Below are 72,089 nucleotides of genomic sequence, written 5' to 3'. Positions count from 1 at the left end.
TGAAACGTTTTTTATACCAGGAGACACTGAACTTACTTTAATTAGGAGGTTTAAGCATTGTTTTCCTAACTACTCAAAGACACATGGCTTGAGAGCTAGATCAGTTGTAGAAACGTGAGGAATGCTCCAGTCGTTACACATCTGGGCATCGGGGATAGAAATCAGACCCCACTCCATTTAGAATGACAGATTTTTGCTTCTCGTCTTGGAACCTCACCCACTGGAGACCATGTCACCTGGTCTCCCCAGATCCTACCCCCGTCCTGCTTCTGCCCCAGAGAAAAGGGTCTGGGGTAGGAAGCTGCAGTCGGCACCGGCTGTGCTGCTGGCAGGTGGCGAGACTGCCCTGCCTCTTGATTTTCCAATCCAGAAAATGGGAAGACTAAGATAAATGAAATTGAGCGTCTTTCCAGCTTTATGGACTTTTTTTTCACAGTCTTGCCCCATCCCAGCCCTTTCTTCTCCTTGTCACCAGGGTGTATTGCAACTGAGAGGACAGTCAGACTTAATCATTTCACTTTATTTGCTCCCTTCATTGATGTCTCTGCTGTCCTGGCTTGGGAGCAGGGCTTGCTGTGTCTGCAAAGTGATCACCCGCGTAGGGGCCAGCTAGTCCGGAGCTGCTCTCTATCGTGTGTCTCTCCTCCTCCCTCCTTCCCTTTCCCAAGTCCTTCTTGAGAACAGTTCATTGTGAAAATTCTGGCATTTCATACTCTACAAGTTCTATATCCCACAGGCGGTGCAGCTGTAAATGCAGGCTCTAAAAATCAAAAACACTGAAGCATACAGAAGGAAGGCAGTAATCCACTTCCCTGATAAACACTGTCTCCCCAACAAAACCTAAATCTGAACAAATGAATCTACAGAATCACTGGTGCTGGGGAGAATTCTTTTCTTTTCTTTTTTTTATTTTTTGGTGCCTGGTAGGGTTATTTCCCATCTCCCAAAGCCCAAGCCCTAATGAGCTCCAGGGGGACAGAGGTCTGTCAATCACAGGGCACTTTTCAAGTGTAGTTCTCCCTGCCCCATCAGAGAACCACAAGGCATGAAATAATTAGAAAGCCCAAAGTAACTGCTCTGTTTTACAAGAGCAAAATCCGTATCTGGATCATTTACATAAACTTGTCACTTCCCATCACAGTCGTGGTGTGGCGGGTGACCATCTTAGGCGCTCTGTGCGAGGGGCGGTGGAGGCCGGCTGTGCCCCGGAGTGGAAGCCCAGGCAAGGTGCGCATGTGCCGTGCCTTCACCGCCCCACCATCGCCGGCGACTGAATTAATGGAACGTATCTTTTCTTTTCCACTAAATAAGAACTATTCGTGCTGCTATGGCAGCAGACCCTGAGCTTAAGAGAGAGAGAGAGGGAGAAAAGCATCAGGCTATTGTTAGGGGAGAATTCACTTTGAGGAGCATTTCAAAGCTGATCCGATTGGGGAAAGAATCGTGTTAAATGTTTGCTATGAAATATTTATAAGAAGAGCACAAGAGCAATTGACAAAGTTGCCTGGGAAAATGAGCATGTCTCCTCATTTGGGCGTTTAGGTTTGGGGTTTAAATGCCTTGGGAAGAACTTATATAAGTGCAGCTACAAATGTGATATGTGTGCACACGCGCATACACACACACTCACACATACACGCACACTCACACACATGGCTGAGTGGGCGGATGGGATTGAGGCCAATCTGCATCTGAATGCTGTTTCAGCAGTGAGAGGTCACCGAGGACTGTCTTGGTAATTGTGTTTGGAGAAGCACCGTGCCACGCCAGCAGAGCAAGATGGCCCGGACTCACCCAGGCTGCCACCGAGATGTGGCCGGCAGCCACCTTACAGGCACCCTTCTCCCACCCACGCCCTGGGAGAGGGACTCTGGGAGGAGTCAGACTCCCCTGAACCCGTGCCTGTATTCCAACAGCTTAGTGCTAACAACACCCAAGTGTATGCACCGAAAAGGGAAAGAGACGATGTGATCGAAGCCAGAATAAATGTTATCAGAGTACAGTGTTTCCATCTATATGGCTTGTGGAATTTTAAAAAAATAGCATCCAAACTCTACCCACCTGAACATACAATTATGTAATAAAATGTGGCAGATGATTTATTGACTTACAGAGTTAAAAGAAGCTCTGTAGCAACTATGTATAATTTCAATATCTGCGGGCTCCTTCTCTCTATCAGGAAGAGAGAAATGAAAACATCCTGTTTTAATGCAGGGTCTCCAATAAATAAATCACGTATTTAACTCCGTATCCGCCACAGGAACCTTGAGATCATGTTAGGTAGTATTTTATACGACTTTGAACTGGCGGGCGGTAGTCTGACCAGCATCTAGGCGACCACGTAGCCTAGACATTCCTAGAGGATTTGCTCTGGGCCCACTCTGCTAATCCACAAGCACAGAAGATTCTGGCCAAAAGGGCGAGTGAGCCGAAGTGACTGGTCGCGGCCATCTCCGCTGGTGTGACTGTCTGGGAGGGTGGGGTCCCCTCGCAGGCCGCGGGCAGAGGGAGGACGCGCAGGTGGCAGGTGGCGGGTCCCCGCAGCCGTGCCCGCTGCTTATCTAACAGTTCACCAAGTGGGAGAGCATTATGGACGGATTTAAATCTGCTTCTTTCCTCCATCCCCCTCCCTTGCACACAACAAAAGTCTAAATCCCTGTCCAGGCCAGACTGCCCCCTTCCCCGCATGGGCCGGGCAGATTGAAACACGCTGGCCAGGCAGCGAGCGCGGGCTCATCGGGACGCCGACGCGGGGTTTCCGCCTTTCATCTGCAGGGGCCTCGGGCCGCCACCCCGCGCCGCACCTGTCCTCTCCTCAGACAGATACAGGAACACTGTCAGCCGGAGCCCGTCCTCCCTGCAGACAGATACAGGAACACTGTCAGCCGGAGCCCGTCCTCGGCCAGAGCCTGTCCTCCCCGCAGACAGATACAGGAACACTATCAGTCGGAGCCCGTCCTCCCCACAGACAGATACAGGAACATTGTCAGCTGGAGCCCGTCCTCTCCACAGGCAGATACAGGAACACTGTCAGCCGGAGCCGGTCCTCTCCTCAGACAGATACAGGAACACTGTCAGCCGGAGCCCGTCCTCTCAGCAGACAGATACAGGAACACTGTCATCCGGATCCCGTCCTCCCCACAGACAGATACAGGAACACTATCAGTCGGAGCCCGACCTCCCCACAGACAGATACAGGAACACTGTCAGCCAGAGCCTGTCCTCTCCGCAGACAGATACAGGAACATTGTCAGCTGGAGCCCGTCCTCTCCGCAGGCAGATACAGGAACACTGTCAGCCGGAGCCCGTCCTCCTTGCAGACAGATACAGGAACACTGTCAGCCGGATCCTGTCCTCCCCGCAGACAGATACAGGAACACTGTCAGCCGGAGCCCGTCCTCTCCGCAGGCAGATACAGGAACACTGTCAGCCGGAGCCCGTCCTCCTTGCAGACAGATACAGGAACACTGTCAGCCGGATCCTGTCCTCCCCGCAGACAGATACAGGAACACTGTCAGCCGGAGCCCGTCCTCCCTGCAGACAGATACAGGAACACTGTCAGCCGGAGCCCGTCCTCTTCACAGACAGATACAGGAACACTGTCAGCCGGAGCCCGTCCTCTCCGCAGACAGATACAGGAACACTGTCAGCCGGAGCCTGTCCTCTCCGAAGACAGATACAGGAACATTGTCAACTGGAGCCCGTCCTCTCCCCAGACAGATACAGGAACACTGTCAGCCGAAGCCTGTCCTCTCCCCAGACAGATACAGGAACACTGTCAGCCGGAGCCCGTCCTCTCCACAGACAGATACAGGAACACTGTCAGCCGGAGCCCGTCCTCCCTGCAGACAGATACAGGAACACTGTCAGCCGGAGCCCGTCCTCGGCCGGAGCCTGTCCTCCCCGCAGACAGATACAGGAACACTGTCAGCCGGAGCCCGTCCTCCCCACAGACAGATACAGGAACATTGTCAGCTGGAGCCCGTCCTCTCCACAGGCAGATACAGGAACACTGTCAGCTGGAGCCCGTCCTCCCCACAGACAGATACAGGAACACTGTCAGCCGGAGCCTGTCCTCTCCACAGGCAGATACAGGAACACTGTCAGCCGGAGCCCGTCCTCCTCGCAGACAGATACAGGAACACTGTCAGCCGGATCCTGTCCTCCCTGCAGACAGATACAGGAACACTGTCAGTGGGAGCCCGTCCTCTTCACAGACAGATACAGGAACACTGTCAGCCGGAGCCGGTCCTCTCCGCAGACAGATACAGGAACACTGTCAGCCGGAGCCGGTCCTCTCCGCAGACAGATACAGGAACACTGTCAGCCGGAGCCTGTCCTCTCCGCAGACAGATACAGGAACACTGTCAGCCGGAGCCTGTCCTCTCCGCAGACAGATACAGGAACACTGTCAGCCGGAGCCTGTCCTCTCCGCAGACAGATACAGGAACACTGTCAGCTGGAGCCTGTCCTCTCCGCAGGCAGATACAGGAACACTGTCAGCCGGAGCCGGTCCTCTCCGCAGACAGATACAGGAACACTGTCAGCCGGAGCCGGTCCTCTCCACAGACAGATACAGGAACACTGTCGGCCGGAGCCTGTCCTCTCCGCAGACAGATACAGGAACACTGTCAGCCGGAGCCTGTCCTCTTCACAGACAGATACAGGAACACTGTCAGCCGGAGCCCGTCCTCTCAGCAGACAGATACAGGAACACTGTCAGCCGGAGCCCGTCCTCTCCACAGACAGATACAGGAACACTGTCAGCCGGAGCCCGTCCTCTTCGCAGACAGATACAGGAACACTGTCAGCTGGAGCCGGTCCTCTCCACAGACAGATACAGGAACACTGTCAGCCGGAGCCGGTCCTCTCCGCAGACAGATACAGGAACGCTGTCAGCCGGAGCCCGTCCTCTCCACAGACAGATACAGGAACACTGTCAGCCGCAGCCTGTCCTCTTCACAGACAGATACAGGAACGCTGTCAGCCGGAGCCCGTCCTCTCCACAGACAGATACAGGAACACTGTCAGCCGGAGCCCGTCCTCTCAGCAGACAGATACAGGAACACTGTCGGCCGGAGCCTGTCCTCTCCGCAGACAGATACAGGAACACTGTCAGCCGCAGCCTGTCCTCTTCACAGACAGATACAGGAACACTGTCAGCCGCAGCCCGTCCTCTCAGCAGACAGATACAGGAACACTGTCAGCCGGAGCCCGTCCTCTTCACAGACAGATACAGGAACGCTGTCAGCCGGAGCCGGTCCTCTCCACAGACAGATACAGGAACACTGTCAGCCGGAGCCGGTCCTCTCCGCAGACAGATACAGGAACGCTGTCAGCCGGAGCCCGTCCTCTCCACAGACAGATACAGGAACACTGTCAGCCGCAGCCTGTCCTCTTCACAGACAGATACAGGAACGCTGTCAGCCGGAGCCCGTCCTCTCCGCAGACAGATACAGGAACACTGTCAGCCGGAGCCCGTCCTCTCCACAGACAGATACAGGAACACTGTCAGCTGGAGCCGGTCCTCTCCACAGACAGATACAGGAACACTGTCAGCCGGAGCCGGTCCTCTCCGCAGACAGATACAGGAACGCTGTCAGCCGGAGCCCGTCCTCTCCACAGACAGATACAGGAACACTGTCAGCCGCAGCCTGTCCTCTTCACAGACAGATACAGGAACGCTGTCAGCCGGAGCCCGTCCTCTCCACAGACAGATACAGGAACACTGTCAGCCGGAGCCCGTCCTCTCAGCAGACAGATACAGGAACACTGTCGGCCGGAGCCTGTCCTCTCCGCAGACAGATACAGGAACACTGTCAGCCGCAGCCTGTCCTCTTCACAGACAGATACAGGAACGCTGTCAGCCGGAGCCCGTCCTCTCAGCAGACAGATACAGGAACACTGTCAGCCGGAGCCCATCCTCTCCGCAGACAGATACAGGAACACTGTCAGCCGGAGCCCGTCCTCCCCGCAGGCAGATACAGGAACACTGTCAGCCAGAGCCCATCCTCTCCGCAGACAGATACAGGAACACTGTCAGCTGGAGCCGGTCCTCTCCGCAGGCAGATACAGGAAAACTGTCAGCCACAGCCCGTCCTCCCCGCAGGCAGAAACAGGAACACTGTCAGCCGGAGCCTGTCCTCCCCACACACAGATACAGGAACACTGTCAGCCGCAGCCCGTCCTCTCAGCAGACAGATACAGGAACACTGTCAGCCGGAGCCCGTCCTCTTCACAGACAGATACAGGAACGCTGTCAGCCGGAGCCGGTCCTCTCCACAGACAGATACAGGAACACTGTCAGCCGGAGCCGGTCCTCTCCGCAGACAGATACAGGAACGCTGTCAGCCGGAGCCCGTCCTCTCCACAGACAGATACAGGAACACTGTCAGCCGCAGCCTGTCCTCTTCACAGACAGATACAGGAACGCTGTCAGCCGGAGCCCGTCCTCTCCACAGACAGATACAGGAACACTGTCAGCCGGAGCCCGTCCTCTCAGCAGACAGATACAGGAACACTGTCGGCCGGAGCCTGTCCTCTCCGCAGACAGATACAGGAACACTGTCAGCCGCAGCCTGTCCTCTTCACAGACAGATACAGGAACGCTGTCAGCCGGAGCCCGTCCTCTCCGCAGACAGATACAGGAACACTGTCAGCCGGAGCCCGTCCTCTCCACAGACAGATACAGGAACACTGTCAGCTGGAGCCGGTCCTCTCCACAGACAGATACAGGAACACTGTCAGCCGGAGCCGGTCCTCTCCGCAGACAGATACAGGAACGCTGTCAGCCGGAGCCCGTCCTCTCCGCAGACAGATACAGGAACACTGTCAGCCGCAGCCTGTCCTCTTCACAGACAGATACAGGAACGCTGTCAGCCGGAGCCCGTCCTCTCCACAGACAGATACAGGAACACTGTCAGCCGGAGCCCGTCCTCTCAGCAGACAGATACAGGAACACTGTCGGCCGGAGCCTGTCCTCTCCGCAGACAGATACAGGAACACTGTCAGCCGCAGCCTGTCCTCTTCACAGACAGATACAGGAACGCTGTCAGCCGGAGCCCGTCCTCTCAGCAGACAGATACAGGAACACTGTCAGCCGGAGCCCATCCTCTCCGCAGACAGATACAGGAACACTGTCAGCCGGAGCCCGTCCTCCCCGCAGGCAGATACAGGAACACTGTCAGCCAGAGCCCATCCTCTCCGCAGACAGATACAGGAACACTGTCAGCTGGAGCCGGTCCTCTCCGCAGGCAGATACAGGAAAACTGTCAGCCACAGCCCGTCCTCCCCGCAGGCAGAAACAGGAACACTGTCAGCCGGAGCCTGTCCTCCCCACACACAGATACAGGAACATTGTCAGCTGGAGCCTGTCCTCCCCACAGACAGATACAGGAACACTGTCAGCCTGAGCCCGTCCTCTCCGCAGACAGATACAGGAACACTGTCAGCCGGAGCCCGTCCTCTCCACAGACAGATACAGGAACACTGTCAGCCGGAGCCCGTCCTCTCCGCAGACAGATACAGGAACACTGTCAGCTGGAGCCCGTCCTCTCCACAGACAGATACAGGAACACTGTCAGCCGGAGCCCGTCCTCTCCACAGACAGATACAGGAACACTGTCAGCCGGAGCCCGTCCTCTCCACAGACAGATACAGGAACACTGTCAGCCGGAGCCCGTCCTCCCTACAGACAGATACAGGAACACTGTCAGCTGGAGCCCGTCCTCTCCACAGACAGATACAGGAACACTGTCAGCCGGAGCCCGTCCTCTCCACAGACAGATACAGGAACACTGTCAGCCGGAGCCCGTCCTCTCCACAGACAGATACAGGAACACTGTCAGCTGGAGCCCGTCCTCTCCACAGACAGATACAGGAACACTGTAAGCCGGAGCCCGTCCTCTCCACAGACAGATACAGGAACACTGTCAGCCGGAGCCCGTCCTCTCCACAGACAGATACAGGAACACTGTCAGCTGGAGCCCGTCCTCTCCACAGACAGATACAGGAACACTGTCAGCCGGAGCCCGTCCTCTCCACAGACAGATACAGGAACACTGTCAGCCGGAGCCCGTCCTCTCCGCAGGCAGATACAGGAACACTGTAAGCCGGAGCCCGTCCTCTCCACAGACAGATACAGGAACACTGTCAGCTGGAGCCCGTCCTCTCAGCAGACAGATACAGGAACACTGTCAGCCAGAGCCTGTCCTCTCCACAGACAGATACAGGAACACTGTCAGCTGGAGCCCATCCTCTCCGCAGACAGATACAGGAACACTGTCAGCCGGAGCCCATCCTCTCCACAGACAGATACAGGAACACTGTCGGCCGGATCCCGTCCTCTCCACAGACAGATACAGGAACACTGTCAGCCGGAGCCCGTCCTCTCCACAGACAGATACAGGAACACTGTCAGCCGGAGCCCGTCCTCTCCGCAGACAGATACAGGAACACTGTCAGCCGGAGCCTGTCCTCTCCACAGACAGATACAGGAACACTGTCAGCTGGAGCCCATCCTCTCAGCAGACAGATACAGGAACACTGTCAGCCGGAGCCCGTCCTCTCAGCAGACAGATACAGGAACACTGTCAGCCAGAGCCTGCCCAGAGGGTTTAGCAGGGATTCGAATCTAAAATTCGATGCTCCACGTGGACTGGCTTGATTTGGCTCAGCAGAGCCGAACCCCTTATCCTGTTCCAACAAAGTGTGTCACATAATGGGGCAGGTTTTGATGGGATTCGCGGTGTCTCTGTTTCAGGCTGCAGCTGAACAGCCCTAAACCGTCAATGAGTGCGGCTGCCTGTGGAGCTGTGGCCAGGAGCCCGCCGCCTGCCCCCTGCGTCAAGTTCTCCTTGGAGGGACGGCTTTCAAGTTTGCTGGGGTGTCGTCCCCAAGCGCGGTGGCAGCTGGGTAGGCAGGTGTGCAGCAGGGACAGTTCTGAGCGGAGCCACAGCCAGTGTCAGGGGTTGCTACAAGGTGATCCCCACACCTCCTTCTTTACTGGGAACCCCGGTGACCTTCTGAACCTGAAAATTCTGGAAAATAATTTCTTGTAAAGACAATGGACACCAATCATGAGGAGGCACTAGGGAGAGGCAGTGAGAGTCCGAGAGGGCCTAGTTTCTCCACTCACCATAGGGCAGATTGGCCAGATTACTCTTAACCACTCGGTTTCATCATCTGTAAAATGGGGAGAATAACAGTATTTTTCTCCCTGAAATTGGAGCCGTACAAGAGATGGTTGCCTGTGAAGTGCTCTATCCAGCCCATAAATGCCTGATGCTGTTAGCTACTGCTTTCCATGGCAGTTAGGGTGGTTTGGGACTTGCCTCCACCACACGCTGGCTTATTCATAGCGGTCTGTCCGCAAAAGCAATGGCCAGTGTCCCCTGTTGGAAGCGTAGGTGAGGCCATGGCATCCAGTCTTATCAATCCATGGAGAGATCAATTGGGAAAGTCCTAGACTTCAGGCAAAGCAAAACCTAGGAAATAATACAGTGAACACTCAGAAATGCTACACAGAGCTTTGACAAATTTTAATATTTTGCCAGGTTTATTGAGATCTTTCTGTAAGAAATAAAACATTAGAAACTTTGAGTTACCTGTTATATATCCTGGAGCTCATTCTTTTTCTTACCTCTTAATTCTGCCCTAAGATAGCCAATGACCTGGAATTGGAGCCTTAATTATCCCCAGAAATGTTTTTAGAAGTTAATATACTATATAGCTATAGCAAGAGCTATAAATATCCATGAAACGATACTTAGTTTTGTACAATTTGGGTTTTACATAAATGGTATTATAGCGAGCATATAAGTCTACCACTGGCTTCTTTCTTTCATTATGTCTTTATATTTAGTCATATTTATATTAATGCATTTGTATAAACAAAAATACATAGATTTTGACATTGCACAGATTTATTTTCCCATTCTCTTGTTAGTACAGCAAGCCCCAACCTTTTCAGCAGCAGAGACTGGCTTCAAGGAAGACAATTTTTCCACGGACTCAGGGTCGGGGAAGGGAGATGGTTTCGGGATGATTCAAGCGGGTCACATTTATCGTGCGGTCAGACCTCTCTGCTAACGGCAATCTGTGTTTGCAGCCGCTCCCCAGCGCTAGCATCACCGCCCAGCTCCCCCTCGGCTCTTCAGGCACTAGATTCTCAGAGCCGCAACCCAGATCCCTCGCTTGCGCAGTTCGCAGTAGGCTTCCCGCTTTGCGCTCCCAGGAGGGTCTGATGCCGCTGCTGATCCGACAGGAGGCGCGCTCGGGCGGTGACGCGAGCGACAGGGAGTGGCTGTAAACATAGATGAAGCTTCCCCGGCTCACCTGCCACTCACCTCCTCCTGTGCGGCCCAGTTCCTAACAGGCCACGGGCTGGTACCCGTCCTCAGCGGGGTTTGCGGACTGCAGTGTTAGTAGACATTTACACTATTTCAAGTTTTCTCTACTTAAACAGTATGGCAATAAACACATGTCTGTACATGTTTTTCTGTGTATAGGTGAGCTCATCTATGGTACATACATATATGCATATAGGAGTAGAATTGCTAGGCCCTTAGGGATGTACATCTTCACCTTTATTAGATGCTGCCAAATTGCTTTTAACACCAGCAGAATGTAAGGGTTTGAGGGAGGCATTAAAGGGAAGGGAATATATTAAGTGGTGTTTACTAGCCCAACTTGCTTTGAGTTTCCAGGAACTGATTTAGGAGGTGATGCTGTGCTTTCTTATCAGTAGCTATAGAGAACAGGCTACTCTTTTCCCTCCCAGTGTTAATTAAGCCTTCTGTGGTTTGGGTATATCCCGTTGTTGACAATAGAATGTGCCTGGAGAAAACCAGACACTCAACTTGGGTCAAAAGGTTAGGAAACAGAGGCTCCTATAGCCCTTAAATACCCTTCTTCCTGAAGAGCCCCACTAAAAGGGAAGCTTCTAAAAATGAAAAAAACCAAACTGAAAACGGTTCATTAAAAAATGTTAGGTCTCCAGTGCGACCCTCCTTTTAAACAGGCACACGGGAGAGAGGGGCGGAGAGGAGTCAGCAACACTCTTTCCGTTGTGACCTGCATGGAGTCGAGATTGTGCTGGACGGGACTCTATGGACATTTGCAAGAACCTTGATGGTTTTAGTTGAGATTTAAAACATGCTTGCATGTCTTTTAATAAAGTGCCAGTGCAGAAATGATTTTACATAATTATACTAGTAGGGAAGCAAATACTTTTATTTTTGTCCTCTATAAAGTTAATCACAGGAACAGAAAATTAACAATAAAAAGAGATATGGACCAATCGTCCTCCCTTCTTTGGGGAGGAGGCATGTCCCTGTGTATATGACAAATGGTAAACAAACCTGTGCATGCCACATGCACCCGGGTCCAAAGTCAAATAAAATTAATTTCATATTACTTGCCATTTTAAATCACGAGTGCCATTACTTCCCTTTGTTACTAAGGCCTTTGTTACTAAGGCATTTGTTACTATGCCTAATTGTAAGCCGACTGTTCTAGGAAATGAACTACAGTTAATTTAACAGTCAACTAGTGACCAAACTGAAGCCATAAAGGGCAGATTGCTGGTATTAATTAGAGACTTATTTTGGCTTTTAGATTCTTACCGATTTGACCTTGCATCTTCTATAATCTGGCTGGAGTTTTTTTGGGGTCAAATGAGGGCTTCTGAGTCTCGGGACTTAGAACTCTGCAGTAGCGTGGCTGCCGCAGCCATGAAGGAGCCTCAGTGCGACAGTGCCAAGCTCTGCCCTCAGGTTTTCTCAGACAGACCTTGCACAGGAAGAAAATTTCTTGTTTCTTTCCTTCCCTATTATAAAACATCTCTCAGTTTAAACAGGTTCTTAGGAAACAGCCAGAATTTGAACAGATACCCTGGGGCAAAGGCTCCCTTCTTAACCCCTGCTCCGCCGCCTCACGTGACGAGCTCATGCTTAGTGATGGCATGCAATGGGCGCCATGCTACGAGCTCAGGCATTACGTCTTTCAATAAGGACTGATTTAAATACTATTATTATATAAACAACCAAGATTGTAGTAACTCAAACAGAAGTTTATTCTTCTCATAGATCTAGTAAATGCATGCCTCTGTTCCATGTAAGTATCCAGGGACCCAGGACGGTAAGGCGGTCCTCAGCGTGTGGCTCTGGCAGTTGCCACATCTGTAGCAGGAGGAAGGGGAGGAGAGCCCGAGGAGTACACCTGCAGCGCCCCTACTCCCTGACCTAGAAGTGATGCACCTCATTCCTCAGAGATAGGCATGGCTGCACCTGGCCACAAGACAGACAAGGAAACACAGGCTGGGTGTGGCAGCTTGCACTTGTAATCCCAGCTACTTGGGAGGCTGAGGCAGGGGGAATCATTAGAAACCAGGAGTTCAAGACCAGCCTGGGCAACATAGTGAGACCCTATCTTAAAAATACATAAATAAGTGAATGGCCCGGTGTCACTCGTTTAGCAGAGGCAAGGGGATTCAAACCCAGGCAAATTGAGGCTAAAAGTTGAGCATTTAAATACCAACTCAATTGACTCTCTGAATAATTAATTCATTGGCAAGTCACCTTTCTCTACAGGCATATCTGTTGTGGGATTCTGCTTAACTGTGCTGGAAGATTAGGGGATCAGGAATTTTCCATTATGGAAACGGCGGAGACGAGTCCTGGAGTTCCGCAGTGTCTGAGTTCAGGAGGCTGAAAGCTACAGTGATTATCGTGTCCTTGGAAATGAGGTTTCTGTGGTACAGGTAAAAACCTCAGGATTTTCGTGGTTAGAGGATATTAAGTGACAAAGGAAGGTATTACTCTAAGTCATCTCTAATTAGGTGCTTTGGTTTAACACACCCAGTCAAGGATATTTTGAGCTGAAGCTTAAAGGAGAAAAAGCCGTCTTTTTAAGTATAACTCACCATTAATGCTTTAGATGAAAGGTGTTCTGAACTTGTGGGACCACTGTCCACTCAGCTCAGCTATGCAGCCCACAATATGACATGCAAGTGGTTGTTTTATTTACATTTCTACTCAGAGGGGTTTTGGGGGAAGGGGTAGTTTGGGTGTTATGGACAGTGAAGCAGGAACGAGTTTACAAGAAAGGTATTGTATTTAATTGTGTTAAATGAACGCTATTTTTTCAGCTTTAAAAATGAACGCCAATTTGTGTAACTCAATAGATATGTGACCAAAACAACTGACCACCCTCATTAATTCAAGCGGGGACAGCTCTTCTCAAAAAACCAGAGTGACCCGGAACCTGATTCAGGGTGAACACCCAGGCAAGTTATTTAATCCCTCTAACTTTCTTCATCTATAAAATGGAGACACGAATATTTTTTACTTATAGATTTTGTTGTGGGAATTAAATGAGATAATTCATGTAACAACATTAGCACAGTGCATGGCAAGTAGTGAATAAATATCCGGGATTATGACAGCTCTCTCCACAGTGCATTCCAGTTGCTGGTGAGCTAGGAGTGGGTGACTAATTCTGTGAGATGTGGAAACCAGCACTGCGGAGGGAGGGCTTGTCCTCATTTAACCGATTCATTCAAAGCGTTAACCCAGAACTTTGCTAATGCTGGCTCTCAAAATCTCGTGATGAACTAAAGATTTCAGCTAGAGTCCTTTTTAATCTTCCCAGGCAAAAGCAATCACTCTCCTCTCTGCAACCCCTTTGCTCTCTGTTCATTCTCCTGTCCTTGTACTCAGCACATGGTGTCACAGGCATTTGTTTGCGTGTTTAGACGCTTTGCAAACTTCGCGGGTGACCAGGTGACACGTGGGATCCTATGGGTCAGGGGCTGTATTTTCTGGCTCCTGGCACAGCACCTGGCACAAGGCAGGGTCTCCATCACGGCTTCTTTAACGAGTGGCTCAGCAGCCTGGTGCAGGCTGCTGGCATGGGAGAAGCCTAGAAGTACACCGTGTTGTATTTTTCTGATTTGCCAGTAATCAAGCCATTTTGCACCCAGTTTACTCATTGGAGAAATATTCCTTCCAGCATGCTTCCCTTACAGAGATGCTGTGATAATTAATGAGACTCCTTGTAAGGGAGGGATATTCTCTATCCCTTTGAAGTTTGGTTTTACAAGAAGATCTTTATATGCAAGGCTATAAAAATTCTGTTCTCCTTCCTGCCCTTTTTTCCCTCAAACCCAAAGGTCCAGGAGAGATTATCTGCCTATGAAACTTCCATTTCCTAAATGCCAGTCTCCCCTGTTGTGTAACCTGCAGCGTATTCTGCCGGTCAATCCCAGCCCCAAGGCCTTCCCTCTCAAATCAATTTGTGAGCGTGCAGACTGGAAATCTGATCGCTCGAGAATTGTCAGCAAATGGACCAGGGAAAGCGGTGGTTACTCGCCGACGCTCTTTAGCGTCTGTATTCTTTTCAAGGTCGCCCACTTCTTTGCAGAAGGACCAATTGTGAGGGTTTGGCAGGAGCCACACTCTTCCCTGGCTGTTGCGCCTGGTATACTGTGCAGACGGGTGAGTTATCATGTTGCAGTAGGGGCCATCAGTCAAACAGAAAGAGCTGTGTTTGGGGTACGTACCGGTCAAGAGGTAGCTCAGGGACAAGATGAACTTTGGGGTCTGGTTGAGAGGTTGTAAATCCACGTCACACAAGGAGACAGTACCTGCACCAGGTGTGAAGGGTGAGGAGGATGGATTCGCTTTGTGAACTTGGATTTAACTTCACTGAGCCTCCATTTCCTTTTCTATATAATAGGTTTAATAATGACAGGGGGTGATAAAATACATAAAAGTATTTTATAATGTATAAAATGCTTTATAAATATCAATTATTATTTGCATCTTCTAGTTGTTTTCCATAAGCTAAGCAGCGAAGACGTGGTGTTTAAGAACAGCGGAGGCTGAGTGACTTCAGTGTTTGTCAACATTCCACTCACAGCCTGGCTTTGTCTTAAAAAACGATAACGTGTTGTGGCGGGGAATGGTAAGAAGGCAGGGATGGGAAGAGCATTGTACGGCCCACTTGTGCTGGCCCCAAACACAACGAGGTAATGTACAGCAGCACCCTAGTGGGAATGCACAAGAAAGATGCATTTCTTTCTAGATTTTAAGTGATCTCTAGTATCTATATCATAATCTGAAGAGCAGCAAAATGTTTTTCTGCATGCTTGGGCATGACCCCACCTGAGTTGAACTTCCAGAAACTGTTTCATCTCTGAAATCATAAGATGAGGAATGCTACTCCCACTCAGTCGCTTCCCAATCAACCCATCTTCAAATATACCAAAAGTTCTAGCCCCGTGACCCTCCAGCCCCTTTTTGACTTTCCCTTCTCCATTATTTAGTAATCACTCCCTTGTCAGTAGCCTCAACTGCTTTGTTCCTTGTTTTTTCAAAGAACTTGCCTTTTAACACCCTAGCCTGGATCAGTCCAGGCTTAAACTCAGTCTTCTGAGTGTTGCTAGAAAAAATCATGCAACTGTGAGATTAGTGCCGCTGCAAATTCACAGCTTGCTCCCTGGCATTCTTCTATAATGGGACAGTATTTAAAAATATTATTGGATGTATTTTTCCTTTCCGGTAATTCCTGCTAAAGACTGATTGAAGCCAAGGGCACCCCTTGCTTCAGGGTGTAGGCGGTAGGACCAGCCAAGAACAAAGGAGTCAATGGTGAGCATGTGACCTCCAAAATAGGCTCTTGAAACTCATTTGAGGGAAAATAGATGTGAAAGCCAAGATTTTCATTTGCAAGATCCAGGCTTTGTTGAGAGAAGAAAGGATTTGTGGGTTCTAAGGAAGCGAAATAGAGAACTAGAGCATAGTTTACAGAGATAACCATAGAGTGGGGAGGATGACTGATGTCCTGTGCTGTGTGGTGGTTTCCCGTCAAACCGGAGGGCAAAAAGGCAAGGCAAAACAAAACTGAAACCCTTGCCGGCCCAAACCTGACGGGAGAAGCGCAGGAGCAGCAGGGCTGAGAGGTGAGCGTGGGCTGGGCGTGGGAGATCCGGGAATCCTGGAGTGGGAAGGAATATGTGTGGTCATTTTCAGCAGGCCTCCAAAAGAAGACAGCCCCTCACAGTGGTCCTGGTCATATGCAGTGACCACAGTGAGAAAAAATGCCACGTGTAGGTAGAGGGAAGCCCTGACACCGGCTGTGTCCTCCCTGACTCCCTCCACGTGGCCCAGAAGATACCCAGATGTCCCAGGTGTCCTCATCAGAAAGATGAGATGTAGAGGACCTGTCGAGTGGGGATGTCAGGGACTCTTCTCCAACGCCCTAATGTCCCGTGTGGGGACCTCTCTTTCCTCCTTCCTCTCCCAGTGCTAACTCTCCTGTGGCCTCACGCTTAGCTCATGTCTTGCACAGATCATTCTCACATTTGTGTCTCTGAGCCTAAAGAACAGACCCTGCGTCATAGTTTTACCTCTGGAGTCTAGCTTGTACTTGAGTCTCAGACTATATTGTGGAATGAGAGAACTTTCGTGCATCATGCATTGAATTGAAATTTTGTAGCATCTTCACCACTTTAAGATAATATAGTGCTATATCTTTGTCCTGCAAATCTTTATAAGATACTTGCAACTGGAGTCTTTGTGCCTTTGTTGAGATATTATTGACTCAGAACATTAAGTTTTATATTTAGATAATTAGCATATTTGCCATGCAGCAGAGAAAATTTAAGAGTAAGTAGTCCAATATTTTAGAATAATATAACATAACCCAAAGATCACTTAGTTTAAACCCTCTACACTGTGACAGTAGGTTTCTAAACTCTTCCTCGAAGTGTCCATAGGTTACTTGTAGAAAGCCCAGCAGGGACGTGTTACTTGTACCCACAAATCAGGCTGTCAGATAATGGCACCACCTGGCACCTGCTCCACTCTTCTCTTGTTTGGGCTCCAAACTGTCTATACCTACTGGCCATGAAACCACTGGTTGAAGACTGCTGCTCCTGTCACTGCCTGTGATATGAACAGTAATGCCCATGACAAAAGCCATGAAACTTTCCATTTTCGGGATATAAAACGAATGCTCGCCTCTATTCAGAGGCTGAGAGAAGAGCTTTCTCCACAATTATGACCACGTTTTATCACTAAGTTCCTAAGCTGAAGGTCTTCACAGTTTTGTAAGCTTCTGGTTTTCCCATGCAAAAGGACTTCATGGAAAAGGTTGGAAACGAATATGACAGCATCCCCTTCACACTACTTCTGGCCATACCCTTACCAAACTTCTCCGTTCCCAGTTACCAAACAACGACAGCAACCATTAAACTCTGACGCACATCAACAGAAGCAAAAAATAAATAAATAAATAAATAACTTTGATGGGGAAGAGAAGGAAGAAACGAGGGTAATGTCTTCACTAGTAAGATTTAGATACCAGTTCTTCTACCCCAAATGCTCTGTTTCAAAATACTTCCTATGTGATAAAATATGGAATCATGGGTGCTAGAAAAGGAGTTTATTCTTTGCCTAGCAAACATGGAGGGCAATGGGAGCCAAATGAGCCAAATAAATTAGGAAATGACATCTGAAAAGATACTTTTGTCCTGATGAAGGAGCCAGAGGACTCCTGGACACTTAACCATTGAAGGTCACGGGCAGGTTCCTACTTCTGCTGCACCTTGTTCCTTGACCTCTGTCTCCCCTGGGGATTTCTGGCAGTCTCCCTCAGCCTTAACACATCTACGTGTCTTCTGGATAGACACTCAGCTGTGTCTGGCCACACGGCTTCCTCCTCCTCCTGCTCCAGGCAGGTCTCCGCCAGCTGGGCACAAGCTCTAATCACCCCACACTAGACCTGGCCCCCAGTAACTCTCCTGATCTTGCACTGAGATCCAGTAATTCCTGGTCTTATACTGGGAGAATGATTCTTTTGGATTATAGTTTTAAAAATTGATGTTCCAAAGAAAATGGCATTCTGGAGATGGATGGTGGTGATGATTGCACAACACTGAACTATGTACTTTGAAATGGTTAGCATGGTGTGTCTATGTGTATACATAGAAAGAAAAAATGACAAGAATAAAATATTCTTTCCATTTAGGAATCTTAAAATGAAAATTGTGAACATTTATATACTTTCCATTTTTTTTCTATATCTTAAGGAATGAGGAAAGAAAAAATAGAAATAAAATAGTTTTTATAAAATTCTTCAGAAATATTACATGAAATAGGTCTAATTTACATGAATTAGCTTTGCAGTGCATGCTTGGATTTGCTTGCAATCCAAGCAAATACACAACTTTTATTTTTTTCATTATGGACTTGAGTATTTCTTCCCCTGGTGGAGGTCTATTGCCTCTCAAGAGAGAAAAAAGTTGTAGAAACAAAACAAGGCTTTATGCATCCTTCACAAGGGCTGATTTGTTTTTGAAAGAATTTCAGGGAAGTTAAGAACCTTAAAACTGTGTTTTGTTTCATATTTAGTTAAGTTTTGTCCTATCACTAAGGTCCCACATTCAGCAAATGCTTATATAATTCTTATTAATGTTATGAATCTATGAGAAAAGGAGAATTTCAAGCTGTTTAGAAAAATCACAGGGTGCACATGATTCTCAGCTTATTCAAAGGCCTTGCTTCCAGTGAGCCAAATACAAATTCTTCATTTACCACAAACCCCAAAATGTGGGAAGAAGATAGCTGAGTCAACAGGAAATCAAGGAGACAACTCTCAAACTCTGTGTGGAGGATGAAAATGCTCCTGTTCCCACACACAGACACAGACAAGCCCTTGCTCTTAGGAGCTGGAGAGTGCCTAGCTCTGACCAGCTTGGGTAGAACACAAAGATACTATGAGGCTCACTATAAAAGAAGCTTATTTTCAGCAAATAAAAAGCATAAAAATGCTACCCTAGCATACTAAGTGCATCAACTTCTTTGAATTAAGAACACTGGTGTACAGTTTTTGTTTTTCAGAGATATAAATTCCAGTTAAAATATGTAATAATCTCACCTACCAATCAAATAAATAACCTAGTGTTAAATCTATCTCCAAGGTACTGGAAGCCCTTTTATGACCGCTCACTTACCATTCCCATGTCTGTGGGAAAGGTTATAGAATTATTATAGATTCAGATGCCAAACCTCAGAGGTTAAGTGATTCACCTAAGGGTCAGCAAAGTCCACTTCTCCCAGGGCAGAGCAAAGTTGTTGCAATTTTTCAAGAGGTTCGCGTCCATGCCCATCTTGTTCCAGGAGACCTTCCTAGGAAGAGTTCAGTTCCCAATCTTGGGAATTAAATTCCATCACTGTTCTAACGAGGTGCTTTTCTGAATCACATTCTTCTTTTGCTAAGACTCTGCTTGATGCATTTCAGACAGTTTTATAAGATGGCAAATATTGCCCACTTCCCCATGCCTACCTGGATATATCTGGTAGTCATCCTTCATTTTTTTCATTAGCTTAATTTTTAAAAATTGTCACCAGCTTTCAGTAACCTGATACAAACTATATCACCTCATTAGTGAAGTGTCTGGCAGTGTTGTCAAGAAACATAGTGACACATTAGGCAAGAAGAAGTATTCCACAAGATGAATGCTAAAGAAAAATGGCGTTCATGTTATGTGTCATTGTAGTAATGTTCTTAGTTTTGAGATGAGGACCAAGAGAAACCCTAGCAGGTAACCCTCCAACAAGCACAGTAAGAAAAAAAGCACATTTCAGTTGGGTGACTTGCCTCATGATTGTGTTTAAACCAATTAATAATAATAAGAATCAGCTTAGGGGCATTTTTTCAAACCCATATATTGAATTATTTAAGGATGAATAGAATTTCATTCAATAATATAGTAAGGTTCATGCTCATGCAAAAATCTAGTACCTCAAAAGCTTGGGTTAGAAGCTATATATGTGAGGCCTGTTGCACTCTAATATTGATCTCTTCATTAGCAATTATTTATTTAGCTCCTACAATATGCAACATGGATTTTACATGGCTTTTGATGTCCCAAAGAGTAATTGATTTTTAAAAACTATTCTGAGACGAATCTCTGATCATCTATTCTACTCCTGTGATGCTTTCAAATATTGGCAACAAAATGAGCTCACTTCTGTTTCTGCTAGGGCAGGAATACCTTCAACCCCAAGGGTAGAGCAAAACATTCTGCCAAAATATTCTAGCTCCCATTCCTAAAGTCAATTAAAACATATCTTCAGTAAATTTCTAGGCTTGTCATAAGTTCTTCCTGGCAGTGGATATATGTTGCCCTTCGAGAGCCAACTGCAATATGCGTGCAATATGCGTGCATGTGCTCTGTGCCCACGTGAGTGGAGTCTCCAGTCTAAGCAGAGATGGAGTAATGATAGCCTCCTTTGAAAGACACTACAACCTGAGACTTCAATAGTTGAGATAAACATTTTTCCTAATAAGTGCTCACAGGGGAAATGTTATATATTAATACTTTACTGTTTCCAGGGTGTAAACTCAGTTGCAGGCAGAACTTTTTCTAAAGCTTTTAAAAGAAAGGCAAGCCAAAGTGTGCAGACAATCACCAAGCTTCTATAACTTTTCTGGGCTGTGGGCATCGAGACAGGGAAAAGGAAGCCCAGAAAAGGAGGGATGGAGAGTGGACAAGTGCTAGGCTAACTACACTTTTCCTCCATGTCTGCATGGTCTGGTTTATCTTGTCACTGTATCTTTAAGTAAGTTAAAAGGCTAATATGCAAATGAAAAGAAGTTGATAACATTCTGATTTCATTCACTGAACATAGGTGAGAATATTATCTGTGTAAATTATTGCTCATATAAGATTTATAAGATGGTACACCCATATAATTCATATTTAATTGTTTTAGTTTGAGATCACTAGAATCTTTAAACTTGGATATGCTAATCAAAATAAGACTTCAATTTTAAAATAGCAATACAATATATTATGAAAGCTGAATTCAGAAATGCCAACAGTTATATTTATCTAAATTATATTTTATCAAATAGGGAATGTAGAAATGGAAAAATCCTTATAATAAAAATGGTTCATTCGATGGCTGTACATAAGCAACCCAAGATTAATAAATTCCTATGCTAACATTCAGTATTAGAAAAATTAACCTAATAGTGAGGGAAAAGTAATCTACAGCTGTAAAAGTAATCTAGTGTTAATGTGATATTTGCACATTGACAGGGTAAGAAATAACCCCTTTGGTAATATCAGAGTTACCAATGAAAACTAATCATACTTCTTTGGGTGTAATTTGCAGATAGTACTTTGGGGTTATATGGAAGGTGAGACCAGGTATCTTGGCCCTTGCTCTGTCCCCCTCTGCAGCAGTTGCACTTGTTTAGCCAAGTGTGGAGTCATGTTCTTGCATGGGAGGTTGAACTGGGCATGGTTTTCTGCCTTTGGAATCTCACTTTGACTAAGTTGTCCACTGGGGAGTGGGGTAGCGGCAGGGAAGAAAGAAGGCATTCCATGTAAGAGAGAAAAGACCACAGCACGAGGCAACATGTTTGCAGCGTCTCAAAAAACGTGCAGAAAACAACTCCACATGGATCTGAAATAATGTGCCATGTGTCATAACCTCTTTGTTTCTGTAGAATTGTGTCATTCAGGAGTATATGCTGCTTGACTGCGCTCTCTTGGTCAAAGAATGTGGGTCCCATGGAAGGGTGGGAAGAGGAGTCTTGCTTTTCTTCCCATATTCTCCCTTCAAATGGGCAGATGCCAGGGTGAAAAAGAGGAAGGGCTGCCAGTCCTTGGGGGGGCTTCAATTCTGAGAGTGTCCCAGCCACGGTCCCCTCACTGTGGGCACCATTGGGAGGCCCCTGGCACGACGTGACCCCAGGCACAGCTCCCTGGCGACAGGGCTGTGGGCACATGTCGTCGCCCAGCCTCCGCCAAATGTGCCTGACTCCAAACCCGCTTTGTGACTCTCCCTCCCTGTCACCCCTTTGTTCACTTCCTATATTTTCTCTCAGATGTGGTTTCGTGTTTTCTTTCCAAGGCTTATTTTGCATGGAAGAATGCTCTCAGCGAGCTGAGGCCCTCATTGCCAAATCATGGCTGCCAAAACATGTTATTTTGGCTTCAAGCTGGTACAGAGCGGGCAGCGTTTTCCCCTCATGGAAAAAAAAAAAAAATCCTTCCTCAGAGCCCGAGGGCCATGTGCGACGCGCAGGCCTGTACGGCGGCGCTTCCGGCAGCGGCCGGAAGTCAGGCAGGGCGTGCGTGCCCGGGCTCGGCTGGGGGCTGGGTCCCGGAAGCGGCTGCCAGGTCCCTGCAAACTCGCGGGAGTTCCAGAGAGAGACAACCTGGGGCCCGAGGGGAAGCTGGATGGAGCCGATCTCGCTGAGAGATATCGCTGCTAATTAAGTCCTGATCCCCTGGCTCCACTTGAAACGCATCAGGCAGGGATGGAGTCTTACAGCAGGTGCCAACTGGTTGCAAGGGGAGTCTAGTCTGCTGCTTCAGGAGAAAGTTTGCCTGCAGCTCGGGAGGACACAGCGCGGGGAGCCCAAGGCTTTTCTGAGAAGGTTCATTACTGGACGGAGCTGTGGGCTCCTATATTGTTTTAGGACATGGCAGAGCTTGTAAAAATAGGAGAGAAAAAAATACCAACACCCTTTGCTGTAACAAAGAACTGTTTTACTGCCCTTGTTCCCCCTTGGGTAGCGGATTTACTTTCTCCTCAGGTGGACAATGGAGTCATTTAGAGGCCAGTAACAGTCTCCTGGAGATGCCAGAGTAGGTACAGACAATATGGGATTTGTTGGGACTCGATGCTAGTCTCAAGGGCGCCCCGCACAGCCACCCACCCTGGTCCTTTCCCCAGACTGTTTAAGACAAAACTGTTCTGAGTACCCATGTGTAAATAAACTTAATAGCAACTGTTTACCTGATGAAAGAAAGTCTGACAGTTCTGAGTAGCCTGTGTGAGGGAGAGAGGGAAGGAGAGTGTCTGAGTGTTAGGTTCTCAATCTGGGCGCATATCCTATCTAAAGTTTTTGTTGTTGTTGTTGTTTTTCATCTTCAGAAACTTTGCCTTTACTCTAGAAATCAATGGCTTTAAATTACAACTAACATAGACTGGGCACGTCTGTGTGCCCGAGGACCTGCTATGTGTTTTACATGCATGATCTCACGTCATCATTACAAGGGTCCTGTGAAGTAGGTGTGGCCTTGAGAGGTCAAAAAACACACCTAGTAAGTGACCAGCCAAAGATGCAAATGCCCCCAGAGCTTGTGTTTTCAAACATGGCACTATCCTGCCTCCCAATGTAGGATCCTTCACAGAAATAGCAAAATCCTCTGCCCCCTCTGAAGTGCCCAACAGATGCATTAAATGAATGATTGGACGAATGCAGCTCAGGTGATGTTAAGGAGTAGCTCCAGGTTCAGACTAAAACAGTCATCTGAAAAAGTATTCTAATACATGTTAAGTCTAACAGTCTGAAGATCTATTTTGGGGACAATATTTGTATTGAATTTAAAAAAAAACGTATTCTGAGGGTCTTCCTTTGATCTGAGTGAAGAATGTTCTTAATCCTGACAGGGTTGGACCCACACTTGGCACATTTTGATGAACCTACAGGCAAGTTGGCTGAAGTTGCTGGCAACGACTCCAGAAATCATTATCAACATAATTTCCTTTTTCTTATGACATGTAATCCTTTCCCTATTCTCACACCCCAATCTTCCGACTCTTCTCAATATTGGGAGCCTGCTGCTTCAAGTCATGTACCTAACCTCTGAGCACAGCTCTCTCTGGAATGCATTGTGATTATTGCACTATTTATTAATTTTATAGCAACAGAGCAGAGTGCTGCCTTGGTGTCTGTCTTTAGATTGTGCCCATCATTCAACCCTCAACAAAGAATAGCTGGGATCCTTGTTAGCCCCTGAACTGACTTGAAAGAGGATTTAGTGTGAAGTGTTTACAAAGCACGGATGTTTATGAGAAACATTGTCTTGTGGATGTTTATGAAAAGAGAAAATTATTTCAAATGATGGTGCTTAGAGATACTACAAGATGAAATGGGGTTGAGTGCAATAGTTAAAGCACAGAATTAGAAATGCTAAAGGGAATTTTAATGGTTGGATTTTACTCTGATGGAGGCCATCAGGCCCTGATCCTGCTTTATTGTCTAGCTCTTCCACTGTCCTTTTGGTTCACCCTGAGTAGCTGCCTCATGGTTATGTGACTCCATTTCACTGTTGTGATGAAGAAGCAGTGCTGTTGTTCAGCGCACCTTTGCCAGAAGGTTTAGATAAAGGGTGGAGCATCCGTGGGGGTAGGGGCTTGAGCAAACTGCAGACCTGCCCACTCCCACCTCCTCCTGTCCCCAGCTTTTGCTGGAGTGTGCTCTGTCCGTGTGGCTGCTTAACTGCCAATTAAACTGCCCTCTTGTTCTCAGCCATGTGGATTCTTATCCATGCAAATAGATTTCCCCAACTCTGTAGAACTTTGACCTTTAAAGTCTGCCTGAGGAATGTAAGAGAACTGCACATTTTATAAAACTGATGTAAGATTTGTTTAGAACTTCAGAAAAAAAAGGGGGGGAGGGGGTGCACATTGACTTTTTACAAGAGGCCCATTCAACAACACAGGATATGGTCAAAATAAAACAGGATTGGGTGGGATGCATGTTTGGGTTCTCAGGGGGCTGAAATCAAAGAGGTGTGCAAGCTATCCTGCACAAATCCCTGCCATCCGCTTTGATAAACGAGATTATGGACTTGAAAGGTCAATGATATATTCTTAAGGGGAAATGCCAGGTTCTTGTTAATGTTTGTGCCTGACAGGATCTTAAAATAGACTTGAGTGAGCTAATCACATTGATGACCACGTACAGTAGTGGGGTAAGAGCTTTATACAATTTTCTTACCTCCTATGGGCAAATATTTGCCTCATGAGCCACACCCACGCCCTCCAGAATAGTCTATTGTAAACAACTGGCTCTCCTTTTACAAGAGCTGAAATCTTTATGATGTTTGGGAACGCTGAAACCAAAGGCTAAAGAGCTTATTTGAATCTTGTCTTTCAGCCAGGAAAGTTCTCCAGTTTGATCTCCCTCCCCCAACCCTTCTTCTCCCTAACTGTGCCCAAGGCAGGTTCTAGAAAACTAACATTGGTGAGAGTTCCGTTCACCCTTCCCAGTTTTATTCCTGGGAATGATAAATGGTGGGTCTTTTAGAATTTCCCTCCAAGTGTCAGCAGACAAGTATTTTTCCTAAATTTTTATCTGCCTTCAGCAAGAAGCATTGCTTCAGAGTCCTAGATCTCCGGTAGAAAAAGGTGAGAGTCACTTCTGATGTTTTTGCTGGCAGGATTTAAGCCTATGAGATTTAAACCTGACTGCTTGGAATGAGCCCACCTTATAATTGAGTGTACACTAGGTTGATGTCATTGCTCCTAACCTGTGCAGCTGTGGGTCCATGTCAGTTCTTCAATTTCAGTTATCTTCACTTTGTTCCTTTAACAGAAATAAATGTAGTACAAGGGTGAGATGAAAAATGGAAAGAAGAGAGATAGTATCTTACTTTCCTCATTAGCATGTGGATATATGTGTTTACATATTTATATTAATGCTTGCTTACAGAGTTACATTTTTGAATTGTTTCAGACTATTTAATATGCTTCCCATTGTCAAAACTGTCTTAGTCTAACCAGATTAAAACAATTCTGGCCTAAATGGGAATAATCTGTGTTCCAGCTAGCTTTTAATACTGGGAAGGCCTAGTGGATTCACATGTAACTTCTAAAAATTATTTTGGCTTGTTAATCATGCTTAAATTCTATCAAAGGAAACATGGCTTTTGCAATATCCTAAGCTCCTTTCAAATTGTTCTCATACTTTTGGAGCCATATAAATTACCAGTGTTGTTGACTATTAGATTTGAAATCACACACTGTGGTATGTCTAAGAAGCAACAAGACCTTCCTTCATTCAGGACCCTTAGAACCCATATAAATAAATAAGGATAACAAAATGTGGCAAGTATCTTAGTGGATGTATGTACAGGACTAAGTGGGTCACAAAAGAACAAGTGGTCAGCTCTGACCGGGCTGGATGTGCCCAGGACAGTTGGCAGGAAGTGAAGCTTGCGCCGAGCTTTGGTGAGACGTGGAAATGTTCACCAGTGAACAGGGGAAGAAAGTTTCCCAGAGAAACAGCTGTGGATCTAGGCCCTCCAAACAACTTCCCTTACTGTCTGTGTGGCTTTGGGAGCCACTTAATCGGAGCCAAGTTTTCTTAGCTGTAAACTGCAATACCTGCCTTGCAAAACTGTTGGAAAGATTATATGAGAAAATACACATGCAAGTGCTTTGACCACTGGACAGTACTCTTCAGATGTCGTATATTCTTAGAGTACCAGATGTTTTTCTAGCTTTCAAAAGAACTTGACCTTTGAAGAAAACTCTGCTTGTATGATGGGGGGGTGTGTTCATATGAAGTCTGACTGCGGGTCTATTTGTTAATTTAGGCTAAACTGCTGTGTCAGGTAGAACCAACAATGTATTGTGGTGCAAACACAATCGGCGTTAATTTCTTGTTCCTGCAAGGGTCTGAGGCAAGCGTTCCTGGTCAGTGAATGTAGCTGTTTCTGTCTAATATATGCACATGCCCACATAGCCTTCAGGCAGCAGACAGACCCAGAAGTACACTCAGAGCAGAAATCAGTATAAACAAATCACACACACAAATACGTAAACTACTAGCTCTTCTGCTACAAAAGTAGTGATGTGTATTAGGTTTAGAGAACACAAAAAGTATTGAAAATGGCTCTAGCAGAGAATGCCTTTTTCTCATTTTGTCTGTGATGATATTAAATGAGCTCAGAAAGGAAAGAGATGCCAAGAGAGAAAGCCTGGTAGGCAGGAGAACCACAGGGAGAGGCTTTGCACAACCTTTTCCTCCAGAGTTTTTTAACTGTCCTGCCTGTCTGTCATGTTTTCTCCTAATTTCTCTTTCCCTTTGTTCATCGCTATTTGACTAAGTCTCTGCTGCCCCACCCTCCAAGCAGCCCTGGCCACCCAGGGCCTTAATGACAAGAAAAGATCATGTCTTTTCCTCCCTACATGATGAATATGCCAGATGAGCATGATTCCTGGGAATACTACGTTATTAGGTCTAAGACAAAGAAAATGGTTCGAGTTTCACATCTGCGTAAATTGTGGCCATTTGATAAATCTTGAGAACACAGGTATCTTTGAAACTGGCTCCAGCTTCTTGTGTTGCTCAACATGTCACCCCATATTGCAAGTGGAAGACAAAAGTTACAGCTTGTAGAAGGAAGGGGAAAACCCACACAGATGCCAACCTGACATTTATCAGAGTGAGCACTTTGTTTTGGTGACATAACACACCCTGTCAGTTCCTGGCATGCTTATTTTCTGGCTTGCCTGAAGTCACAACAATGCCAGTTACTAGAAATACAGCAGCTATAAATAGTAACTGATAATATTATGCATATTTTTAATGACTTGAAAAAATGTTTTCAGAAAACTGCCTTGGAGGCTCTAGTTTCAGCTCTCTAAGTCAAAGAGTGGTAAGATTAAGCTGGGTAAATCTATGCTTTCTTGGGCTGAGGATTTCCAGCATCTGCCCAAGCTTCTGAGTGCTAGACAGTCTCTGGCCTTGTCTTTGAGACAGAAGTTCAGGGAAACCCTGGGGAGGGGGTGCTGGGGAGAGAGTGGGACTGGCCCAGAGCCGCAGCCGGGATTCAGCCGCTCCTGGCATTGGCTTCCACGGACGGAATCTGTACAGAGCCGTCTGGCTCCGTGGCTGGGACTGATGCAGCTCTGAGATGTGATGTTGACCCTGACTCTACATGAAGATGAGACATGATCGAAATAGTATCTACCTCCAAATATTGCATCTAAGAACCTAATAAACTGTTGCTAGTAGTGGCCTCAACATCTTCATTTAAGCATTGGCATTGGGTTCTCTCCAGAGTGCAGAAATATGTGTTTCCTTTGTAAACTTTTTGATGTGGAGAACCTTCTGAAAGCATTTGAAAGCCCAAATCTCCATTTGAGAGCAATAGGAAGTATCAAAACGTTCTGGCCTTGACCAAAGAACCCTCTGATTTTCTTGAAAGTGAATGTGAATTTCTGGCCTAAATGTCACCTTTGATTAACTTGATATAGGAAATTGTGTTAGGTGAGGCTTCTAACCAGCCTGCATTATTTGTCTGCTTCTATGTGACTACTTGGGGTGTTACTAATACTTGAGATTTTTTTCCCAGGGATTATTAGGGTACCACTCCTCTTTCCTATCACCCTTCCTACCTGTGCTACAAAAGGAATAGCCAACTATTTGCATTTGCCATGGTTTGAGACTGTCACATTTTCCATTTGCTAGTAGAATGGAAAATCTAGAAACTTTGAACACAGACAAAATTTCCATCTAAGTAAAACTGTTGTGGTTTTTAAACTTTTCTATATGAGGTAAAGGTGGATATCTTGACACCACATTCCACTAAGATGCTTGCAGAGTCTACCAACAGTTTCTATTTGAACAAGGTAGAGGATGAATTACATATATTAGCTTGAGAAAAATCAGATCAATTTCCTATTCAGAAACAATGTAGAGAGAGCTTAATTTCTAAAAAGTTTTCCCAGAATTGAAAATATTTTAGCATTTTAAAAAATCAAATTTTATTCCATTTCCTGGTCTGTTGGGGACACATCTGGTTGAGGCTGTTTGGGCTGCTGCTCTTTCTCTGCTGCTTGCCTTTTTGTCGTTTTACTTGGGGTCATGTGAAAGTTGATGGAATGAATTCTCATTGGAGATATTTTGCTACTTCCTAACAAATCTGGGGAAAAAGAAACACGGGAAAAGATTTGAAATTGATGATATCAATAAAAGTGTTAGATGTATGGAGTTATTTCTTAATCATTCTATTCCTGACTTTTTTAGTTGTGCAAGAGTCAGCATTCTGCAAAGCCTGTAGGATGCTGCTTTGGGAGGCCACTGCGCGGTGTGGCAGCAGGTCACACGCATCTCCTCTCTTCCCTCTGCTCTCCTGCGTTCCTACTCCCATTTGTACGTCTCAGCTCCTCAACTACATCCTAAATCTCTTGAGGTCAGGACCTAAGTCTGTTTCCTCCCACAGTATTTATCACAACCTCATACTAACTGCAGTTGTTCTAAAAGTGTTTGTTGTTTGAACTGATGAAGTCAGAAACCCATGAAATTCTCTTTAACCACTTGTTTTCTTGTCCTGATTTTCATAACTCACAATTTGCCTTTTTTTTTTTTTGAGACAGAGTCTCGCTTTGTTGCCCAGGCTAGAGTGAGTGCCGTGGCGTCAGCCTAGCTCACAGCAACCTCAAACTCCTGGGCTCAAGCGATCCTCCTGCCTCAGCCTCCCAAGTAGCTGGGACTACAGCCATGTGCCACCATGCCTGGCTAATTTTTTTCTATATATATTAGTTGGCCAATTAATTTCTTTCTATTTATAGTAGAGACGAGGCCTCACTCTTGTTCAGGCTGGTTTCGAACTCCTGACCTCGAGCAATCCACCTGCCTCAGCCTCCCAGAGTGCTAGGATTACAGGTATAAGCCACTGTGCCGAGCCCACAATTTGCCTTTTTAATGAGAGCATATTCCTTTTTGTTTTCCTGATTAGTAGAAATAGGAAAAATCCAGAAAATAGGAAGATAGGCAATAAAAATCAGTTATCATCTTATACTCAAACAATATGCACTGTTATTTGGTGTGTCTCCTAGCAGGTTTTTTTCCTATGCATGTGTGTGTATATATGTGCACAATATTTTGGATTCTGTTTTATTGCTTGTAAACATATTGATAGTTTTCTATGCTACCTTTTTTCCACTTAACAATTACAATGAACACTTTCCCACGTCTTAAGACATTTTTTGGTTATATTATATTCCATCATAGGAATACACCATAATTTATTGATTAGATAGGGTGTCTTTCAAATTGCAGAGCCAAGTCAACCCAACTGAAGCAGAAATGGGGGGAGGATATTTATTACAAGTGAGATAAACCATAACATAGATTATTATGATCTCAGGTATGGAGTGATGAAAGGCAGAGGAAGGGTGACTGCATAGAGCTTCGAGGAGAGATTATCAAGTGCTGACCATGTGCGACACTATTCTCATTTACATGGACTGTTTCATTTATTCTTCAAAACCTTTGCTCTTTTCACTTTATGATTACAATGTAATATTTTACATACTTTTACCATTTAAGATATTTTTGGTTATGTTATATTCCATCATAAAAATACATCATAATTTATTTATTAATTAGGCTCCTTTTAAGTTGCAGAACGAACTCAACCCAAGGAAAAACAAGATTTTTTTATAACCTTCATTATAAGATACTTTCATTCCCATTTCACAGGTGAGAAGACTGAGGCTTAGAGACATTATGTAAACTTGCCCAGGTTCAGTTAGCACTTTGGTCTGCAGAGAGGATGAAGAGAGGCTAAGCTGGGTGGTGGGAGCAGAGGGAAGCAATTCACCAAAACGAGTAGCCTCACCAGAAAACATCATGGGCCACATATGTCTACACAATGTCACACAAGTCTGTTCCTTGGGGTGCATTTCGTTAGGACCTACCAGATGGAGAAGACAGGAAATAACTACCTTTCACGGTGGCTCTTTAATGTGGTTCCTTAAACAGCCATCTGTGCTACCCATTGCAAGGAACTGAGGATTTCAAATCACCTCTTGAATCTTCTGTGTGACAGTTTCTCCCGTAACGGCTCCTTAGTCGAAGATCAAAGGCCACCAGACATTTTAACATAGAGCCAACTTTTAATAAATGACTTCTGCAAAGGTGGGTAACTGAGGTGACACTACAGAAATACACACACATACGAAATCAAAATTTAAAAATCTTAGCCCTTTTCCAGGTCTTCAAATGTGACATATGCACTGTTGGAAAAACAAGACTGTGGGTCACACTCCCATGCTGTGATGAGCTGTCACCCTCACTCTCTGCTTGAGACAAAAGCATAATTCTGACTTTGCAGAAATCCCTGAACACCTCTCCAGGTCCCCTTGTACCCTGACTCGCGACGCACGTGAGAAAGTTCTGATGTCTTAGTTTCCCTGGCTCACCTGTCGCGCAGGGAGCCACCTGCTGGGGGCGGCAGCCTGGGCTGCTGGAATGGCTGCAGTGGGCCCAGCTTTGAAGTCTCACTCTGCAGTTATCTCCCGTGGCACCGGGCGGGCTGTGAGCAGGCCCGTTGCACGCAGCTGTCACCATATAAGCCAGCAGGCGTTTGAAGATGCGCCGCCCCCACCCTGTGAGGGGAGCCAGGATAGAACAAAGTGTGGTGTTCCCATGAAATCGGTCCAGGGCTTGATAAGAGTGCAAGCCTGCACCTTCCCCCGACCGGAGGGGTTGTGGGGAGGGGGTCGGGGAAGAGAGGAAGGTAGAATTGAGTCCTCTTTGCAAATGTCATACGCAGGTAGCTAGAATTGCCACACTTTATAGCATTCTCGTTGGTTCTTGAGGACAAAATAGTTTGCATGTGGCAGGCACGGTGGGGATGGCAGTTGCAGGGAGGAGGAAGGGGCAGACGGTCTCAGACTTCTTGGCCGACTTGTCACATGGACTCTTTCCATGCCATGCTTCTCACCTCCTCCCTCCCGTGTTGGGAGCACAGTTGAGACCCGGAATCCTCTTGCGGCTGCTGAACATGTGTTCCACAGGGGCGGTGAGATAGTGTCGCAGCCGTTGAGGCAGTGAGCCCCGGCTGCGGTTTCTGATTTCCTCACACACCGTTATCACTTGACGAGTGCGTTGGTTTGTTTCACCCCTAGAGTGTGAGCTGGGACAAATTTTTGCCACCTCTTTTTTTTTTTTTGCCACTCCCAGACCTCCTCTCAAAAGAAGAAGACCGTCTTGCGAAAGGAAGTGGCTGCCCAGAAGGGCAGTGCCGTGTCACCCAGACCTCCCAGACCTCGTCAGAAGCTGCTTCCTGCTGGGCCGGCTTGTCGGCTGCTTCTGCAGAGCAGCTCGGAGTCACAGAACGACTCGGGGCCAGGCGGGCGCGGAGCAGGCGGGGCACGGGAGGGTCCCACTCTTGCTTGCCCGGGCAGCTGTCCTGCTTGCCGAGCTGCCCTGTGGCCAGCTCCACAGACAGCCAAGCGACCAGGAGCAAAGTCCTCTCTTTACAGAGGAAAATGAAGACAGCAGGAGAGCCTGCCTAAGCCCGTCACAGACTGCTGTCAGGCCTGGGCGGGAAGCTGGCAGCCAGGAGCGGCCTCAGGCTCCTTGCCTGAAGGGAAGGAAGGGAAGAGCCCTGTTACTCACGCAGACGGACAGTGGAGGAATTCCCGGCATGAGAACCGTCCGCCTCTCGGCATCTGCAGACGCCATGTGGCTGGCCTGTTGGTGGCCTGGGAGATGACATAAAGGGCTGGAAAGCTCGCAGTCTTTGTGAAAGATAAACATCTTCCTTCTGCCACCAAAGCAGTAGCAATTGTGGTTCCAGGATGGGAAGTTTCGAAACAAAAATAGGCCCATGCTGTTGGCACTGCATTGCCGCCAACAGGATACCATCAGCTCTCGCCGGAGACCAAGTTTCTAGTTTGTGGATCACCCAGACCTTTATTCTATCCCTCCCTACTCTGGCAGAATCAAGGAAAGAATCAAAATTCAAACTGGACGACTTTTCTATTTGTTAGCACTTTATAGAAAAGGTTTGGTCACAGAAACGATTCAAGCTACTGACCAAAACGAAGTCTCCAGACCACGCGCAGCTGTCCGTGGCTTTGCGCTCGTGGGGGAGTTGGAAAGCAGCCAGAGGGCTTGGCCACGCAGGCCCCGTGTCGCTTCCTGCAGCCGAAGGCGCAGTGGCAGCAAGAAGAGGGTCAGGCTCACCCCAAAGTCAGCGTTTCTGGTCCCCAGGGGTGTCCTGTGTTCGCTCCTGCAGCGCTGTGCAGTGCAGGGGCTCACGTCGCACCAAGCGCGGGGGACACACTTGGGGAAAATAGCCCTTAGAGGTAAACCCTTTGAGGATTAGGAACACCTAGTTCCTAATAGATGAATAATTGTCTGAGCACGTTGACCCCAGTCTGTGAAGAGGTTGAGACAGCTATGCGGCTGTTTATGGGGAGAAATGACAGGGAGACCACGAGTCACCCGAAGACTCATACTCTTCGCCAACATGGCGAAGCGGCGCGCAAAGGGGGGGCAGGCTGCGGCGCTCTGCGCCCCCAGCTCTCCGTCCACTCGCTCCGGGGCCCTGCGTGAGGTCGGAGCTGGGCCGGGCGACTTTCCCAGAGGAAGATCTGGGCGTGAATTCTAGATTCACCACTTACCAGATGCTGTTTATCCTTCGTGGATGCAGTTGTCTGATTCTGAAAGTGGGACAATCATATCTATCACACGCAGCTGATGAGACAGATACACGACAGAAAGCTTACAAGGTGTCTAGCACCATGCCAGGCACAGAACAATCTCCCAACAACTATAATCTCCTTTTTATCTCCCGTTCTCCCATGTACAAGATCAAGTAAGAAAAGACAGTGAAACATGCCATTTTATTAGTTATTTGAGATGTTAATCTGAAGGTCAATTTGAGCTAGAGGGCCGGTCTGAGAGGAAAGGGATGAGTGACATGCCTAGAGCCACCCGACAGCCTTCCAGGCCTGCCGTCCCCAGGTGTGTCCAAGGCGGAGACGGAGTGACGGAGTCCAGGCGGTGGTGCAGGCGGCTGTTTCCGAGAGCGTGGCCGGCTGCGCCATCTGGAGAAGGTTCGGGGCGGGCTAGCCAGTCCCCTGGGCGGGGTGGATAAAGGGTCAGTGGGGTAGGCCAGAAACGAGCCCTGGGGAAATGGGGTGTAAAGCAGGACGCATTCATAGGAGAAAAAGGGCAGGGACCTAATTATTGGGGAATTTGGAAAGCCCCAAGACAGAGTCTAGAGTGCACGCGCGCACGCGCGCACACACACACACACACACACAACTATGAAAGAGGGTGACATGGCTTTACTATAACATGCAGAGAAGGAGCTGGACGTTTTATTTAACTCAGTACAAGTTAGCAGTGTGATGTGGCTATCCATCCTGGGCGGCACTGATAGAAGTATCAGATCTGGCTCTAGAAAGAGTGGGCAAGGGCTGGTTTTGTTAGGGGGTGCAGAGACAGCTGAGCACATCGATAGGTGGGCAATGAGATGAGGAAACTGGAAACTGAACCATCTGGAAAAGTGTTGAGGGAATTGTGGAGGTTAAATCTAAAAAAAGAAAAAAATAGGGATGGGCACTATGGCTCACAACTGTCACCCCTGCACTTTGCTTGAGGCCAGGAGTTTGAGACCAGCCTGAGCAACATAGCAAGATACCATCTCTAGAAAAAAATTAAAAAGCATAGCCGGGTAAGATGGTGCACCTCAGTCCCAGCTACTCAGGAGGCTGAGGCAGGAGGATCGCTTGAGCCCAGGAGTTTGAGGTTGCTGTGAGCTAGGCTGACACCACTGCACTCTGGCCTGGGTGACAGAGTGAGACCCTGTCTCAACACCAAAAAACAGCAAAACCCCCCCAAAAAAAAACAGGAAAAAAAAACACCCCAAAACAAGGAAAACCAGCAAGAGTACATAATAATCTTCAAATATGTGAAAGAAAGTGTATCAGTCAGGGCTTGTGGTTGCTAACAACAGAAATGGACTGTGTCTAATATAGTCAAAGAGAATTTGTTGGAAGGTCATCAGGTGATCTGCAGATCGTGAGACTGGGGAACTTGGTGGAGAAATGGGGCAGGAGCCGAGGGGAGCTGGCAGCAGAAGACAGAGCCATGGCCATGCTGCCAACCCTCTAGCCAGGGTGCCACGCCTGGCGCCGCCACCACACACTTGCGGCCGCGTTGCTGGGCCCTTCTCTGCTCCCGCAAATAGTCTCGCACTGTGTCTCCCCTTCCGCATGTTAAAAGTCAGAGATTCCAGCCGGCAACATGGCCATGCACTGGCGTCTGCGAGTGAGGAGAGGAATGCCCAGAGCCTTTTGGCTTTCCTGGTAAGAGGCAGGGCCTTGCCTCGATCTAACGCTCACACCGCAGGGAATGATTCCAAGAGAGGAGGGCTTGGTGCCTGGGAAGACACGGACAAACAAAACCAAACCAGCAAATGTACACTACAGGGTAGCAATGTGTGATTGCTTGTGTAAGACCCTACGAGGTAAGAAAAAGATCAATGGATATATGCAAATGGGAAGTAGATAATCATTGATTTCAAGATGTGTTTATAATGAACAAAGTTAGGCCAACATGACTGAGTTGCTTTTGGTGATAATGAGTGCCCCATTCCTAGCAGAATGCAAGAAAGGACTGGTGCCCACTTGGTGGAGGTTTTCCTCTGTAATCTGCATTTCTGTTCCGGTTGTTGGATGCAGCCTTGCCACAAAAAAGAAAAAAAAATACATTTCTGGTTCTAGTACTAAATCATCCAGTAATAAATGCATTTACCTCTAAATCATTCCATCTAAATTGTAACACAAAAGGAGAATGTTCTAGAAAGTCTCCTGTGGATTTTGACATTTCCACTCTTAAACCCTGGACCTCAAAACTCCCACATGCTTAGGTACAAGTGTGGAAAAAGCAATGGATCCCTTGACATTTCCTAACAGGTCTAGAGGGTGGGAGTGGGCAGGGGGCACGGGGGCAGCCCTTGCTTTCTCCTTCCCAGCGTCGTAAGTGGCCACCTGAGCTGGGCAGGGGCAGGTTGGGGGTATGGAAAGCTTCTGACTATGAAGTTGACCCCTAAAACTCCAACGACTGGTAGATAGAAATGAGCTAGGGATAGAGGAAAGGCAGAGAGAATGCTTTTCCTCCTGATGCCCGAGGCAGAGCTTCCACCCTCCTCCTCCTCCTCCACTGTCCCACCCAAAAGGGAGGTGCTGGTGGCTAATTGCATCTGGCACCCAGGGAGTGACAGCCGGGGTCACTGAAGTTTGGCCATCCCTCTGCCCAGTTACTTGACTTTGTGTGCTTGGGTCATTTTCTTCTCTGCGCCCCGTAAGTATTCACAGCTCTTACATGCCCTTGCCAATGGGATTCATCTCAGCACTTTCTAGAAGGAGATGCCCCTGTCCAACCTGAGTCCTGAGGAACAGGCACTTTTCCCCATGGAGGCGCTTTCCCGATGGTACTAGGCAACCTCCAGCAGGGGTGAGAGAGGGAGAGAAGAGAAGGGTGAAAAGACAGGAGGAAGAAGCAGAAGGAAGGGAGAATGAGGAAGAACAAATATTAAAACGTTTCCGCTGGTGGCCCAATGTCAAAGGAGGGGTGGGCTCGGTGTCTGGGGAGACTCGCTTGAGGACAGAGTTGGTGCTGAGGTGGGGGGTGCAGGGATCGCACACGCCCGTTCCCGGGAACACCGGGTACCCGAGACTTCACGCCCCGGCGGGGGAGGCAGGAGCCCGCGCGGCCCCGCGCTCTGGAAGCAGAGCGGGGAACGGGCGCCTCTGAGCAGGGTTATCAGTGCGGATCGTCACGATAGTCACTCAGGCTTTATTTAGATTCACATGGCATCTTCAGAAATGGAATTTTAAAGCATTTGAACTACGAGGCACTCTTTCTTGCAAAACTCAAAATTGCCTAAGGTTTCTGTCTTTTTCAGATATTTACCATTTTCTGTTAAGAAAATGCCTTCCCTGAAACGTTGACTGTTAAGGAAATTTATCTTTTCCTTCAGTCTTCACAGGAATGCAGGCGATTAGCCACGGAGCCCCTCTCTGCCTAGCGCCAGGCACCGGACGCGCGGCTACACAGAGGCCACTGAATGGAACTGCAGAGTAATCTTCAGAAGAAAGAGCCAGCTCACAGGAGTGGCGGCGGCCCATTGTGCCGAGCTGCAGACACCAGAGAGCCTGGGCTGCGGCGGGGAGGTGCAGGGCACTAATGCCAGCCACAGCCGGGCAGGGCCGGGGAGGCCAGCGTCCACCTGACGGGCCTTCGTGATTAGTATTCCCCGTCACGTCCTAATGAAAGACCCGGAGCCTCTTAAAATCGTAAGCGTTTTTGTTTTGTTAGAAGCAGAAGACATTTAAATCTTCTAAGCCCAAACATTATAGGGGAACTCCAATATGTAAAGCAGATAATAATATCTAAAACGTAGGTAGTATTTTCCTTATGCCAGGTTTTATAGGTATTGATATATTTAATCTCCATAACCATGTAAAGAAGTATTATTATCATCTCTATTTACAGATGAGGAAACTAAGTCACAGAAAAACGAAGCAATTTCTGAAGATAACACAGCTAGTAGACAGCAGGGCCGCGATTTGGAACCAGGCCGTCAACTCCAGATCGCCCCTCTGCTCAGGTGGGTGGAGGGCTTGGAAGCCTGCAGCCTGGGCCTTGCTCCTCCTTTATGCTCCAGAAAACACAGCTCACAAAGCTACTCACCCAGTTCAGTGCTCCGCTTTTAAGAATGAGGAAACAGACTCAGAGAGGTGAAATGACTTTCTTAAAATCTCACAATAAGAAAAACAAGATCAGTTACATCTTTTTCCTTAGGTTAAAGACTCACCTGATTTGGTTCTCCCTTTAGGCAGGTCTGCATATTTTCCATGGATGAAAATTCCTTAAGGTTGTGTGAGAGCATCCTAAGGAGAGCTCAGACGGATGCGGAAATCGGATGGATGTCCAAACGATCAAACGGGCTTGGGGGAAAACCTGAATTAACTCAATTACCCCTTGCATGTCCTCCTCCTCCTTACATGACACTCAGATAAGACTAGTGCAAAGGAGACCCAAGTCACTCGTTTCCCCAGCAGATGGTTATTGAGGGCCCTCTATGCGTCATGACCTGTGCACAGCAGGCACCGACCACACGGGACACGGGGAGAGCAAGGCAAGTTCCTGCCCCTGTGGAGCTCACATCCCAGGATCCGTGGGGGGACCCCTCAACTTTGCTTAGAGATGGTCCTTCGAGGGCTTGGGCCAGTCTGTAACCTGGGCCACTGGCCACTAGGAGACCGCGTGAGAGGATGCATGGCCTAGAACAGTCCATCAGTTGTGGAGATGTTCCTGTTTTCCTCATGGCAAACCATTAGGGGATTTGTTTAAAACATTTTAACAGCAATTTTAAGCTGTGTCTCACTTCATATTTGTGTAGTGAGTACGTGGTAACATATGTTGTTTCTACGGAAGCGTATAGAAAATTTCCAGGGATTGATTTTCTGTCCATTAACTCACTGGGCAATGGTCTGTTACCATGGACAAAACTCCAATACTTTACAGTTTTCAAATTCACTTCTAGAGCTTGTTGATGATAGAAACTTTAATAACAAAATGTGATTAATGATGTTATGTTCTTATGTGGACTAAATTATAATATATGTAACTATGCAAGCATTCAACAAATATTTACCGAACCATTTTGTGTTAGTCTGGAAGAATTTGATTGCAAATAACTGAAAACGGAGTTCATGGTGCCTGAAGCAATAAAGATAACTTGTTAAATTACGTAATGAAAAAGTTCAGGGCTATTTCAGCCTTCAGGAACAGTCTGATCAGGGCGCTGTTATTTTTACAGTTCTCCCGGCCCTGAGTCTCCTCTGGGTATGATTGTATCTTTGTTTTCAGGCTGGTTTTCCTCCTAGTAGAAAAATGGCTGCTGTACTTTGATGTTCTTGTCTACATAACCCTCTACCCGGCGTGAGAAAGCATCTCTCCTCTAACAAAGAAATTTTGGATTTCATTCCTGTTGAACCAATTGGTTCATGTGCCTTCTTTAAACCAATCGCTGTGGATGGGAATTCAGGGTCATACTGATGGGTTTAGACTATTGAGGGTCCACTCCTAAACCCACACAAACTGCACACTGCTACCCAACGGAGGAGAGGTGGAACCCAATTCCACTTCTACTTACTCTGTGCTAGGCGGTGAGGTTGCCGCTGTGGACTGTCAGTCTAGCCAAACACCTGTAAGCAGCTCTTGAGAGCATTCATAGCGCAACTTTATGAGATGGGTCAAAACTCCAAATGGTTGTTCTGATATTTCTAGAATGATTTCCTAGCCCACAGTGCACAATGAGAGAATTGCATCGGGAGTCAGAGGGCTTGTTTATACCCCCCACAAAGAGATTTTGCATATGAGACAGAATTAGAGGAGGTTCACTATGAGAATTTATAAGCTTCCTTATTGATTCTGCTTTGGATCTTCAGTAGGAAGCAGTTAAGTTTCCATAATGGAAAGAACATATTTAAATATTTAGGAAAGTTGATAATTGATCCCATTAATTGCATTGTGTGTTAAACCCAAGCCGTGAGCAGGCTGGCTTTGCCTGGGCGTGGCAAAGGGAAGGAGGAGAGGGGGGCACCCTGCCCTGTGGCTACTCCCCGTTACTAGAAGCGTTCTCCACAGCACTCGTGTCTGCAGTTTACGGGCCTGGCAGTGGCAGGTGCAGCAGGACGGTCACTGGTGAGTCCGCTGGGGCTGGAAGTGAGACGAGAGCTACAGGGCAACCTGAGCATTCAGTTCCTCACAAGTACCTGGGTGTGCGGATTCTATGGATTCAACAGGTGCAGATTGTACATATCACTGGAACACACTCTATCTCCGAAAATCTTTAAATTGCTCTCTGAGTAACACTCCTGAGCTGCATTTTATAGATTTCTAAATTACGTGATGCTATAGCATAAACGTATTCAAAGTCTTGGCAAAGACTGATAGAAAGCACACGAAGTTTGATGCTCTAGGGTGACAATATCAGATCGGATCCAGTTTGAGGCTCAGTAGAAGTCACTCGCCTGTCCTTAGTCCATCACTACTGTGGCTATTGCTGTCACTGTCAAGACAGGCACACAAATTGTTTACCGGCTTATTCTGAGATTCTTGGTCAACTCTGAGAAAACTATAAAGATGAGAAAAATTAGGTATTGAGGTCAAAAGAGAAAAAAAGAATAAGGGTTATGCCATGTACATTTTATTAAATTGAGTTTAGAACAAATTGTGCATTTTCCCAATAAATGATCATTATTGAATAGGTAATTTGGTACAATGTTTCCCTTTTGCTAAGGGAAATAAGTAGTAGTGGGTCTCAGATAACACAAAAAAGGAGAAATCTTTTCGCAGAGGGGAACAGGGTGCATTTCACTGCCAAGAGTCAGACCCCATAATCCCCCAGTTAATAGAACCATGGATGGCACAAAAAGACAAAGGGGCAGCACTCTGCCCTATTAAATGTGCTTCTGCGTTCACCTGGAAACTCTTTGTTGATAACTAAATGTGTAGCAACCATAGTTAAATTTCAGAAAATTACAATTAGACATCTTTGAATAACGAAGAAGGGGGGGTAGGAACCAAAAGCTATTAAGTGGCTCTTTTAAAGTCGTGGCTAGGTGCCATTTCAAAACAAACGCGTCCACGCTGTCCCAGCTGAAGTAGATCGAATCCTCTAGCCTCTTCAGGAGCTGTACTTGTTATATAAAATAGTAATTTTGTTTAGGGTTTTTTAAGTGTGATTTTTTTAAATTTATTTTATTTATTTATTTATTTTTTAATCTGTTGCCCAGGCTAGAGTGCCGTGGTGTCAGCCTAGCTTACACCAACCTCAAACTCCTGGGCTCAAGTGATCCTCCTGCCTCAGCCTCCCGAGTAGCTGGGACTACAGGCATGCACCACCATGCCCGGCTAATTTTTTCTATATATTTTTAGTTGGCCAATCAATTTCTTTCAATTTTAGTAGAGACGGGGTCTCGCTTTGCTCAGGCTGGTTCTGAACTCCTGACCTTGAGCGATCCTCCCGCCTCGGCCTCCCAGAGTGCTGGGATTACAGGTGTGAGCCACCGCGCCCGGCCTGGTGTGATGTCTTTAAAAATTTTTTTGCAAACAATATTTTCAATGCAATCACTTCTGACCAGGGCAGCGAGGGAAGCCAAGGCCGGTTAACAGATCGACCATAGCGAACGCAGTGGGGTCCTTGGCGAGGCTCGGGGAGCGCGTGGCTTCGCTGGGGCTGCGGGCTGCTCTGCGGGCTCTCGGCGTGTGCGTGCGCGCCGGCACCTGGGCTGCGGGCGGGCGGGAGCAGGGCCGAGGCGGGGCCTGCGGGCAGAGCGCAGCTGCAGGGCGGAATTCCCCGGCAGAGCAGCGGCACCGCTTTGAAAACAAACGCGCCAGTGGAACAGGAGGGTTTCTGAAGCAGCAGGCGAACACAGGGCTTCACTGGTTTTGAATTAACTCTTTGTGCTCATTTTTCATGCATCCTTCAAGAGAACGTCTCCGCATTTTGCAGAGAGGTGACGCAAATAATCCTTGACATGCGTTCGGGGACGAGGGGCAAACATCGGAGCACTGCGCCCCTGCACCTGCTTCTGTCCCCGCGCCGGCCTCGCTGCGGTGCAGGCTCGCTGTTTGGCTTCATGTTCAGTGTTTTCAAAAAGAGGGCTTAGCTTTTCCCTGGCAGGAGAGACTGTGCTCATTCTGCAGGTTAGAGTGAGAGGTGGCATTTTCCTCTCTCCTTTCCTGGTTGTCCCCTCTTTCTGCCTCTGTTCTCCTCCCTTGGCCTCCCGTCGCCCCTCCCGACGCGCTGGGAATGGCCTTGCTTCTCTCTTGCTACTAATTTAAAGCCTCTTCTCTTTCTTGTGGAAAATACCTGCTAACACTGTTTTCTCTGAGGGAGACTATGTATGTATCCATTAAAATTGCCTTTCGCCCACGAATGCCATAAACAATTAAATGCGCAGCGTGGCAGCCTGCGGAGACCTTTCTGGCCACTTACGGGAAGTTTCCTAATCCCCTTCTGCAGCAGCGAGGCCCAGGCGCCCGGCCCATTCATCTGCGGTCGCTTCTCAAGCGCTTTGATCTCAGGGCTTCATTACAGCTCATTTCAGCATTAAGATGATCCGAATTCATGAGCTCTTCCCTTCCCAGTAAGAGCCGTTCGCGGCCGCCTCAGGAGCGGCCGCAGCTCGCAGGAAACTGGCTCCAACCACACCGAAAGAATAATGGGCTGGCTTCAAACACAAGTGAAAAACGGGGTTTTTATTAGCCAAATGAACCTTTGAATAAAATGCTTCGTTAAACAGAGTCTCGTTTTCAGGGCACTGTTAAATCCACCAATTGCCGCTCAGAGATGGGTAAGTGTGACGAGTTCACTTTTTTCAGGTGGAAATCCTGCGGCCAGAAGACGCTGGCCACCTGCTGCGTCCAAGGCAGGGCTGGAGTTGACTTGGGGCTTATTTGGCTTCACAGATCTTGAAAACCATCGTTGCTTTTATACGTCTTTCCTGTTTGATTAGTCTGGAGTGGAGTGTGCCACTCCTAAAAAAAAACAAAACAAAAAACAAACAAAAAAAACACCCAGTCTCTTATTTTCATTTCCTTAAAAAAAAAGAAATTTAATGCGGATCCAGATAGTGACGATACAACTTCTAAGACCATCAAGCAAACAGGGAAACACATCACTGGGACATGGCAGAGCCAGCACAGAGCCAGGGGTCGGGAGACAGGCACACAGTAAGGTGGCAGAAGCCACCAGCTAATCCATTGACAGCCTTCACTAAAAGTCCATCTGGCTCTGCAGTAAACTGGGGAAGCACAGACAAGACACTATGAAAGTCTCAGTTCCCGTGGGAGAAAGTTTCATCCTGGAACAACGGCAAATGCTGTGCACCAAAGTGGTACCTCGGTGAACACCATGGCAAATTTTCATTTAGCACTTGGTAGGGTTGTTCGACAACATTGCACAGATAAAGGGGAAGAAAGCCAAGTGTGGTGGCGCACGTCTGTGTCCCAGCTGCTCCGGAGGCTGAGGTGGGAGGATCGCCTGAGCCCAGGATAAAGTTCCGTCTGAGCAGCATAGCAAGACCTCAGCTCTAAAATACACACATAAAGACACAATGTTACAGTTCAGTTTTATATATGAATAAAAAAAAAAAAAAGACACAATGAATAGGGGAAGAAAGAGTAAGTGGTGCTCCTGTAAGGCACTCCTGCTGTTGCTCTATTTATTGGCTCGTTTTCTGCCCCACTCCCACCCTTCTCAACCCTTCCCGCAACTCAGGCCCCGCCCTCCGCACGCCCCATCCGCAGACGCTTCACGCAGGTGGCTGTGCGGAAAGGTGCCCGAGCCACACACCAGCAGACCAGGTCTCCTCCTTGGGCAGAGGGGCAGGGCGGCAGGAGGACGGGTGCCAGGCTGCCTGCCTACCGGAGCCGCCGTCAGCACCCCCTGCCCAGCAACTCTGCTGGGACCCAGCGCTGAGCCTGTTTCCAGGGACCGCTGGTCCCCACGCGTCGCCTCCGCCCGTCACACCTCGAGGGGCTAACCTGAAAACCACGGGAAGATCTGAGCCCCTCCCTGAGCCTTTGCATTAAGACTGCTGATTACATCTTAGATTTCCTCACCACGTAAAGAAATGAAGGGTCTGCTAATGTGAGTGGCTTTTTTTCCATCGGCCCAGCCGATGTTTTTGATTTTGCTGTTCTGCGTCGCCAGGCGCGACGCACGGCACCCTGCGGCCAGGCCCGGGAAGGAGCGTGACCGGCCCGCGTTTTGTCCGTTGTTGCAGGTGAGGCAGTGACAGCCGTTCCTGCTCAGACGGGGCCACACCTCCCTGGAGTCGGGGCTCACCTCCTGCCACGTGCACGGACGCAGCCGGCCAGCCGAGACCGACCTCCCTTTGTCCGGCTGCAAGCAGAGATGCAAATAGTTTCCCTTTTTTCAACTGGGCTAAAAGAAAGAATTTCAAGCCATTTGTGTATCTTTCATGACAAATCACTAGAACAAATTTTTATTTCTCATTCCCTCTGTGTAAGTCTTACAACGAGATGGCTTTCTGGAACATTTTCTAGCTAAATTCATGTCCCTGAAGTCCTTGGAGGGCAGATGTCTTAGAGTTGTTGCTGGTACCAAATATTAAACCAATACCACGGGGCACAAGCAGGTGTATTTCATCCTGAATACAAAGTCAGTGTTAATAATCTAGCTTCTTAATGGTCACTCCAAGGCCTAATGCTTTGGTTTGATTCCATATAGTTTATATTTAGGAAAAATTACCAGCATTCTTCTATTTTTGCTATAAAGGCCTGGTAATTCGTCACATAAACTGGCCATATTGGACTGAGAAGGGCTTAGGAGTGGTGGGACCAACATACCCGGGTCTTTATAACTCATGGCGTTGCAGGTAGAAGTTAGAAGGACCTTTTTTCTTTTCAAGTTGCTTCTGGTTCAGCCACACGTACAGAGATCACCACGGTTTGCCGGGTATGTCCCTCTGCCTGACCTTTGCAGGCCGCACGTCCTGGGCCCTCTGGAGCCGAGGCCGCCGGACGCGGACGAGTCGCGGCCAGTGCCGCGTACGCGAGCCCACGCCGAGAAGGCGAGACTGGAGGCTCCAGAGCGAGGCTGCCTCGCTTGCCGTCCAGGCCTCCCGACTCTTAAAAAGGACAAGTCAGCCATTGTGGCTCTCTAATCCTTCGCGTCCTCATCTGCAGAGTGAGGGTGTGACAGCACAACCTCAGAGGGCCGCCGTGAGGCCACGTGTGTGAACAGGGTCGGCCTAATGCAGAGTGAGCACCCAATAAAGACATTATTATTATTATTATTATTATTATTATTATTATTATTACTAGTACTGAGATAGGGACTGGCAGGCCTTACTCAGTGAAGAGTCGTAAGCCTCGAGCCAAGGTCTCTGATAAAACAGGAGACAGTGGAGAAACTGGCCCAAGCAGTCGGAGCCCGGGCAGCAATGGAAAGCCGCCGCAGGCTGCCCTCTCTGCTCATTACACGCTGGTTTCAACGCGTCCCTTAGCATGCTAAGGGCAACTCCCACCAGTGCCATTATGGTTGACACATGTCCCGACAGCACCTGGAAAGTGTCCTGTATGGTTTAAATTGGAGGGGACCCCCATCCCCGTCCCCAGAGACTGTCTACCCTTCTCCCAAGAAGCTCGCAGCCCCCCTTTGTCTCGCACGCAGCCGAGAGAGGACGGGGACACAGGCAGCAGCTCACAGACGCCGCTCCGTCTACGCGGCGGCCGCTGCTCTTTTTCCTTCTGTCTCAATAAACTCACTTTCGCCTTGCTCTGTCGGATTCTTCTTGAATTCTTTCTCACACGAAGCAAAGAACCTCTTTGGCCTTCGACGGACCTCAGTTTGGGGTCCGCCTTCCCGTGTTGGTACTGCCGGCGAGGAAACTGAGGACTGGCTCATTCGCGAGCCTTCCTCCATAAGAAGGCCACACAGCTAGAGACAGAGCTGGGACGACAGCCACGGCCGTGTTTCCCTAGCTTTTGAACCCATTCCTTAGGGAGAGCTATGTCTCTCCAGATAGAAGTGTGAATTTCCTCTGAGCATTGTTGTTATTCAGTTTAGTCTGTTTTCTGAGAATATACATATTTTAAAGCAGGATTAGCTTGCAGAAGCAGCCAAACGGAGAGGTGGTTGGAAGATTCATCCTAATACTGACTCACATATAAATTGTAATGCAGCTGAATGCATCAAAGAATAAAGTCTCTGTTAGCTGGGTACCAAGCAGTTCCGGCAAGATACTTTTCCTGAGGGGGACTCAGGTCTATGCAACTTCGATCGTCCTAAAATACTGTGCCGTTTGCAATTGAGTGAGCAGTCAGATTTGCAAACAAACACGCCTGCGATGCTAAATCCGTCATCCTGGCGGTGCTCATAAAAAGGGTCCAGATTTATTTTCTACTTGGTGTTTGTTCTGTTCATTAATTATATTCATATCTGCTTCTTTGAAGTTATTGGGACTATTGGGAAATGTAAAAGAAAGCTGTATCGATTTCAGTCTTATTACCATCCTGTCTTTATTTCCTTCGTCTATGAACTCCCAGGCATGCTGAGGGGTGCGTGGTGCTGCGTGTGGCGTGTCGGGCGCGGGGCAGGGCACTATCAGCAGAGCCCAGGCGGCCCAGATCTGCAGTCTCTTTGGTGAGAGGCTCTAGATTTAGAGTGTCTGGATTGTATTCTGCTAAAATCTCCATGGCCTTTCCTTTCAAAATCAATTTCAGTTGTCAAAAGGGGGTGGGGAATGTGAGTCACTTTGAAATCATATAGCTTATTATTATCATCATTTTTTTAAAGCTTATTACTATAATTTTTCTCCCAAGGGAGCTGAGTTGATTTATAACCCCACCCTCCTTATCTCAACATGTGGCTGAGTTCAGAAGGGAATTAAAATTGGGGGATTTTTTTCCCTCCAGGGAAAACTGATAGAACATATCCCAACCTCATTTTCAAGTTCAGCAGGAACTTTTTAGCCCCTTGAATTTCGTTTTAAAATGCACACACAGCAACAAAGTTCGTGCCTCTCCACGAATTCACATATTTGCCCTGGTACCTTACCGACAAGGTCTGCCTGGGAACAGTCTTCGCAGCAGCGGAGCGTAGGCTCTGCGTACACACTCACGTGCTCTGCCGTCGTGAACCGCAGCAGGGCTCCTATCTGATTTGTTTGCTGTTGTATCCCAAGCACCTAGAGCAACGCCTGGTTCTTAGAAGGTGCTCAATAAATATTTGGGAAATGAGTGAATGAATGGGGAAAATATCAAAGAGTTCTAGCAAAGAGCCCAGGGCTCTGAGGTCAGAACACACAGACGTGGGTTGAAATTACTACCTGTGACTCATAAGCTCGGTGATCTTGCTTAGCCTGCTCAGCTGCAGCATCCTCATCTGTAAAATGGGCAGAAGGATAGCGCCTGCTGTTTCCGGTTGAGTGAGGGCCTGCATGGAGAAGGCTTAGTGGACTTTTGAGAATGTGAATTCCCAATATGTGGTTCATATTCTTATTCTTGTGAATCGTCCAGGTCTGGGGTTGAAGGGCCCCTTGAGTCCAAACATTAGGGGTTCACGTCTTCCAAAACTGTGCTTCACATTAACACCTAGGAAGTGACCCTCACTTAGTAAAGGAAAAGTCCCCCGTCTTAGCCAGCATTTCAGCAGCGGTGGGAGCAGCCTCCTCTGCATCCCTGGCCCAGGTTTTATAAGGGACTAGGGGCTGTGTCATGTCATCCCAGGCGCAGTGCAGAGAGAGGCAGAAACTGTGCAGCTTGGATGACTGATGGCCTGAGATTATTATTCTTTGGTTTCCAGGACACAGGGCTCCTATTATTTACAGAGTGCTTTCATTTATTTTTTCACTGTTGAAAGCTCATGCCAGTACGGTTGTCGGAAACCTCATGGCAGCACGTGTAGGAGACGACCACATTCCGTTCTCGGTTCCCTGAAACAGGGCGCTACTGTTGCAGAAAGGAAGTCCCACGGGCAACTGTGCCCCTGTGGCTCAAGCGTAGTCGGCGGGACTGCCTTGTGCAAAGGAGGCTTTGAAAAGCTTTTGCTGGAACGGGGGAGCCGCCTCCCCAGCCGGCGAGTCTGCCCCCCGGCCAGGGGCCTGCTTCTCGCCAGTGCCAAGAGCTGTATGCCACGAGGAGACAGGTCTCTCCTTTAGCTCCCTCTCCGTGAGTCGCGAGAAGCATCCTTTCCCTCCCTCTCAGGCCCTGCAGGAGCAGACTGCGCAAGTGAGACGCGGCGTGGCACAAACCGAAGGAAGGCAAACCAGGGCGGCACGCAGGCGCCGGGAGCGGCAGCACGGGCCGCGGAGGGCTGGAGGCTCAGTCTGACGGGCTCGGGAGCCGCAAGACCAATTGCCTACCACGGGCGAAGTGGGTCTCATAAACGGGTGAGAGGACAGACATAAGGCCAAAATACCTAGGTACGGGTAGGGGCTGGAGTGAGCCTCAAAGCGAATGTCTTGCCCAAAGGAGTCAGGCTCTACTCAATTCCAACTGATCGTTATGTGTGGGGTTCAAGCCCAGTGTGGCTGGATCTTTTGATTTTGAGAGAAGCCAATGATCTATTGTTTTTTTCTGTGAAATCTCTAAAATTGTAAACACTTGTAAGATATTTTTTATTTTTTAAGTGGTGTGCAGACCAAAAAAACCCCATATCTCTGGGCCTTCAGATCTCTCTGATATAAACATTCACCCTGCAATTATTTGCTGAGTACCTACCATGTTCCTGAACTGTGTCAGGAGTCAGCAGATATTAAAATGCAAAAGACCCGGGTCTTGTTTCCGAACACTTTGCTCAGCGAAGGGGAGACAGAGAAGCAGAACCTGAAGCAGTCGGTGCTGGCTTGGAGCTGACGGGCACAGATCTGGGGCCAGTAAAGGGGAATCTGTTTCTGGGACAGGTCTGAAAGCACGAGCAGGGTTTCGTCTGCTGGAGAGGTGGGCGGAAGGACGTCTGGGAGAGGGCAAACAGCACTGCCAAGGCACGCAGGGAGGGTGCTGCACAGCACATTTGGAAAGCCAGGAGTGCGCTTCCGAGGCCGGCGTGCGGGGCGTGCGGGGGCAGGGAAGCTGGCTCGCCCCCTCCCCCCAGGCACCCTGTGTTTTCTAGATCCTTGTTCTAACTGGTGTCGCCTGCCTTTGCCGTGCTTCAGGTTGATGCACGAATGGCAGAATACGCTTCCCGTTTACCTCCACCCCTCACTGTGGAGGGGACAGCCAAGGACCAAGGCCACGGCACCGAAAGGACTCCTGGGGAACCCGACGCGGACGTACTTACCCCTGTCCACGGCCAGCCCACGCCTGCAGCCCTTCTGCCTCCACTCCCGCTGCGGCTCTCGTGCCATTGTAACTGTCTCCACTCAGCTGCGCCAGTGCCCGTCCGTGCCCGGCATCTGCTCCGATTGATCTGCTGAGCGGCGGCGGTACCGACTCCACCAGCAGCTAACTTCTAGCGCCGAGTAACTGGTGATCTCCCACACGTTTCTGTAAACACACATCTGCCCAGTTCACATGCATGTCCTTAGCAATCTGTGAATATGATTCGACTTTACTGGTCCTATCTAGGAAGGTGTTTGTTTTTTGTTTTTAAAAGGCTTGCCCTGATCCCCCTACCCTGAGTTGTGCAGGTCGCCAGCCCCTTATCCTGATGGAAATAGACACGCGCTGCCTTTCGCGCACCAGCTGTAACCACGGCGGAGCGTAGGGCGCCATTACGCTTCTGACTCTGGCGCTGGGACTCAATCCCAGCTCCGAACCTGACCTGTTGTGGTCATTTTACCTTCCTGTCTGTTTACCAAGCAAAACTTCTCAGAGTTCTTGAAAAGATTAAATGAGCTAATATAAACAAAACACATAGTACCTGACACACAGAAGTATATGAGCATTAGCTATTATTAGTAGTAATATTTTTAATGGCCCCAAGTTGATAAAGGAGAATAGTTTTTTAAAAAATGTATATCTTCAACTAACCCATATCCTTTTCCAGCTCTGTATTTGAAATGTGCAGTTTTTGCAGAGAGATGAAGTAGATCAGATAATAAAGGTTAAAAAGTATTACTTTAGCAGGCACACATTTGTGGATGTGAAATATTTTTTCCTCTTTGTATTAACTGCTATGTGTCATTCTAGAATTTATGCTCAAATTGGCTAGCATAGGCTTCCTCTCTAGACTGGAGTAATAATAATCTCATTTGCCCCAACTCCAAAGCCCTTTGAAGTTAAACACTGAGAGAAAGAATGGTGGGGCCACTCAGCAGAGATTAGATCTTGTTTTAAACATTAGCTGCTCTGAGAATAATTTCCTTAATTAATATTCACAAGATATCATACACTTGAGACTATATTTTCATGTAACCTACTTGCATGTAATTGTTCGCCGAGGCTCTTCATTTGTGTCTTCCTTTTGTGTCAGTATTCAACAAAATCATTTCCATCTAAAAGCAGTGCTGAAGGGGGTGGAGGCCGTGGGTCTCCCCTTCTGCATAAAAGCGAGCACACATGGGCTTTCATCTCATTGCTAAAGTTAATATTGTTTTGTGCTGGTTCCTATTCTTTACTCAATGCACGTGCTTCCCAGACCCCTCGCCGTACAGCCTCGAGCCCGGAACGTGTTCAGGTGCTGCCCTCTGGCCAGGCTCACGTCACATGGCAAAGCACCGCTCAAAGCCCCCAGAGCTTCCACCAGCCAAAGCGTCTGAAAGCCCCAAGGAGCCTCATTTGCCATTGGTAACATTGTCCGAGGTGATCATCTGGGTCAGGCAATCAAAGACCCTCAGTGTCAGGGACTTTAGGTTATTCAAGATTCAGCTTGGGCCGGGTGTGGTGGCTCACGCCTGTAATCCTAGCACTGTGGGAGGCTGAGGCCAGCGGATCATTTTGAGCTCAGGAGTTCAAGACCAGCCTGAGCAAGAGTGAGACCCCCATCTCTACTAAAAAGATAAAAAAATAAAAATAGAAAGAAATTAGCTGGACAACTAAAATACATACACATATATAATTAGCCACTCATGGTGGCACATGCCTGTAGTCCCAGCTACTCAGAAAACTGAGGCAGGAGTATTGTTTGAGCCCAGGAGTTTGAGGTTGCTGTGAGCGAGGCTGACACCACAGCACTCTAGCCGGGCAACAGAGTGAGACTCTGCCTCAAAAAAAAAAAAAAAAGGAGAGCTTGCCCAAAGATCAGCCGAAGGAGCTAAAATGACTTGGAAAGAAATCTTTCTGCGTCATTTTAAAGCCTTGTCAGTTTTGCATATTTCTCTGAGTACATTGAAAAATTAAAAGGCTTTGTTTTAAACACATTTTTTAAAAAAGTTAAAATAAATTTGCTAATTGCTTAAGGTTTCTTCGTCCATTTTCTTCTGCTATAAATGAAATGCCACAGACTGAGTAAATTATAAAGAACAGAAGCTTATCTGTCTCATGGGTCTGGAGGCTGGGAAGTCCAAGAGTGTGGTGCCGGCTTCTGGCGAGGGGTGTCCCGTGGTAGAAAACAGAAAGGCAAGTGAGCGCACGAGAGGGAGAACGCGGCTAAGCTCTTCCTTTTATGAGGAGCCCAGTCCTGTGATAGCAGCACTAATTCATACACGAGGGCAGAGCCCTCACGATCTAATCCCCTCTTAAAGGTCCCAACTCTCAATACTGCCATGATGGCGATTAAATTTCAACATGAGTTTTGGAGGGGATGTTCAAACCACAGCAATATCCAGCCAGTGACTTTTCTGTTTAAGACATTTGCAAGAAAATGTGTCTTATAGAGAAACAACAGCCTCTCACCCTTCCAATACAACAGAGTGAAATTCTTTTTGCTTGTTTGTTTTGTTTTTGTAATTCTTTGTTGAGTGCAATTTTTAAAATACTTGACAATTCTACCATCAAACAATCAACAATGGTTGAGCTAACTCTTAGGACAAATTACATTTCCTATTACAAAGCTGCAAAATACTTGAATACTATTTATGTTCATGATATATATGCTATTGTATATGTTGAATATAGTATACATGATATGTGTGTATATATGTACACACATGTATCTATTTATCCATGCATATACTTTTTCCCCATAGATTTAGCAACTGCAAGACTAAATTTATCTAATGATAGATTATAAAGTCTTGCCATGGGAGGTTAAAATATAGTTTTAAGATTTTTCGCTTGTTTTACAATTTCTTGATTGCTATGTATACCTGAGGGATAATATCTGTTAATAATTCTCTCATTGGAATCATTATCCACCCAGGAATTTTCCTGCATGATGGACATGATCTAAGAACTATTTCTGTACCTAGCTGAAGTCCATCACTGTCCAAGTCAGTATCATGCTCTGGCAAATAATCCAAGCTAGTGTCGGAGAGAACAAAGCCACTCAGCCGAAGAAGGGCTGTCCCACCACTTTCCTGTCCTATCTTGCCCCTCTATCACCCAGCTGGGGTCTGTACCAGAGGTGGGGAGGGAGGAACAGAAGCCTGCCACACCCCTCCCTCCAGGGCAGGCAGCCTGGACTACAGGCCTCAGCAAGAAGGAAGGGGAGGGGAGGTATGGTCTTCAGTTGAAAACTGAAGAGTTGACTATTGTCTTAGAACAAATTCTCTCGACTGATTTGAGACTCTGGGACAGTTGGTTTTCTAAGAGTGAGCAGAAAAGCCATGGGGTCTGCTGAGTTTTTATCAAGTGGCAGGGGAATAAATTTTAAAGTAGACAAGATTAAAGGAGGCAGAAATTTTGAAGGAGACAAATTTAAAGGAGAGACAAGAACAAAGTTAAGTTTGGGTCCTCTACCATGGACCCAATGGATCACGTGTCCAATGTATTAGTGAGATTTATTTCCATAAAACCAAGAGAATTGAATTTGAAGTTCAGTGAAGAACAGGAAGGCAAATGGACATCACAGAGAAAGTCCTTGCTCTAAAATTTCAGAACATGAATTTGCTTACCAAGGAAGATTGTGGTACCTTTTCATTTGTTTTCAAGATAAAACTTTACTGATAAAATTTTCTTTTCTTTTCTTTTTATCTATAATTTCCTTTTTAAGCAAGATTAAAAGGTTAAAAAAGAGTGTATTTAAGAAAAACTTAAAGTAAAAAGTAAAACAAGTAGAATGAAGATTTGCCATAATCTGGGAAGATGGGATATAAGTGAAGTTTGGAAAATACTGTTCTGAAAAGGTCTTGAGGAAAAGTCAGAAAATAAAATGTTATGGAACCACATTATAAGTGGCCGTTTGCAGGAAATCTGTAGAATCATCCTTAGCTAAATTTTTCTCATGTTGGTCCAGCATAATCCATATATTTGTGCCATTTTTCCAAATGATAGTTCAAATTAGTTGGCTCTAAAACAGGCTCAAAATAAAAGCAGTAAGCAGCAATGTACAACTCAAAAAAAAAAAGGTCAAAGTCTTAAAACATAAAAAGAGGAAAGTGAAAGAACAAAAGGAAGGAAGGAAAGAAAAGGAAAGAAATGAAAGAGTCCCACTCAATAAAATACAGTTTGTGAGCACTCTGGGTCCTCAATTTTACTTTGATAGTTCTGTTAGCTCAGAAGACACTTCGATTTGCACTCTCAGTTTAAAATATTAATTAAGCTCTTCCAGACTCCATAATTCTGGGCCTCTAATACACAGGCATTATTCAGTTTTCCCTGTTATATATTAGAATGTGCAGACACTATGATTTTATTTAGCTAATTTCAAGATTAAAGATTTCCTTAATTGTAGTCTTCCGTTAGCTCTTTGTAGTTGCTAAAACTGCATGCTTGATTGCTCAAGGGAAAACTTGTACTATTTGAATCCCTGTTAAAAGTGAAGTAAACCATGGGCTTCCGCTTCCAAGAAGGTGGAATAGATACCCTTCTCCCAGTTCTTCCCACGAAGTACAACCACAAACCCTGGACATACACATTATGTAAAACATGAGGCGCGCCGACAGGTGGAGACAGGAACACAGCCCAGCGGAAGAGTTCAGTGCCCGAACCACGTGCGGTGCGTTTCCTGCCGCACGCAGCCTACGCTTGGAGCCGAAGGGGTCAGCCACCGGCAACACCGGGGCACAGACCCCAAAGCCCAACGAGAGTTGGCACTCTCTAGCCGGGAGGCGAGGGACGGGGCAGCAGAGCCAAACAGAAGCACGGAAATGTCCTGGCTCCAGCCCGCCCGCCGCGGCAAAGGCCCTGCCGGGGCTCCGGCACAGTTCTGGGCGCCGCGCGTGGGCGCGCCGCCCGCGCCCCGCAGTGCGAGGGCCGCCCTCCTCGCCGCTGCCGCACGGAGGCAGTGCTCGCTCTCCCGCTGCCAGGGCGCCGTGCCGGGAGCCCACGGCGAGCTCGCAGGGCCAGAGGCCCCGGGTCTCGGTTTCCATCAGAAACCACTCACTGCGCCGAGACGCAGGAAGACCTCACGCGGAATTGGCGAAGACGACGACGCCAGCCCTGAGGCGCGGGGATGCGGACGGTCATGTGCTAAGGCCGCCACCATTAAGACGCCTCCAGGGGGGTGACAGACAAGCTTGAAGCAGATAAAAAGAGAGAGTCTCGGCAAAGAAACAGAAAACATACGAAAGAAACAAACGGAAACTCAGAACCGGGAAGTGCAACAGCCGAGAACAGCAGCTGCGGCAAACAGCCCCCGCGGGCCGGAACCCGCGAACCGCGAACCCGAGAACCCGAGAACCCGCAACCCGCGAACCCGCGAACCCGAGAACCCGCAACCCGCGAACCCGAGAACCCGCGACCCGAGAACCCGCGAACCCGAGAACCCGCGAACCCGAGAACCCGCGAACCGAGAACCCGCGAACCCACGAACCCGAGAACCCGCGAACCCGAGAACCCGCGAACCGAGAACCCGCGAACCCACGAACCCGAGAACCCGCGACCCGAGAACCCGAGAACCCGCGAACCGAGAACCCGCGAACCCGAGAACCCACGAACCCGTGAACCGAGAACCCGTGAACCGCGAACCCGCGAACCCGTGAACCGAGAACCCGTGAACCGCGAACCTGAGAACCCGCGAACCGCGAACCCGTGAACCGAGAACCCGCGACCCGCGCACAGGCGTCCCCGCCGAGCCATGGAGGGAAAACAGACCTGAGAAAAAGGGCGGCGTGTCGAGGCCCTGCAGTCCTGTAGGTAAAGACCCGCCATTCCTGTCACTACCGTGGGAAGGAGAGGAGGAGGGCGGGCCGAAGGCCTCCCGAACTCGGCGAAAGGTGCGATCCGCCGCTCGGGCAGCTGAGCGAACTCCGGGCGGACCCGAGGGATCTGCACGGAGACTCGCAGCGGCCACACTTCCGTCCGCGAAGCGAGAAGGCGGAGCCCGAAGCGAGAAGGCGGAGCCCGTGGAAACCGGGCGCCGGGGAGAAGGGAGGGGGCGCAGAGCCTCGCTGCGAGGAAGGAAGGGAGAGCCTGTCACCGGCGGACTCGCCACGGCGGGCGTCCTGCCGGAAGTTCTCTAAACAGAAGAAACAAAGGATGGAACGGAATCTGGGGACATCAGGCAGGAAGAAAAACAAAGGTACACGGAGATATAGGTACTACAATAAAATGTTTTTTCTCCTCTCGAGGCTTCTAAATTATGTTTGACAGTTGAATCAAACAGGATAACACTCTGATGTGGTTCTAAATGCATGTAAATGAAATATTCAAGATAGAAATCTATTATTATAAATGAGAGAGAGTAAAGGAACATAAAAGCAGTTGATGTTTTATACTTCACTCGAACTGGTGACACCCCCAGTAGAATGTGAACAGTTATGTATATACAATGAAATGCCCAGTGCAAACAACTCTGTTAAAAGAATGAAACGACAAACTAGAGACAGGGATAATTTATATTTGCAAACTACAAAATATTAGTATCTAGAATATATAATGAACTCTCAAAACAACATCAAGAATCAAACAATCGAACGAGAAAATGGTCAAAAGGCATGAAGAGGTATTTCACCAAGGAGAAGATACATATACTTCAAAGGTAAGTAAGCACATAAAAATGCTCAACACCGTTCGCCATGAGAGAAATGCAAATTAAGACCACAATGAGGTATCGCTCTACACCTATCAGAATGGAGAAAATGAAAAATAGTGACAACACCAAATGCTGGAAATGATGTGGAGAAACTAGACCACTCACACTGCTGGCGGAAGTGTAAAATAGTACAGCCACTTTGGAAAATACTTTGGCAGTTTCTTAAAAAACTAAACCTGCAACTATCATGTGACCCAGCAATTGCACTTCTGGGCATTTATCCCAGAGAAATAAAAATGCATGTTCACATAAAAACCTATACATGAATGTTTATAGCAACATCTTTTGTAAAAGCCACAAATTATAAGTAACTCAGATATCCTTCCACAGATAAATGGTTTAATGAACGGTGGTACATCCATACCATGGAATACCACTCAGGAATAAAAAGGAACAAACTACTGATAGACACAACAACCTGGCTTAATCTCCAGGAAATTATGATGAGTAAAAAAAAAAGGCAATCCCCAAATGTTACATACCGCATGATTCCATTTATGTGACGTTCTTGATAGGATAAAAGGATGCAAATGGAGAACGTGGTGGTTGTTGGGGGTTAATGAGGGGGTAGTTGTGGAAGGGAAGTAGATGTAGCTATAAAAGGGCCACATGAGGGATCTTAATGGATATGAAATGCTGTCACTTGACTGTATTAATGCCATTATTCTGGTTGTGATATTGCACTACAGTCTGGCAAGATGTTACCACTGGGGGAAACTGAGTAAAAGGTACACAGGATCCCTCTGTATCATTTCTTGCAGCCGCATGTGAATCTGCAGCTGTCTCAAATACAAAGTTGAGTTAGAAAACCACATGTGTAATATCACGTCTGCATGCTGTATAAGCACAGAAGATTCTGGAGGGCCCCAGACCTGCCTCTGACACAGCTAACCCTGGAGAGGGCAGCCAGGATCTGAAGTGCAGCAGGGATGAAGAGAGGGCTCTTTCTTTTCCTTTCACTCCAACGTGAATGTGTATTATTTTTATAATAAAAGGAAGCAAGTTCATAGAATTTTAAAAATAAACCATATTCATTCCTTGTTTTTATACTTAAAGAGGATCTTTTTCCCCATTTCTCCATATGAAAAGAAGTCTCTTGGCTGAAAGAGCCCTGGTATTTAGGAAATATATTAAGTTCAGTCTTTTACGGAAGGAGAACCCTTAACTTAGTCTTTCCAAAGAGAACTCACCCTAAAACTATTAGCTCACAGGATCCACCCATTATAAAGTATAATTTTCTTCTACAAAGCGCTTCTCAGGTATTGCAACCCAATCTCTGACCTGAAGTGCCAAAGGTGATTTAATACATGTCATGTCCTTTCTCTTTTCACTAATGGCAGTGGAGGCTGTGATCCACGCCACTAAGATTCCCACACTCTTCAGTGCCAAGGGACAGGGTGCCCGGCTGTCCCTGTGACAAGTCTGGCCATGGGGGCAACCCAGCTAAGGGACAGGAAAAGAAGTTGGCGCAGCCATCTGGCCCTGGTACCCAGGAGACTCCGACTGTTCCCCTCTCAAGAAACATCGTACCCGTTCCTGCTACATGTCAGGCCAAGGCCTCTTGCGTATACTGCGTGAGGCCAAATGTATTCATTTACCAACAGAAATTGCATCATATTCTGTCTTTGCACATTAGGCCACTAAGGACAACTTTCTGTCCTGGTTCTCCACTCGAAGCACAGGTTTGGGTCAAGGATTGAGGACAGGATTTGATTTATTGGTTAATGTTCATGGCAACAGGTTTGGAATTTCCACGTCTTCTGAATATTTGCAGGAAAGCTCAAGTAAGCATATTATTGGAGAGCTCAAGAAAAAATCTTTCAGTGAACACAAACGGACTCTTTCCTGTTGAAATTCCTTAAGGCCACATGATATTTTATTTTCACATGCTCCTGCCCCACAGATTTGGAATTTGACAGCTGAATATCGAAGCAAGTGCAAGCAGTCACTAAAAAGCTGACCCTGGAAAATTTGAGCATCAACAGATGATACTTGAATCATGACAGTGACACGTTTTAGACTGTGATGTCATCCTCTTGACCTAAGGAGAAATGAGGAACTAGATTAAATCAAGAATATTGTCTGATTGCTTTGTTCCAACTAACCCCAAATAATGAAAGTTAGCACTCACTGAGTATGTGCTGTGTGCTAAACATGCTGATACTGTACTAGGTCCTCATTTTCCCAAAACCATGTAAGATGAGTGTCATAGGAGGTTTAAAGAGGAGAAATTAAGACTCAGGAAGATGAAATAATTTGCCCAAGGTTACACGAGTGGGAAGGCCAGGTCAGGTTTGAATCTGGGTCAGCTGATGCCAGAGTCCACATTCTTCGTGTTCTCTGCTGTGGCCATCACACCAACACAGCAGGGCTTTAGGAAGTTTGTTATTATGTCACTGATATCCTTCACTCCTTCCTCATCTAGGACTGTAACCAGCCCAGACAGCAGTGTCCTCAAAGTGGAGAACCCTGACTCCTATTTTCACCACCTTGGGGACATCCTTCGGCTATGCTTTACCCAGGAGAATGTACTCTCCCCAAATCATAGATTCTATCTGGAAAAGCTCCAGAGATTATCAGTTTCTCTGCAGAAATGGGCCTGGTAGAAAGCCTGCAGACCCAACCCAATGCTGACCTTACAAGGTCATGGTAGGAAACTAAAGGCATAAAGGTAACTGACGGACTCGAGCTGGTTGGGCGCTGAGGGTAACCGGCACGGGGAGAGGCTGGCTGAACGCGGTGCCGAGGAGAAACCGCTCCACAGAATAACGTTCGGTGACAACTTTACCCACCAGAGCCTTCCTTTACCCTTACAGGATATATCTTATTTAATTTGAATAGCCACAGGAAAAATATTTTGTTACTTGTGCTTTACAATTTAGTGAGCCCTTCCTTACACATCATCTATTTAATTGTCACATCAGACATTGCTATGAGCTAGAAAGATTGGATGGCATTTTCTTTTACACATGATCAGACTGAGGTTAGTGAAATTAAGTGATTTGCTTGGGTAACAGAGCTGGAAAATAGGAGAAACATGACCCAAATTATTGGGTAATTATTGAAGCTGCTTTTAATATACCCATTGTTCCTAATATTTGACTATGAAAATTTAGATATTTAAAATGAACATGTTCCATATAATAAAAGTGATACATGATATTTATGGTAGAAAATCTAAATAGTATAATAAGGCAAAATAACAATGACATCTAATCTCAATATCCAAAGGTATCACCATTGTTAAAATTTCGTGTGCATCCTTCTAGTCCGTTACCCATGTCTAGATGTGCTAAAACAAAACAGAGCAAAGACAAAACATGATCATGATGGATATGCTGTTTCCTGATTATTCTCTCTCCTTAGCAGTCTATAGTAAACATTTTTCCACATGCTTCTATATTCTTCTACATTATATTCAAAGAGGGCTTCATATTATATTGTATGAATACAATGCAGCTTTATCTAGCCAATACCCTATTGTAAAACAATAGGTTTTTGCATGATTTTTTTCCCCCAATTACAAGCAATGCCACAGTTAACATCCTTGGAGCTACTGTTGTTTTTTGTTTGTTTGTTTGTTTTTGGGGGGGTTTTTTTGCCCACAAAAAATTATCCATGATAATTTTCTTGGAATAAATTCCCAGAACTGGAATTTCTTGCTCAAAGAGCTTGCAAAATATTAAAGCATTTAAGATGTATTTGGGTAGTCCAAATTAAAAGTTAAGGTTTCATTTGGCATGGGATTTACTTTACAAATTTTTATACTATCTCTTAGCTCTCACTAATTGCAATGTATGTGGACTTTAGTGCTAATCTTCTGAGCCAGATGATAAAACATTCACAAGACTGTTCCTACCGTTTTACTCTGTAGTGAGTATTCTAAAGAATTCACATCCACAGAAGAAACTCAGGACTGAGGTGCACAACGCTGCAGGGACAGCTGTGCTGCCGGGGACAGGCCCCAGGTGTCCCACAGACCCGCCCGCTACTGTCCATGCCTTCCTGTCGCCTCCTGCCCTCGAGCACAGGTCGGGCCTGGGACTTGACCTTAAACCAACGGAACGTGGCAAAGATGCTGGGCCGTCTGGCGGGTGACTAGCTTATGTTGCCGTGAGGCTGCCTCTTAGACTGGAGCGAGAGACTGTCCTGGTGGCTTCGTGAAGTCAGTGACCTCGTGGGGGTGCCCCGTGGCCGAGAACTGCAGGCAGCTGTGTGTCCTTCAGGCGCCCGGCTGACGGCGGGCAGAAAGCCGGGCCCTGAGCCGAGCCACAGGCGGACGGGCTCCGCCAGCAGCCCGAGCAGCCGGCGGTGGATTTTCCCCAGCTGAGTCTCTGGATGAAGACGCAGCTAGGCGACACCTCGATCACACCCTTGTGAGACTGGGAACAAGAACCCCGGGAAGGGGCGCCCACACTCCTGACTGTGGAAACTGGAGACGCGGGTCGTGTTTTAAGCTGCTGCGTGTATGGTCATTTGCTGCACAGCCTGCCCTGAAACCGCTGAGCTTACCTGACCGTGACTTTTACCTGCTCAGCCTACCCTCCGGCCTTGCTCCCACGGGCGTTTGCCTTCAGACGTGCGCCCTTCCCTGGGGCTACTTCACAGGAAGGGCTCGCCCCTGCGGGAGGCACTTTCCAGACGCCGGTTCAGCTGCCGTCAGTGGGGTCAGGCCGATGGGGCCCTGGCCAGAGACCAGAGGGTGGAGGGGAGGCCTCTGTCCCCAAGCTCTCTGCCTCCAGCTCCCGACCCCCGCCAAGGGCCTCGGTCGTCCCACCCTCTGTGGGGTGGCCTGTGCTCTTGGGCTGTGGGAACTCCCGCCTCCCCCTTTCGTCTCTGCAGCCGAGGGGTGGTCCTGGCTCCCATTCGCAGCTCATTTCTGGCTCACTTTTCTTTCATTTGGTTTCTGAGGTTCTCCAACACCTGTGAAATCAATTCCAGTCATTCAATTCCACTTGCTGCGAACACTCTGCATCCCTGAGCTCGTGCTGGGAGCACTCGGTACCAGGAAGGGTCAGTGCCACCAACACAGCATGTGTTGTGTCAACCAACCGCGGCTCAGGCCGCGCTTTGGGACAGAGATGGTGGCGGGCATGCCGGGACCCCGGACAGGGAACAGGCTTTGTCCTAAGATGTTTTCAGGACTGAAGCTTAACTAGATGACAGTTCCTCTGCACCCGCAGTCTCTCGTGCAGAGGCCCTACAGGCATCCAGAGCGAGCAGCGTGGTGCAGAAACAGAAAAGGCGAAGAGCATGGCCGGCCGCGTAGACGCTGGACGCCCTGGAAGCAGGAGAGGAGAGCCAGGCGGGCGGCAGCTGTTCCGGTGTCGCTGGCCAGTCGGTTCTGAGCCGTCGGGTTGAGTGTTCTAGGGTCTGAGCTGAGTGCCAGAACTTCCAAAACCAAAACAGCCCGAGACTCCTCATTCCTGGACGAACTCGCGCCCCCTCCCCAGCTGCTCACACCGGGAAACAGTACCTCGCTGTGCACGGTTACCAGAACTTCCCGTCCCAGGAGGAGCATGCTATTGTGTGTGTTCTATAGATGTCAACCCTCGGGCTTACCTAACTCGTCCATGTCGCTGGGAAGTGTCAGGGCTGAGCTTGAGCCCGGAAGGAGCAGAGCGGCCCAGGCCCCGCGGCCCTCTGCTCCTTCCGCCTCTCACTCCCCAGGAGGCCGGTGGCGGGCAGGGGCAGCGGGCAGGGGCGGCGGGCAGGGGCGGCGGGCAGGGGCGGCGGGCAGGGGCGGCGGGCAGGGGCGGCGGGCAGGGGCGGCGGGCAGGGGCGGCGGGCAGGGGCGGCGGCGGGCACGGGCGGGCAGGGGCGGCGGGCAGGGGCGGCGGGCAGGGGCGGGCACGGGCGGCGGCGGGCAGGGGCGGGCAGGGGCGGCGGGCAGGGGCGGCGGGCAGGGGCCGGCAGGGGCGGCGGGCAGGGGCGGCGGCGGGCAGGGGCGGCGGGCAGGGGCGGCGGGCAGGGGCGGCGGGCAGGGGCGGCGGCGGGCAGGGGCGGGCAGGGGCGGCGGGCAGGGGCGGCGGGCAGGGGCGGGCACGGGCGGCGGCGGGCAGGGGCGGGCAGGGGCGGCGGGCAGGGGCGGCGGCGGGCAGGGGCGGCGGCGGGCAGGGGCGGCGGCGGGCAGGGGCGGCGGGCAGGGGCGGCGGGCAGGGGCGGGCAGGGGCGGCGGGCAGGGGCGGCGGGCAGGGGCGGCGGGCAGGGGCGGGCAGGGGCGGGCAGGGGCGGCGGGCAGGGGCGGGCAGGGGCGGCGGGCAGGGGCGGCGGGCAGGGGCGGGCAGGGGCGGCGGGCAGGGGCGGCGGCGGGCAGGGGCGGCGGGCAGGGGCGGGCAGGGGCGGCGGGCAGGGGCGGCGGGCAGGGGCGGGCAGGGGCGGCGGGCAGGGGCGGCGGCGGGCAGGGGCGGCGGGCAGGGGCGGGCAGGGGCGGCGGGCAGGGGCGGCGGCGGGCAGGGGCGGCGGGCAGGGGCGGGCAGGGGCGGCGGGCAGGGGCGGCGGGCAGGGGCGGGCAGGGGCGGCGGGCAGGGGCGGCGGCGGGCAGGGGCGGCGGGCAGGGGCGGGCAGGGGCGGCGGGCAGGGGCGGCGGGGGGCAGGGGCGGCGGCGGGCAGGGGCGGCGGGCAGGGGCGGGCAGGGGCGGGCAGGGGCGGCGGGCAGGGGCGGGCAGGGGCGGCGGGCAGGGGCGGGCAGGGGCGGGCAGGGGCAGCGGGCAAGGGCGGCGGCGGACAGGGGCGGGCAGGGGCGGCGGGCAGGGGGGGGCAGGGGCGGCGGGCAGGGGCGGCGGACAGGGGCGGGCAGGGGCGGCGGGCAGGGGGGGGCAGGGGCGGGCAGGGGCGGCGGGCAGGGGCGGGCAGGGGCGGGCAGGGGCGGGCAGGGGCGGGCAGGGGCGGCGGGCAGGGGCGGGTAGGGGCGGGCAGGGGCGGCGGGCAAGGGCGGCGGCGGACAGGGGCGGGCAGGGGCGGGCAGGGGCGGCGGGCAGGAGCGGCGGGCAGGGGCGGGCAGGGGCGGCGGGGGGCAGGGGCGGCGGCGGGCAGGGGCGGCGGGCCGAGGGCGCGGCCTGCGCTCGCACCCGGCGGACCCTGGCGCCCTGGCGCGCCGCCCCTGCGCGGGACTGAGCCGCGGCGCGAGTCTGCCGCTTGCTAACATCGCGGAGTCAAGGGCCGCCCGTCTGCACGAGTGCGTGGGGCAAGCACACGCAGGCCACACGCACATACACACGCCACACACACGTCTATCATGTACAACACACACTCTCACACATATCACGTCTCATAGGCTCACAGCACACACCCGAGCACACACATGAACATGCCACACACACTGATGTCACACAGACCACGTACACAGTGCCCATGCACACTACAGCACACACACCCCTGTGTGTGCACACACTGTGCACATGTATGTACCACACGTACCACATTCTACCCACCTATGTGCAGCACACGCACTAGAGCATGTTCATATCACACTTCACATCCTTGCATCTCACACAATTGCCTGCCATGTACATATCTGCCCGGTGCACTTACAGCACACACATGCACCACAAACTTCCACGTAACGCACACATTTCATACACATTTATGCACCGCATACACATCACACATAAACATACACATTACAGCACTTACACGCTACACCTCACACTCTTGTATCCACGTACTTGCAAACCATACCACCTCACACACCACAGACAGACACACACCACACCACGGACGCACACCACACACACACCACGTCTCACACTCATGTATTACACATACCCACCATCCCATGTTCACACACCACACACACACGCCACACCCCCCACATATACCCTCCACCACAAACTGCACACACCACACACAGACCACACACATGCACACACAGAGATCACACACACTACACACACAGACCACACACATGCACACACACAGACCACACACACATAGACCACACACAGACCACACACACACATACATGCACACACAGAGACCACACATACTACAAACACAGACCACACACATGTACACACATGCACACAGACCACACACTGACCACATACACATGCACACACACATGCGCACACACTACACAGACACACATGCACACAAACGCACACACAGACCACACATGCACACGTAGACCACACACATGCACACACACTGCACACACACACAGGCCACACACACACAGACCACACACACTACACACACATGCACACACACATGCAGCTAGTGCTTTCACACCCAGGCCCCAGCCCAACAGTGGCCCCTCACTGTGAGGGAAAGCCACAGACGCCCAGGGTCCTTCCTCTCCTCCTGGCGTCCCTGCAGCTCCCTGCTCGCTGCTGGATGAATTAATTCCAGAGCTGGAGAAACAGAAACCCAGCCCCACGCCGTCCCCTGAAGCGTCGACCTCGGGGATCTGCCATGAACAGGGCCTGCGGCGGCTCAGGCAGCGGCAGCGCCTGCCTCTTTCACGTGGTGCGGAGCTGCGCCAGCTGGCGCGTGTCGCTCTGGGGCAGCGACCGTGTGGCGCGTGTCGCTCTGGGGCGTGTCGCTCTGGCGCATGTCGCTATGGGGCGTGTCGCTATGGGGCGTGTCGCTATGGCGCGTTTCGCTATGGCGCGTGTCGCTCTGGGGCAGCGACCGTGTCCGCGTGTCGCTCTGGGGCAGCGACCGTGTGGCGCGTGTGGCGCCTCGGCCTGCAGCGCGCCAGCCGGCGGCCGCGGAGCAGCGGGCTCCTGCCACGGCAGTCAGGGACTCCTCCCCGGCGCCACATGCTCCTTGGTCAGAGGGGAGGACCTTGCCCACCCGGAACCCAGGGACAGAGAGATTCCTTTAACCGCGGGGTCCACGTCTCTCTTGATCATCGTTCCGCGATTCTGTGGAGTGGAGAGGGCCACGCCTGACCACGGTGCTGCCTCATCCGATGGATGTCGCCTGCGTTTGCAGGACATGGGCCCTGTTTGATCTGGGGGCTTCTTCCCTCGCCAAGGCTGCGCCTGGGGCTGCCTCGTGCTTCTTGGAAGGCCGTGTAGACTGTACACACCCGAGCTCCGTCCACCTAGCTCCGTCCACCTAGCTGGCCACAGGGTGGACGGGAACAGGAGGGCGGGGCCAACGCTGTCCCCACGCTGCCGCCAGGACGCCTGCGGACGCGCCCTCGGGGACCTCTCCCGCCGCGGCGTGGCTGACGCTGGCAGTTCCTCCGGCGCACCGTTTTCCTGGGTGCCTTACCATGTTCTTGGGGCTCAGACTTTTCCAAGAGACCTTCCAAATCCCCGAGTCTGATGTCGCAGGAGGCGGGGAGGGCAGCAAGGGAACCGCCCGTCGGCCCAGCTCTGCGCGCGTGCGGCCCACGGGACACGAGGCAGGGGAGACGGGACTGGGCAGTGCGACCACCCCCACCTGCACTCAGCGCTTCCAGGCCGTTGGCTTTCGTGGGCCGGGTCGCGGCCCCCACCCAGCTCGCTACTGCTTAAAGCAGCAGCTTCTAGTCGCCGCAGGCTGCCCAGGGAAGTGGCAGTGGCGGGAGCGGGGCGAGCGAATAGGCGGCCGGCGTGGTGGCAGGTGGAGGAAGTGCGAGAGTAACAAGAGTGACTGTCCCTTGGTCCCTGGGACCCGGGAGGGAGGAAGGACTGGGACCGGTGCGAGTGGGGCGGCGGTTTTGTCAGCAGCTCGCGCTTCTCTGCGCCTGGGCTCCTTCCTCATGACAAGCCGCTCAGTGCGGTCCAGTTCACGCCCCCAGCCCGAGCCGGCAGCGTTAACGCCAGGTTTCAGCCTGGCTGCCGGCTCCTTGAGACTGAGACGTGTCCTTGTCCCGTCCGTCTGGGGCACAGGCGCTGGGAGGCCCCGTGAGGAGGCGACAGATACGTGCTCCAGGGTGGAGCCAGCCACATGGCCATAGCTGTCTCGGGACGGAGCTTGGCCAGGAACCCGTAGGAGAAGGTCCCTGCAGTGTGGCCGGGGCTGCGGTCACAGCTCTGCAAGCGGCCTCCCGAGCACTGTGGGGTGGGCTGAGCCCCCGCTTCCTGAGGGCCTGCGTGCCATACAGCCCTGATTTCAAGGGAAAACTCAGGAAGTACTTGGTCCGAGGAGAAGGGGGCCTCAATGGGTCTTTTGTTGTCGTTAGTTTGCAAGGGACCTTGCAGTGAATGCCCACAAACTGCCCACACGGTGAATAGCAACATTCATTTCCCGGGCGGGGAGGCGGAGCCGGCCTGGGGGTCCGGCCTCCCTCCGCCTCTGGCTACCTTCCGCTGGGCGGCTGCAAGCCGGGGGGATTAGCAGACAACGGGGTCTCTTCCCTCTGATCCCTGCTCTGAGACGGCTCCTTTTGGCCTGGGGCCATTTGCTTGGCTGCTTCACCTCAGTTTCTCTATCTATAAAATGGGGATAATGGTGTTTACTTACTTACCTCATGAGTATTATAGGAATTAATTACTGTTTGCAAAGTACTTTGAAGATGAAAAGTGTGAGGTGCCATCATTATGAGGATGATGAAATATTTTCCACTGCTGCCGGCCAGGTTCTGCCAGATTCGAGCAAAGATTTCAACCCGGGTTCCAAATGAGCCCCTCACAGCCCCTTATGAGTGTGCGTGTGTGCATGTGTGCACTCTCACTCCCAGTGGGATGTCTGGAGATGGAGAGCCAGAGCCGCTCTCACCTAGGACAGGGTCCTTCCTGTTGCGGGGCAGGGGCAGGCAGGAGACCTGCAGCGGCCCCAGTGTACCACGCGGCGGTCACGCGTGTGACTAGCAAGAGCAGAGCCCCGCTTCCACTTCAACCGTGTGCGCATCGCGCTAAGCGGAGAGCGAGCGTGCCTCCTTGCAGAGAATGTTTCTCTTCACTGTTGCAGTGGGACTAGCACGGCAGGTTGGGCACGTAAAATCTACCTGCTGCCTTGACCTCCACGGAGACAGAGCCTCCGCCAAGCTGCCTCCGCCAAGCTGCCTCCGCAGGCGCCGCGGAAAGCAAAAACACTGTCAGGATTTCAAGCTCTCCTCAAGTATATTAGATCGTCCCTCTTCTCCAATGAGTGTGATCTGACTTTCTGGAATATTTAGAGGTAGAAAATGATGTTTTTTTCAAACTGCCTGTTTCTTGGGTTCTGGGGCTGTCTCGTGGCGGGTGGTGGGAATGTTCTCTTGTTCTCTTCATCTGTGTCTGGTTAAACAGTGGTGTCTGTAGCAGGTTGTGCTTGTTAATGCGGCTGAGTATGTGTGGCTGCCTGGGGCAAGGTTATTAAAGAAAGAGGGTCTGGAATGGGGACAAAATTGGTCTCATTAGAGTCTAGACCTGGCCACTATGGATGATTTCTGCAAAAGTTTTCAGTTTCTAATGTAGCATATACAAGATTGACTTAAATCTAATTTTGCTATGAAAGAAAAATAGGCAACATCCCAAATTCCAGAAGATACCATTTATGATTATGGTGTTTGTTTATATAATAATCTAGGCACTTCTTTTCCTTGTAGAGTAATTATATCTAAGAAGCCAAGAGGTAACCATGTGAATTACCCTGAAGGGCAGGAACACCCAGGAACAAGCCAGCTCAGATCATTTATTCAAATGGAGTGTACAAAGCCTTCCCGTCTCATGGCAGTTTGTGTTCTTGAAATGGGAGTTGAAACCCTAATATTGTAAGTCAAGTGTGATTCCTATTTTTTTTAATTGTGGAGATGGGGTCTCACTCTTTCTCAGGCTGCTCTCAAACTCCTGAGCTCAAGCCATCCTCCCACCTCGGCCTCCCAGAGTGCTAGGATTACAGGCATGAGCCACCGTGCCCGGCCCACGTGTGATTATTAAATAGAAACAATCGTGTTACAGAAAGGTAGGCCCCCTGCTTACAGGAGTAGTGGCCAATTTGGTTTCTGTATAACAAAAGTGATTTATGTTCATTATTTATAAAATTAAATTTAAAAAGAAAGGTATCCATAATCCTTCTTAGAGACAACCACTGTTCACTCATATTACCTCTGTTCTTCCAGAACTTAGATATATATTTTAAACAAAAGAGCAATACTGAACATCAGGCTTTGTAAACTCTTTTATACACTTATTATACAACTTTCCCACATTAATAAAATAAATATTGTGTGGATTGATATAGTTATAAATAAGGGTGGAACATATTATCATATGCTCACTGGCTATGTGTCTCATTTCATTTCAATTTCTTGTTCATGATCCAAGCCTGTGTTTCTCAAATGGAAACTTCATTATTATGGTGATGATCATCATCATTAGCTTATTAGAGATTTTTTAAATGAAGGCATTAACCTTTGTCAGACATATATTTTCCAAATATTTTTATCTGTTTTCATTTAATTTTGTTTATAGCATTTTGTTTTATGTTGATTTAAGAGAGAGAAATATTTAAATTTTGTATAATCATATGTATAAATCTTTTCCTTTATGATTTGTGCCTGGGTATCATGCTTAGAAAACTTTCTATACCTCCAAATTATGTAAATATTCACCAATAACTTAGCCTAGAAGTGCATGTATGTACATACACATGCATGCACAAATGCACACAGAGTTCTAAAATTATTTGTATATGTCTTGTGAGAGATTAGAAATATTGGGTAATTTTTGGTAGATAGAGTACTGGGAATCTATCTGCTTTGCTATTTTTTCTTCATTTCCATTTTTCTTTATTTTTTCCCTTTTTTCTTCTTTTGAATAGGCAAAAGCAGAATTCAAGTTATTTATTTATCTGTGACTTTTCTAAGGCTTTCATGCATTTCATTAGCCCGCACTTCTTTCCCCTTATGGCAATGATGTAAAAATTATGCCTGTCTTGAAACTGTACAATAAGTTCTGTATTTGCATACATCATTTTACCTTCTGGTCCCTCCACATGTTGCTGTGTCCTGTCAGTTTGCCCTCAAGGTCTGTTTCAGCTCTGAACTTGTGGGTGGAGACCTTGGTTTGAATGCTGAATCCATGAAATGGAAAATTTTCTCTTTGGCCATACTAAGTTCTTCCGTGGAGTGTTTCAACAGCCCCTTGCAGCCCACTACTCTATTTCAAATGCCAGGTGCCATTCTTGGCCTCTGCTTACTAGCTGAGTGCTCTTGAGCAACTCATTTAATCTCTCTGAGCCTCAGTTTCCTCCTCTGTAAAATGGGATTAATAATAACCTTCCTTAGCTACTTCACAAGATTATTGTAAAGATCAAATGAGATTATGGTTGTAAAAGTGCTTAGTAAGCTGTAAAGCAATATACAAACATAAGGTGTTATTATTTCCCTTTTATTTGACATTACAAAGGATTGAATAGGAATATGATGCGTGAGTATAAAGTAATGAGAATTATTTTTTAAAGTAACATGCCAGACTATAAACAACCAGGTAAGTACAATCCTTTCAGGAGGGCTTGGAAGAAGTCTCAAATTAACTTTTACATTGTTATCCTTTGCCCAAAACATATTTTTAACTTCCTTTGCCTTTGGGATAGTCACAAATATTCTCCCTTGGTGTTGTATTTTCTTTCTTATTTACCTACTTCATCTTTCCCTCCCAGGCTCCTCTTTTCCTGAAACCTCCTGCTCAGAGGAACAGAAGGGGACCGAGGGGACGGGAGCAGAGAGCTCCGGGAAGGGGCAGCAGGGGCGTGGGCTGGGCTATATGAGCAGATGAAATCAGCTGCTGGGAAAGTCTTTTGAGGCCCACCTCAGCAAGAAGACTGGTTTGAACACATTTATCCGATGCTCGCTGCAGGTCTACCTGTCGAGCGCAGGTAAATCCACTATAAATAGGGGTCATCGAAAAGTGAATCTCACCCTCTGCTGAAGCCTGTCAAAGGCCATCCGTGGAGGTGCAGAAGCTGCACTGGACTAAAAGTCAACGAGCTTGAGCTCTGACTCTGGCTCTGCAATAAAGAACCAAGTGCCTAAACGACGCTGGGCCCTGGGGTTTAATTTCCTCGTTCTCTAAATAAGGACTTTGAAGAAGATGGTCTTTAGAGTCCCTTTCTTTCACCTTAAAAACACTGGGATTCCAACTGGCTCCCTCATCATGGTTTCATGGAGGTACAAGCCATTTCCTAGCTCCGCAACTGTGGACAGTTTATTTAACCTGTCTGAACCTCAGTTTCATCATCTATAAAATGGGGTAAATAAATATCTACCATATTGGACTTTTTGTAAGGACTAACTGATAAAAAGCATGTAAAAGTATTTGACAGAGTACATGTTCAATAAATATAGATATCCTTTCATTCTTTTTATTTTATTCTCAGGGAGTGGAATCTTAGTAAGCTTATTTTTTAAGTTTTACCATTATTGTTGTTGCTATATTATTGTATTCCAAACTGAGATTTACTTTCCATCCACCTCAGATAAAACATATTTTATATCAAAAACTGTAAAAAGAGGAAGAAAAGGTTATTATATAAGGGATAAAGGAATCAATGCAACAAGAGGATAAAACAATGACAAATATATATGCACCCAAAAGCAGAGCACTCAGATATACAAAGCAAATATTATTAGATCCAAAAGGAAACATAGGCTCCAACACATTACTAGTTAGGGACTTCACACTCCCAGCATTAGACAGATCTTCTAGGCAGGAAAGCAACAAAGAAACATTGGATTTAAACTGCACTGTAGACCAAATGAAACTAACAGACAATTACAGAACATTCCATCCAACTTTGCAGAATAAACATTCTTTTCACAAAGACATGCAGCATTCTCCTGGATAGACCACATGTTAAGTCCCCAAAAAGTCTCAACAAATTTAAAAGAATTGAAATTATATCAAATCTCCTTTCTTACCACAATGGAATTAAACTAGAAATCAATAACATGATGAACTTTGGAAGCTGTACATCTATATATGGAAATTAAACAACATGCTCCTGAATGACCAATGTTTCGATGAAGAAATTTAGAAGAAAATGTAAGAAATTTTTGAAACAAATGAAAATAGAAACATAACATACCAAAACCTATGGGATACAGTAAAAGCAGCATTAAGAGGAAAGTTTATAGCAATAATCGCTTACATTAAAAAATAGATTTCAAATAAATAACCTAACGATGCATCTCAAGAAACTACAAAAGCAAAAACAAACTAAACACAAAATTAGTAGAAGAAAAAATTATAAGGATCAGAGCAGAAATAAAATTAAAACTAAAAAGAAAAAATATCAACAAAAGGTTGTTTCTTACAAGATGAACAAAATCAATAAACCAATAGCTAGATTCAGTAATAAAAAAGAGAGAAAAGACCCAAATAAAATAAGAAATATAAAAGTACATATTACTGACACCACAGAAATACGAAGGATCATTAGAGACTATTACAAACAACTGCACATCAGTTTACCTGTAAACTGTTTAGCCTGTAAATCCAGCAGGCTCTGTGTATATCACTCTCTCTGTAAGTCTAGAATTGTTCAGTGCACAGACCGTACAGCCATAAAAGCAGCTCTGATTCTCCATCAGTATCGTATTGTAAAAACAGTGTATTTTATAACATTGTGTGATGTTCTGTTTTAATAAGGTGTGATTTTTGAGTAATATCTCAATTCAGAACTTCTCTCAGTCATCATCATCATTATGGTCTCTATATTTATTGAACATTTACTCTGTTTTCTCACTTATTCCTTATGCTGACCCCCACCAAAAATCCTAATGGTGTTCTCATTTCACAAACAAGAAAGATGGGGCGTGGAGAAGTTAAGTAAAAATTTCCAAGATTATGCTATGGAGCAAGGATTTGAATCTAGGTAATAAGGAACCCTTTCTGCGGGGCAGTCATTTATGAAGACATAGGAGTTCATTATTTTGTTTCATCTAGAAATAATTGCTATTTGAGCTACAATACTCATGGATTTTTCTGCATCAATAAATTACTTGATATAATTTTGAATATTGTCACTAATAACTTTATTCATTTACCTAGGTGAAAGTATATTATAACCTCTCATTTTTACTCTATGCTAAATTTTGTTTTTCAAATTATATTACTTTCTTAGTATTTTTCAATACAGACAATATTTCAGTATTTGTGACATATTTTTGTATAACAGTTCATAGACAGAAGTCAGTGTTGAGAATTTCATATCATCATAGTTTCTCTTTTGTCACACGAGTAGATGTTAGATATTTTTAAGCTGTTAGAAATCTGGCAAAACTTTGGTTATTTAGATACTAATTATATTAAAATCTATTAGCTAATCTTCCTACTTAATCTCCTCATGCAATGGGCAGCAAAATCAAATGGATTTCCAGAGAGGACATATTGAAGCACAGATGGTGTTATGGGCTCTCTCAGGGAAGCCAGGTGCTTAGGGGAAACTGGGGAATGGCGGCATCTGAGAGGGGAAGAGAGCTGTATCCAAGGAAGCTCTAGAATCTGGGCCCAGAGCAGCAAGCCTGCAACGGTTTCCTCAGATCAAAGTCAACACCATGGACTTCGCTGATGGTGGCATTTAGATCATGTTTGAGTGTACAGGACAGAAGCTGCTACTGAAAACGTAGCTTTGCTTCTCAAGTTATCAAGATGAAGACCTTTCCTCTCCTCCATGAACATGTCTTCCGCGAACGAGCTAACATATTCCACAACTTCTAGTAAGTCTCAGAGCTGCAACTCCAGCGAGATCTCTCTCCTGAAACCCAGACCCAGACAATATCCCTTCACGTGCTGAACAAAATGGTCATTTGTTACTGGAGAGAAAGAGAAATGAATGCATTGCTATAGAGTTAATCTTACAGAAAATGTGTGCTTGTTTTTGGTCCTGTGAATCCAAAGTGAAGTGATTTTTGTTTCTTTTGTTTTTCACCTTCTCATCTTAAGCTTTAAAAGACTTTTGGAACTCTTTAGTTCATCAGAAAGAATTTTCCTTAAACTTTGTGACTTGCAAGTACTTGTGACTATGTTAAATTGCAAGTACA

General features: G+C 48.2%; 3 long non-coding RNA genes across 3 annotated transcripts; 2 read left to right on the top strand and 1 right to left on the bottom strand.

Annotated features, from left to right (window-relative positions):
* Window positions 1–15,907: 15,907 nt before the first annotated feature.
* On the top strand, window positions 15,908–38,338 carry LOC105872327 (uncharacterized). The gene is made up of 3 exons (XR_001154527.2): window positions 15,908–15,961; window positions 36,608–36,923; window positions 37,123–38,338. It is a non-coding gene; the product is annotated as an uncharacterized LOC105872327 (long non-coding RNA).
* Window positions 38,339–41,886: 3,548 nt separating this feature from the next.
* Window positions 41,887–54,430, bottom strand: LOC105872326 (uncharacterized). Its single transcript, XR_001154526.3, has 3 exons — window positions 54,247–54,430; window positions 48,452–48,657; window positions 41,887–42,734 (listed from the first exon to the last, which is right to left on the bottom strand). It is a non-coding gene; the product is annotated as an uncharacterized LOC105872326 (long non-coding RNA).
* Window positions 54,431–66,041: 11,611 nt separating this feature from the next.
* Window positions 66,042–69,060, top strand: LOC142864822 (uncharacterized). The gene is made up of 3 exons (XR_012915120.1): window positions 66,042–66,244; window positions 66,654–66,818; window positions 68,708–69,060. It is a non-coding gene; the product is annotated as an uncharacterized LOC142864822 (long non-coding RNA).
* Window positions 69,061–72,089: the final 3,029 nt, after the last annotated feature.

Source organism: Microcebus murinus, chromosome 27, assembly GCF_040939455.1.
Source record: "Microcebus murinus isolate Inina chromosome 27, M.murinus_Inina_mat1.0, whole genome shotgun sequence".
Lineage (NCBI taxonomy): Eukaryota > Metazoa > Chordata > Mammalia > Primates > Cheirogaleidae > Microcebus > Microcebus murinus.
Note: the sequence above shows the minus strand (reverse complement) of the source record. Positions and strands in the feature narration are given on the sequence as shown.